Here is a 60,948-nt window from a genome sequence, read left to right as displayed (position 1 = left end):
TGCCAAGTCGCCGACCAAAGTAAAATGTCCAAGTGTCTCACTGCTGATAAAGCATAAAAGTAGTAAGAGTGTTTCAACTCCAAATTACTTTCTTCATCTGACCTCATTCAATCGATTCAATTGAAAAACAATGTTTTTTTTAATTTATTTTTTTCACAATTATATTTCTTATTTAATTGTAAATTTATCAGGAATTCTTATTTTGATTATATTTTTTTATACAAGCGATATTCTTCCTTAATTTAATCTAAACTACAATGAGGGAGATTCGAACTCAGGTGTTAGGTAGAGAGAACATCAGCTCTATAATTAACTTGACTAAGTACATGTTTGTCGTATAATCTTATAATCACACTTTTGATACATATGCAACCATCTTGAGTTTATACCAACTATGAAGGGGTTTAATGAAAGCCCAACTCATTTTAGTGATAAGATTTATTTGGATTGTAAAGTATATAATTCAAATTTAATTGAATCTAATAATCATCTAATAATCAACTAATCCTTACCAATAATTAAAAAAAAGTATTGGAAAAACAGAATTGGATGGCTTTCAAATTAAGAAAAATGAAGAAAGCAATAACCCTTACCAAAAAGTATATGGGGGTAAATTAGTCATTTAGAAAAAGGTTAACCTGCTTTGCTTTGGACAAGTATATAATAAAAGAGAGACTGCTAAACGTGGACTACTTTAGCTTTGAAAACCGACCATGTAAAGGGAAATGTGAAATAATTGTGCATTTCTTTTGGCTAAAAAGAAGAAATAATTGTGCATTGGTTTCTGCTAAAGCTGAAATCAAAGATAGGGGCTATATGGGCATTTAAAAAGATAGTCGAATTGGAAGATTTCGGCTCTTTTGGAGGCAATAGAGGCCATTCGGGGCCCCTCCTCTTCTTCAACCACAGAGGAGGGATGTCCCAAGAAAGGTTGAAGAAAATGAAATCGTACGGTCAGCAAAAAAAGTCAATTTATTAAGTAATTAATTAATTTTTCATTTTCATGGTTTGTACTCCTTGTACTCTTCGTACTCAATAATGCCTTGATTCAAAACATAGTTATACAGACTTTACTTATTGGAATTAAATTAATTCAAAACATAGTGGTAGAGTGACAAAATGAAAAAGTCCGAACTTATTATTTTCCCACCATCTAAAATCTTGTTGCAATGTTTCATCTATGATTAAACTCATCGATTTTTTCACCTGAAAAATTGCATGTGTTTCGCTTGTGATTCTTCAAACAAATTGTGTATCGATATTTTAGATGTTAAAACATAACTCAAATGAGTCACGTATGAAAAATAAACGGAACAACCTAAATAGATAAAAGAGAAATTCCCCTTTGTGATATAAAGAGAGATCGAGACCACATTGCATGCAGTTTTTTCTGCCATTACAACAAAATATTCATCAAGGTGACAAATGAAAACAAAACATATATAGTTTAGGTGGCATCCCTTACTGATGTCACTAACTTGATCATCTTCTTCCATAACAATCAGCATCCATAAAACTCAGGCTGAATTAAGCAAGAAAGACAAAGTGCATACGGCTTACGCGCATGATTTTGTAGCTCACCAAACAGGAAACCGCATCGAAGATCCCACTTGTCACAGCGCATACTAAAAAATTTGTACTTTCAAAAGTAAAAGAATAAAGAACGATGAAAGTTAAATAATAAAATTAATCAAGCAAAAGTAAAAAGATAAACAAATTAAATTTATAATATAAAGGAAGGTAACGTAATCCATTGCCGCAATTTTGAAACTTATTGTTGCAGGCTTTCCTCAATTCCCATCTCTCTCTCTTCCTCTGAAGAAGAAGAAGACTCTTGTCTTTCCTTATTCTTCAAAACCCACAACAGAGATACTTGCCTCTATCTACATTAGTGTTTAAGAAAACAACACAAGCCTTGCCTGCTCTTGGAAGCTCTGAGCTTTTAAATCTTTTGTTGTTATTTCTATAATTGTTGTCATTGGTTTTTTGGTCTGATTCTGACCCAGACCCGCGAAAATGGGCTTTCCCTTCGGAATTCTAATCGCCGGCGCAATTCTGATGTCGGCGGCTGTGGTGCTGTGTAGTTTCCCGGCTGCCCTCAGCCTCGAGAGAGCTTTTCCTAATAGCCTCCGAGTGGAGTTGAGTCAACTCAGAGCTCGGGACAGAGCCAGGCATGGAAGGATGCTTCAGTCCTCTAATGGTATCGTTAATTTACCTGTTCGGGGAACCTTCGATCCGTTCCGCGTTGGGTAATTTGACACCTTCTGTGCTTTTTATTTATTTATTTTTTATGGTTTTGTGAGATGAGTTTTCTTTTATTTGTGTGTTTCTGGCTTCTTTTCATTTAATTGTCTTGTTTGGTTGTGAAGGATATATGGGTTTTGATTTGGTTTTGTGGATACTGGTTTCCGTTTTTATATTGGGTTCTTTGCTTGTAATTAGTTCCCTTCTGTGATTGATTGTTAAGTATCTCTTCTTTCTTCATTTGTTTCTTTAAAATTTCTACAAATTTTATGCTCATTTTCTGCAAGTTCCTAGCTTTGGATTTGCTTTGGCTTCTGTTCAGTTTCAAGTTTACTGTTGCAGCAGTAGTGGGTATCTATCATTTTAACGTTTGGAGGATTCTTACTAATTCTGTTGCCTTTCCTGTGATTTGTTCCTCTTTTACAGGCTCTATTATACAAAACTGCAATTGGGATCTCCTCCGAGAGATTATTATGTGCAGATTGATACCGGAAGTGATGTTCTGTGGGTCAGTTGTGGTTCCTGCAACGGTTGCCCTGAAACAAGTGGACTCCAGGTAAAATCACATTTGCTTTCTCTCAAAATTCCATTTATAGTTTCAGTCTCTCTGAGTTTGTGAAAGCTTAGGAGCCATGTGTTGCTACAATTTTCAAAAGGGTTGCTTGTAATTCTTACAGATTGAGCTCAATTTGTTTGATCCTCAAAGCTCATCAACATCACAATTCATTTCTTGTTCGGATCGAAGATGCAGTCTTGGCATTCAATCATCAGATTCGGGTTGTTCCACTCAGAGTAACCAGTGTTCATACACATTCCAGTATGGAGATGGCAGTGGGACATCAGGCTATTATGTATCAGACTTGTTGCACCTTGAGACGATTCTTGAGGGTTCTGTAACACAAAATGCTTCAGCTTCCATTGTCTTTGGGTGAGTTATAACTAATCTTTCCAAGTTAAATAATTGATTTATACTCTTTGTACATTTTGCTTGAATCTTGAAAGTCATTCTCTAGGATGGTAAAAACAGGTGTAGCACCTTGCAGACTGGTGATTTGACAAAGTCAGATAGAGCAGTTGATGGGATCTTTGGGTTTGGCCAACAGGGTATGTCTGTCATCTCTCAATTGGCTTCACAAGGAGTAGCACCAAACGTCTTCTCCCACTGCTTGAGGGGAGATGATGGTGGTGGGGGTATATTGGTTATTGGCGAGATTGTGGAACCAAATATAGTCTATAGCCCGCTCGTCCCATCACAGTACGTTCCTTTATATTATGATTACACTGCACATCTTACAATGTTACCCTGAACCCAATACTATTTTCTGGCCTTCTGTTATTTTCACTATCGTCAAGGAATCAAATGTAAATCCCCCTGTTATAGTAAATTGTAGTTCAACTGAAACCTAACAATTATGGAAACACAAAGAAACTACCTTCAGAAGATTATTTTGGTATGAAAAGAAAGAGCCTTGAGTGTGACATTAAAATGGAAGGTCACTTGACCATTTGGAATCCTTGATAAGTTAACTAGTCATTGGACATAATACTTCTCTGCAAACTTATTAACTTGTAGTTCAATTCAAATAGGTTCAATGTTAGGAAATTTTTATTTTGGTTTTGTTTTCTACTAGAATCCATGAGATTTAGATCATATAAACCTCACTGCTTTGTTTTTGACTATCATTTGGACATTAAATATTTCAGGCCTCATTATAATTTGAATCTGCAGAGCATTTCTGTCAATGGGCAAATATTACAAATTGATCCATCAGTGTTTGCAACATCAAGTAATCGAGGAACCATAGTTGATTCTGGTACAACTTTGGCATACCTTGCATCTGAAGCTTATGATCCTTTTATCAGTGCTGTAAGTCTTAGTTATGACTTGTGTGATTTCCTAGTCATAATTAGTCTGTTTAGACCATAATTCTGATGCTTCAAGTGAAATAAATGAAATCTTAATGCTCTTTGACATGTTTATCTAGTCAACCTTTCTGGTGATGAGACTGAGTTTTAAATTTCAGAAAATTTGGGTAAGCATAAGTTAGAAGTATCTTGAATTATATATTTTTTTCTTATTGTGCAGGTTACTGCTTCTGTTTCACAATCCGTGCACCCTGTTGTTTCAAACGGAAACCAGTGTTATTTAATTACCTCCAGGTTAACTTTCTGGATTTGTTTTCTCCATTCTTTCTTCCTTCAGTGCTTTCTCTTTTGCAGTGATTTTACTCTAAAATGTATGCTTATTTGTTGTTCAGTGTCAGTGATATATTTCCTCAAGTTAGTTTAAACTTTGCTGGTGGCACAGCCATGATTCTGAGACCTCAGGACTACCTTATACAGCAGGGATCTATTGTAAGTTTTCTGTTTAGTTATTTTCAGTTTCTAAGCACTTGCTTGGACATTTTGTTTTCACACAAAATGCTGTTGAGTTGGAGTGAATGCATCTGCTTCTTCTAGTGAAGAGGCCTTATGATTGATTCTACAATTGCATATATGTCTGCCTTGACTATTCCTTAGTATTCATCCTGCGAATTTTTCTTTACTACTTGCTGCATTAATGGTTGCTCCCACTCGGAGCGTTTAGCACTGGTATTTATTGGAAAGGGGAAATGGTTTTCTAATTATACATGCTTATTCTTTCTTTACCACCTTGTACAACTGTAGTCTTGCTGTCTGAATCTTTAGCTGAGATGGCTAATTTTATTATTACAGAGTGGTGCTGCAAGGTGGTGCATTGGCCTTCAGAAACTTCAAGGTTCAGGAATAACGATTTTAGGAGGTATAGACGCCAAATTGGAAACTTTGTATTGACTAATTAGTTTTGTAGGCTCTAGACAGTTCCTTTCAAGGTTGATATTCCATTATCTTATGAGCTTTGTCAGTGGACATACATTAGAGTAGAAATCATTGTGCATGAGAATTTTTAATACATTCTTTTCACCTATGCTATCATCATATTTGGTACAACTCTCTCTCTTTTTCTCCCGCTTTCTCCACCCTAAAATCCTTGCCCTTATTTATGCATAAACATTAACATTATTTCGATCTTCCTTTTGCCAGACCTTGTGCTAAAAGACAAAATCATTGTTTATGATTTGGGTGGTCAACGAATTGGATGGGCTAACTATGACTGTAAGTTTCAGTAATCCTGCTGGAAAGCAATTTTATGCAATCATTGGTTGTCTGCTATCCACTGTCCAAGCTTTTAGATTATGCTAACACTAAACTTTGATACGGTGCATTATCGTTTTAGGTTCAATGTCCGTTAACGTCTCTGCAACAAGTAGAACTGGAAAAAGTGAATATGTCAATGCAGGACAGATAAGTGACAGCAGTTCATTGCATCTCGATCCCTACGATCTGATACCGGCAAGCATAGTGGCTTTTCTTGTGCTCATCATTTCTCTGCAAGGAAACTTCCTGTTTTTATAGCATACACTTGAAGATATATGGGGCTACCATTCTTTCTTTTTTTCCATTTTTTTTTTTCCATTGTATATGTAGTCTCTTGCTGGTTTATATTTATAGCAACCGGCAAGACTTAATGCTATAATTTTCATAACCCCCTTTGGCTGTTCAGTTGCAATAGGTTTGCGGGTTCTCTCTTTCTGAGTTTTCCGAGTTCGAGTAGAATTACACATTGCCCTGTTAACACGTTGTAAATTACATTTACATGTAATTGGTTTAATGGGATATTAGTTTATACAAAACTTGCTTTGTGTCGTGTATTAATTGGGCTGTAACTTCAACATGGAATTAGAGGGACTTTAAAATCCTAAGAGAGTAGCCGGCTTGGCAAATTGGAAATGGAAACTTCCATGGGACTTAAAGTGGTTCAGTGGTTCACCTGGATTGGATTTGTTTGGATTGATATTGAGTCAAAACCAGTCTTTACGAATCTCACTCTTCTAAACGGGGGATTTGTAAGACAATATATGTTGGATTGTTACAATTTAATAAGTTCAGTCGGTATTTATAGGTTGGTCTCCTCCGTGTGCGTGCTCTCGGTTACGTTTCGGTGATACGGGGGTCTATGAGCTCAGCCAAGCTCTTTCAAGGATTGGAGAGAGCTGGACTTTATTCTTTTTTGAATTAGTCGGAAAGAGTATAAGGCACGGTAATACCATTAACATTTATTGATCCAAACTTAGCATAAGGCCTAAACAATAGCCGCACCAACCAAATCCCTAAGCAAACAAAATGCACAAGGCACAAAGTGAGGCATAATTCTAAACTCCATAATAAGATCACAGAGAGAGAGAGAGAGAGAGAGAGAGAGAGAGAGAGAGAGAGAGAGAGAGAGAGAGATGTATAGAAAATGTGGGATAATAATTTAACAGAAATTATAACACTAGGACGTGATTATATATGTGCACAAGATTGAATCCCATCAACCTAATAGATAAGTCGAACAAATTATATATGTTTGAAACTCTTTATCCAAACACTCACACTCAGAGAGTTGACCAACTATTTTATGTATAGAACTCCATTGAAAGAGATTCCAATTACTCCGATTTCCGGCTCAACCTTAGGCTCCAACACCGGAAGGAAGCCATGCAGTGCACAGTGGAAGAGCATGAGATTGAGCGGGAGTCGGAGTAATCACAGAACATCAGGCTCTTCGTCTACCGCGGCTTGATGTTTTTAGTTGGGAGAGAAAAACCGGAGGAAGAAGGAAAGAGGTGAGATTTGGAATGAAAGGCAGCGTTTGAATTTATAGCAAAGGAAAGGCCAGATTTTCAATCTGTTGACGATTTTGCCCTTCTCCCATACAAGGACCGTGACCAAACTACTAAGTAATTGGTTTGGGTGAAAATGTCATTATGCGTGTGTGCATGGGATGAGACTTTCTTTTCTTGTGAATGTGCAAGGTCTTGGGCTTACACACTAGGCGTATGTTCAAGGGACTTTTTTTTTGTGTGAAATTTTTGTTATATTATTTTTAAAATTAGAAAGAGGTCAATGCACCAAATGACCAATTCTCAATGAGATTGATCTGAAATTCTTCAATAAAGTACAAGTACTTCTACCTAAAAAGAGTTATTTTGGAATTAAATTTAAAGGAGATTCACTATTATACCCAATATAGGAATCCAAATTATAAAAATAAAAATATATATGAAATAAACTTTAAACACACTCAAAGCCCATTTACAATATAACAAAAAGGCTTTTAACTTCTCAAAAATTACAAAATCTACTAAGATCCAATTCATACGATTGGATTGGGTTTAGCCAAATGCGCTTAAAAAAGCCACTGGTATATAACTCAATTCTCAAAATCCCAAAAACGTCTTCTCGCCTATTAAAATATGAACAAAAGTCATATCCAATTACAGAAATTGGTGGTTGTATCTATTGAAACCGAGTCATATCCAGCAGCTCCAAAAAAGTAAGGACAAAAGGCCCTGATCCACAAAATCACAGGGCCATCATAGTTACAAGGAAACCATATTCACTGTGTCTGTAAAGATGTCATATACCAAAAAGGGGCCTAACAAAACGCAATCGCCCAAAAGCAGCACACCAGCTTTACCACCCCAAAAAGTATTCTCTCCCAAATCAGCAGTAAAACATGACATCCTTCACATTTTCTTTGATCTGAGGAAGGGCTCGAATGCCGCCGCCTCCGCTCGCACTTGTTGAACCTGCTGTTGTAGAGGCTACATCGGAATATTCTCCCTCAATGTAATATCGTGCTCGGAATGCAGCAAGATGAGCATAATAAGCAGGCGGAACTGCACATAAAATCATCATAAACACCAGTGGAGAGCAATAGGCAAAAGCATATGCTCCAGAAAATGAAAAAGAACAACAAAAAAATTAACACAAGTTTGTACCTATTGAAACCGAGCGGGTGCACCTTGCATACCTGACAAAGCATAAACTTGTAAAGTCAACAAACAAAATACTATTTTCAAAATGCGCAACACAAGTGCAAACCAAAACAAGAATTGAAATCATTGTAAACTCACGTGTAGCATAAATTATTCGTTAGACTTTGCAATTGATCAGCAGTGAACCTGTTCTCGTCAAACAGCACATGGTAGTGCGCTGGCCGGCTAGTACCCTACACACATAATAGACAAGACGGTTGAAATTATATACCAAAACAGAAGATTTAAAAATTCAAAATAGCATGGGACCAAAATAAATCCTCAAAACCGGTCAAGGAACCTACAACCAAAATGCAAGTAGCATGTTTAAGTCAACAACACAAAGTACCTGAATTCCGGCATGACTGTTGAGAAAAAAATCAAACTCTGTAGGGTGGCAAATCTTGGTGTCAACAACAGTGCCTAGACAAGATAAAAAAATTAGTGCTCCAAGAGGAAAAAAGATCATATTTATTTGATGACAATGAACCAAAAATATTTGAAACCTGGTTGAATATTGCCACTCCTATCCATTTGATCACGTCTGTTATGATCAGCAGGGAACAGGCGAGTATGATGTCTTTTCTGCACCACTACAAAAGTAACTGGTGGCAGATATCCTTCCTCCAAGGAAGCACAAGCCTGGAAAAATAGTGAAACATATTAAATAAAGTCACCCTTCTCAAGAATTTGTTATTCTATTATGTTCTAAAGTCTAATTTCAATCAACCTACCCAACCCCACAAATGATAGTAGAATTCTAGTAATCAACATACCTTTCTTATAGCATCCATTTCATAGAGCAGAACTTGACTAAACTGACCTTCACTAACTCCATCTCTGTCAAAAAAACATCAAAATAAATATTAAACTTCAGATGCCGCATCACATAGATATCACTGAACCAGTAAACACATTATTTTAAATATTTACACTATAAAGTTAACATGTCAATATGAATTTCCTCATAATGCTGCAAAACCACTTCAATTGCAGAAATCTTGCTTTTGTTACCCTTAAACACATATTGAAGATTTCACACCCATGAAAGGGAAAAGAAAAAAAAACACACACACACACATACATTACAGAAGTTTAGACACATGCATTGAAGTTCAACATATGCACAATTTACCTGTAGAAGATAATTCTCTCTGGTTTTCGGCCAGTTGATCTTCGAAATGCTCTGAAATGCTCCCTAACATAATGACAATAAGCATGATAAGAAAATGTCCTCACTATCAGCCAGTTAAAAGGTGGATGTGATTATTTCCTGATATATACCTGATCATTCCTCCGTGAACTGAACCCTTCTGAGGATCCTGATATAAACTATACAGATCTTGGATTATTTCCTCCCGGTGAGCCTGTGCAGAAACAATTCCTCGGTACTTACTGACCTCTGGCCAATCCATGGAGGCCACGACCTGTTGGAATAAAATAACAGGTTAACACACCAACAAGTCTTCATAAAAAGTAGAGTTGAGTACAGAACTTACCGCTGCAATTGACGGGCTACTGTCCTCCCCAGGCTGTGGATGAGTAACATCCGCACCAATGATAATTGTGGGGATATCAGTAACCAGAGGAATCCTCCGGAAAATGGCATCATTTAGAACAGTATTTCTTCCACCAACCTACAAAATTATAAAATTCCATGTGTCAAAATTTGCATGCCCAAAGAAAACAGTGAGAAACATGAAACACAAAAGATAAAGAACAAACCTTCACATTTATCTTAAGGGCTAAATTTTCAAGATATTGTTTACTAAGCTTGGATGCTGCCCTAGGCTGACAGCACTGAGACACAATTCCAAGCTCAGTTTCACATATTCGCTTAACCATCCCTATTAAAAAAAAAGGGATATAAGAAATCATATATAAAAAAATAAGTTTTCTTGCAAGTAAAGACAGGGTTTTGGTCCTGGTTTGATTCTCACCATAAGAACCAGTGACATCAGGCAAAATGATAATCAACAATTGAAGATGCTTCCCCTTATGACCAATTTCTTCAAGTGTCTGAGTAGACTCCCTATGAATATCTATGAGCACCTTCTCAATCTGCCTAGGATTGGCTGATCCTATGGGAACTAAAGGTTGGGTATGGAAATCCTAGGAAGATAATATCGTTAGAAAATCGACAAACAAATATTTCAAGGCAGGAATGGAAAGAAATAAGAATTAAAGTCATACCACGCCCTTGCTAATGCACATATTCACCAAATCCTCACAGAATCGGGAGTTAAAATCTTGTCTCAATCCCGAGAAATTGACAAATGCCCAGAAATCCACTTTTCCACCATTTACCATTTTCTACAAAACCAGCATACAATGAAGAAAAAGTGAGTAACAAAAACTTCTTTACATTTTGATGCAGCCCCACAATCAAAGAACATCCAGCAACACGTTATTTTAAATATTTACGATCTAAATTAACATATCTTATATGAATTCCTCGTAATGCTACAAAACCACTTTCCAGAAATCTTTGATTTCTTACCATCAAACCCAAACTGAAGATTTGACAATTTAAAAAAAAAAAAAACACATCACAGAAGTTATAACACCTAGGCATAAAGTTCGACAGATGCACAATTCACCAGCAGCTTCATCTAAGGAATAAAAAACCCACTATCTCACCTTATTAATCATGTTCCATTGCCCCATCCGTGGAGTTTCCTTCGTTTCACGACCTTGGTCATGGTATTTTAGCTGTGCCATTCAATACAAACATTAGTAGGAAAACAAGTTCAATGACACTTATAGTGCCTGAATAAAAATGGAGACAAATCATTACCAATGGAGGAGGCAAAACTCGAGCATCAACTAAAGCCATATCTTCTCTTACTTGCATCCCAAATTCATCTTTGATCAGTTGATCTCCATTAAAATTACTTTGCTTAACCATCTGCATAAATGCACTAACATGATTCCAAGAAACAAGATAAAAACTCAATGTAGATTAAGAAAAGAAATACATTCATTGTCAAGAAAAAGGAAAAAAAAAGCACAGCTAAACCTGCTTTATGTTCCTCTCCCGCTCATGAGGACGTTGACAAGTCGCTCTTAGTAAGGCTGTGACTTGTCTTTCATTGAGCTTCCTCGAGTATCGTTGCCCGGCAACGATTGAACAAAGCTGCCAGAAAGGAAAATAAATCAATCATGTCCTAAATACTAGTACCATGCTTAGAAGATAATCAAACTGGAAAATAAATGCTTAAAAGATCAAGAAAGGTACCTCCATAGGTAAATAAACAGGATTCGAATCGCTCCCAGCTTGTAAAGCAGGCATAGCCACATTTCTTAGTACAATATTGTATTTCTCACGATAATATTGAACTACTGAAGTTCTGGTTATGTTGTCTTCTAAAGTAAACCTAAATTGCAAAGTTGAATATTAAGCTATTTATCAAGCTGTACATATTTAAATATACACATGCAAACTACAAGCATAAATTATTACAAGACTCACGTTAATTGGCTCAGTGGTTCTGTGGACACTCCAGTGATCCTATAACTCCTATTATCCCTGTAAGCAAGTGCAACCTTAACCCCCTTCAAGGCTTTTTTCACCTGGAAGTAGAAGAATACCACAATAAAAATATTGCAATAAGGGGCCTTGAAGACAATGCATTATAAGCAACTGTTTGCATGCTAAATTAGATGTAGTTTCTCAACCCATTGAGCCCAAATACTAGCAGCTGCACATAAAAATATTATGACCAACTTTTACTTGTTCAGAAAAATAGAAAATAATTTGAAAACTGTTCAATTAACAGAGTGTCTGTGTCTCTTATTTATATTACTCTACTTCTTCGCAATTTGCCTTGAAAAACATCATACAACGGACACAAAGGGAATTGTGAATACCTTCAAACGATCACGATCAAACAAAGGCCTTGACAGATCCCTGTAGTTAAAATGTTTTTTAACAAATTCTGTCACCAGAATGGGTTCATAAAAAGATCTGGCTGATACATCTGCAACATATGAATTAAAGTATTAGGCAAGGCATTTTTGTTACTTGGCTTAGCATGATTCTCAAAACAGCGGCAATTATGTGAATGCAAAACCTATATTCAGGGAAAGCCCAAACTGTGTTGGCCTTAAACTCTGGTAAAATCCTCTCCAATATTCGAGACCATCACCAAGTTCTCCTTTCGGCCCAAGCTCAGTGGCAAAGAAAGACCTCCCAATGACAGTGTACCTATGATAGAAAATACAACATTCAAACTATCACAAGTTAGGAAATGCAAGGATATAAGAAATCATATGCTCTTTCTACCAAAGGGAGACTAATACTTGTCAGATGGTGCGGCCCTAAGAACAACATCAAGAACTTGTATGGCCTCTTGAGGTGACTCATGTTGCCTGCTGTTTAAGAACTGTTGTAACTGATGAAGGTCGGGTTTGTTGGCCAATTTTACAGCCACCTTAAACTCCCTGTCCTTTCTGTAAGTCATTCAAACACAACATAAAAATATTCAGAGAACAGGCAACTATAAAAAATCCAAAAAGGCAACAAACACAACACACTAAACTCTCATCCGAAAATACCTTTTGGAACCAGAAGACCCATCACGACCATCTCTCTCACCCAACTTGACCACAAACTCTTTAGAGACAAATGGCAATGGCCCTGCTGTGTAAATGCTTTTCATACCATCATAAGCTGGGGTTCTCCTTCCCAAGTGTGAATCTTTGTACAGATGAACAAGCTGTTTAATCACATCTCTGTTGGTCTTTTTCGAAGTAATTTCAGGGGTAATTGACACCTAAAGCCACCAAATGAAATTGTCAAGACAACCCCACCCATAACCACAAAACAGAGAACAAATAATAATCTTGTGAAACGGACCAAAAAAATAAGCCAGAACATCAACTCTCAAAACAATTTGAGTTTTCTGGAGATGAAAAGAACTGTCTCTAAAACAAAGTTTCTTACTACTGTCACTCAGAAAATACCAAAACATTTCCGATATTCCCACGACACCTTTCTGAGTCAAAATACTGAATAGCAACCTATTTCAAGACACTTCCGATGAAAGGTGTTTTGATATTCAGTAATCTGACTCAGAAATGTGGTACGGGAAGATTAAAAAAAACCTCCTAAAGCACAAGAGTAAAGTAGAGGAAATATGAAAGAAATTTGAAACAAACAAACGTTTCAGTAACATTCAAATATAAAAATATTTCTAAAACACATTTCCGTTCAATTTAAAACAAAAAGAAAATATAACAAACAATTTACCGGAAAAGAAGGTTCTGGATTAGCTTTTGTTTGCTATTCGGTATTTTGACTAAGAAAAGTCGTCTACGAAACATCAAAACACCTTTACGAGTCAAATTTACAACAGTGGAGAAAAAAAGGGGAATGTGAAAGAAATTTTGTAGAAAAATATGAAATAGTTGTTTGCTAGTCGGTATTTTGCTTCCGAAAGAAAGTTTTGAGAACATCAAACAAATTTTGGGTCCCAAAACACCATTCTCGGTCAAGCTGACAACTACAGCAGAGCAAAATTTAAATGGAAATATAAAATAACTTTTACAGAAACAAAAAGGAATAAACAAAATATATCGAAAAAATAAAAGCATATGCAAAACAACAAGGGAGAGTCCAAAATGGACATGAGGGAGATAAACTCAGAAATATTAAAAGGGAAAACTTATCAAAAAGCAAATAGAAATTAATAACAAAGAGGCTTACATCGTAGTGATGGAGATCTCTCTCCTTAACCTCCACCAAGAAGTGGTTGGCCCTCACTTGAATCCGGGTCCCAAGCGTCCCAAATCCTGGCCTCCCCGGAAGTCTAACGGCCTTGGACGACGACGGTGGAGGTGTCGTCAATGTTAGCTTCTGCTCCATCTCAGCTATCAGCGGAGACGGAGAAGCCGAACTGGACGAAGCCTGAACCGTAGCCGGCGGAGGAGGAGCGTAAGCTTGAGCCGGCGGAGGAGGAGCGTAAGCTTGAGCCGGCGGAGGAGGAGCGTAAGCTTGAGCCGGCGGTTGAGGAGCGTGAGTTTGAGACGGCGCCGGAGCGACGACGCCAGAACCGCCAGCTCTACCTCGGCCGCGCTGGCTGGGACCCGATTCGGACGGAAACGACGGTGGAACACCGCCGTCTCGTCCTCTACCGCGTCTTCCGCCACCTCCGCCGCGATGAAACGACGGGGCGTCGGAGCCAGACGACTGGTCGTAATGGCGGCCTCGGCCTCGGCCACGTTGAGACATCGAGTCTCTTGTCGTTCTGGATTCTAGAGAGAGAAAAAGAGGTGAGAGAGAGTGGGGTTGTGGGGTGAAGTGAAGAGAGAACTTTAGTGTGAGAGGGAGAGTGGGTGTATGTATGCATGTTATTATATAGCAAAGAAAACGAAGACGTGCAAGGTAAGGCGTGGGATGAAGACGGCAATTTCTCGTTTAGGAAATGCCGATTACGCCCTCCCCACATTTCCCAGACCATGCTTAGAGAGGACCCACCGTGTTATTAGGCAAATGTTCGAGCATTGTTTTATTGGGAGTGAAGACGCTTTGGCTGCTAATAATAATAAAAGCCTCGTCATAAATTCTGTTAAACTTACTTTGAAAATGGTGCTACTGATTTTAACATTTTTCCGGCAAAAGAAAATTTTTATGTATTGTCTGTTTAGCTTTTAAGATAAGTAGAGAGACGAACTGTTATATTTTAGTTGAGAAATGCATAGAGAGGGTTGCAAGTGCGTACTCATATTTTTCTAATATTTATGTGGATGACTTAAATCTCGAATTTATAATTAGGATTTCATTTTTTTAGGTTAACTCTTTTTACCTAGGTTTATGGGAAGGAATTGCATTTCTTGACAAATTATAAATATTTGTTTTTCGTAATATAATAATGACATATGTGAAATTAGATTTTTATTTACTTTTTAAGGTTTTTAACCTAAACAATATGTAATACCAATTTAAGATAATGGTGTATGAACCTATTGCGCGCGTGTCTATCAATCGCCTGACAGAGAGGGTAAATAAACTCGTAATAAATTTTGAGGTAGGTGGATAAGAAATCGCTTAATCTGTTCACACCAGTGAAACCAAACCAGTCTGAGCACTTTTGTCTGGTTTTGTTTATTTGGAAACCACATAACGCAACAAACTGCCTATATTAATTTTTAATACCAAAATGTGAAATCCATTAGCCATTCAGTGATAATGTCATCTCGCTCTCAAAGTTCTCTTCATTTTCAATAGTTCGATATAAGTTTTCTAATTTATTATTCAATTTACGATATGAAGTCCATGTTGTACTTAACACACACTCAAGACCTTATTATCAATGAACTATGACAAATAGGAACAACTTTGGTTTAGAATCAAACCCTCTTATGCAAAACCCCAGCTCTTTATTTCTCTTACACCCTTACTCAAACCTAATGTGATGCCTCATTGTCTTCTAGATGGTTTACCCTAGCGCCAAGTCCTATTTATACCTTAAATGACTTGGGTTACAATACAACTCGAAGTAGGAAACAAAAACATAAGAAAATACGCTAAAAATGACAAAACATGAAACACATTGCACAAAAAACTAACCAATCACCAAGGAGTGGCTGGGTTTGGCGGGAAAGAGAGAGAGCTTTTTATTTCATTTTTCAGTATTTATTTATTTTCAATGTATAAAATGACCAATTTTGCCCTCATATTTAACATAAATATTGACAAAATGTAACAGTGGACTAATGGACTGAATAATATAGAGTTGACGGACTATTTGAACGAATAATTTAGTTAAGAGACCAAAATGTAAATTTGGTATAAGTTTGAGGACTATTTGAGTAAATAACCCTATGAATTTATGTGTTGATTATGATTAACTTTTATTATTATGTAAAAATACAACATGTATCTATCTATATATATAACAAAATGCAAAGAATCATAATACGTTCAAAACCTCAAAAAATATCCTTGATTAATCAAAGTGCTAAAGGACTGCAATTTTTCCCATTGATCAAATTGAATTTTCATGCAAAATCTAGTGATAAAAAAGGTACTTAACCCTTAAAAAAAAGTACACCTGAGTAATTATATAGAGAAAGTTACTCCCTCATTCCATCCACATTCCTCTTTTTACTCCCCACTCCACTCCACCCACATTTTTCTTTATTTTCAGTTTTTTATTATTTATATTTGTGAATATCTATATATTTACCTGATGTAAAAAAGAAATGATATAATCAACTCATAATTACGTTAACTTTATGGCAGAGATAGCTGTAACAAATAAATACTTGTAGCGACGTTGGCAATTGAAACGATTTTCGATTAAAAAACGAAACGTCGGTAGGAAATCATTCCAAACGTAAAGGACCACTGAAACCTCGTAGGCCGTAAGCTGCTTGCTTCGCCGGCCCCACAAATCCCGCAACGACGACGATCCCAGCCGCGATCATGTCGTCGCACTACATCTGGCGGCAGTAGCAGATGCTTTTTACGGTTTACACCTTGCCTTTGCTTTCGTCGTTGTTGCACATTTGGTATCGTATCCAAAAATATGAGCTATATAACAGGAGCTTCTTCATTTTATTCTTTGCGTGGGGATCTTCGTCCGTACAGCCTTTGGGACCAGACGCTTTCTGTCTGTTTTACACGTAAAAGAAAAAACTGAACTGTGCAGAGGGGAAAAGAGAATCGGAAAAAGCAGAAAAAAGAAAAAAGAAAAAAAAAGAAGAAGAAATTATTTGAAAATTCTGGAAACAAAATTTGAAAAATGGTGTTTGCATATAAGCATCGTGAGCTAGCATGTCGTGGATAAAATCCGAAACTTGTGGGACCCAACTGTTTTGACAAAAGGAGGCATTTGAACTCTGAGCGCAGACCAATTTCACTGCATGGCGGCATGGCAGTGCGGAGTGGGTTTACCATACACCAAACCAAACATTTTGTCCTCGTCTTGTGATTACTTTTAAATTTTTAATATTTGGGTAGGAAACCCAATTTAGTGCCCATTGTATTCTATATTATTTAACCTAACTTTAAAGTTCCTCTTTATACAACATGGGTTACAATACGACTAGAAATAGAAAATAAAACCCTTTACGTCGTTATTGTCTCTGTCACTTATATTCGAATTTTGGATGATTTTTTTGTTATCTTTTAAATACAATCAGATTTATCTTTATTCTTAAATAGAATGCAAGGAGTCATTCTTTCTTTCAAGTAAATGCATTCCTTATTTATTCTTTTCTTTTTTTGTACAGTCATTCCGCCAGTTTTTTATATCAATGATTGGACATTATTCATTTTCATTTAATGTGTTTATCATCATGATTAATTATCACCAAAAAAAAAAAACCTATAATTACAAAACTTAATCAAAGCACCGGTGACCTGATAAATATTCCTGGAAAAAAAAAAAAAAAAAAGGTGATTTGCGTATATCATTGAATTTGAAACGACATTTCCTGCCGTCCGATGATATATTTGGTGTTGTTTTCCTGGACCCCCTCGCACCGGATTTTTTTATTTTTTTTTGGTCTGACGCACCGGATTATTTGGTTCCATCTAAAATGACCTCGAGACGAATTTATCCACCATCGTGGCGGGACCCACGTCCGTACAGCCCCGGTCATTTGCAAAACATCGCCTTGCCCGGACGATTTGGGCTCATGCGGACCCCACAAGATTGTGCGCGGGCACGTGATATGAAGAATCGGATACTCGCTGCCTATTTTTACACGTAAAAAGGAAAAGTGAACAAGTGTACTGTGCTGATATAAAATGAAATTACAATTAAGATGAGTCTAAACATGAAGGACACGTTTCGAGATCCTATTGGTTAACATTCAGGAGAAATTACGAACGTGGACGCGTGGCGGTGGGATATGAATACGCATTGCGTTAGTGTGGGCTAGCATGTTGTGGATAAATCCAAACCTTTGCGAGTAAGCAGCTTAGAGAAAGGGGAGAAGAGGGTGTGCGAGCAAAGCTGATGACTGGTGGTAGAATGCAAAGTGAGTGGTGGGCCCCAGAATTTGGACATAAGGGAGGTATTTGAGCTGTAGAATCAGAGCTTTTCCATTACTGCATGGAAAAGTTCGACAGTCAGCGCCCACAAGCATACCAAACATCTTGTCCTATATTTTTTTTTAATTAACATCTTGTTAAGCAAGGTTTCTAGTATAATCCAATAATATTAGGGCTCGTTTGAGGTTAGGGATGGTAACAGTCGGGTATGTCAATATTATCCCTGTTCTCACTTTCCATTTGCACACTGTTTCAGCCACCGTCTCCTATAAGAATTTTTAGGTAATACACATACTCGTCCTCGTCGCTATGTTGATTGGCTACCTCCCAAATCGATTCCTTTTTAAAATTATATTATATTAGATAATTTGAAGATTCCAATTTAAATTTTGCAAAGAGTGTTCAAAATCTTTCAACCACCGTAGCCCTACTTTCCTCGTCAATCTTCAATTTCAGAGTGAGCTAAACCTTATCAACCCAATTTATAAGGCCTTTCTAGTAATTTTGCCCTCAAACCCTTTGTCGTTTTTCCTTTGCTTTTGACAGTGAAAGTTTGGATTAGCATCTCAATTTTAAAATAGATAATGAAGACTGGAGAGAAGTAGAGTTCAAAATTAACCTAACGACGAAATACTTTGTAGGTTTCCTAGCGGTTTCGATGAAACTAGGATGACGTGGGGGATATGATGCCAGAAAACGCGTTGGCTTTGTGACCTCTGTTTTCTTTACAGGAGTTGAAGAAAATCAGTATATGTGGGACCTATTGTCTACTGGAGCTTGACCACATAAATCAAAGCGTAGAATATATCTTTTGGAGGGGACAATTTTACCCAGATCGAAAGTTCTTGCGAGCAACCTTTCTTTTTCTTTCTCTTTCTTTTTGGTTAATATTTGGACAAATCGATCACTTTTTTCATTCCATTGAATGACATTATTACAAATTACAAGTCGGTTCAATAGAGAGAGTGCCCCTATTTATTAAAAAAAATGATGTGATAAGATTAGTTGCAAGTGGGATTTAAACGCTTTCGTGATCATATTTATATACGAAGAATGTCCCAACTCCAATTCAAAAGTTTCTTAAGCTTTACTTTATGCGTGTGAAATAGGCAAAAGAGAGTGAAATACTATCTTGGTAACCTATCACGTTAAGTAAAAGAGAACAACAATTATTTGACTACATACAATATGTTAGAGATTTCAAAATTTATATATGAATAGATATATGACTGATTGCATATATTAGTGATGAGTCAGTGGGTGCATTGTGAAACAGAGTTATCTTTTGAAAAGTATCCCCAAATAGTTGTGAATTTTGGGTATTGACAGTCATATTCAATAGGAGGCATCTATCCACCAAAAGAGTGTTTTTGCACATCTTCACCAAAATCAAATGGGTACTTTTTGACACTCACTCAAATCTATAAAAACTCCACAACGTGGGACTTCTAAACACAACAGAAATCAATCTCTTTCTAACTCTTCTTCTCAATATATCATATAATTTTCTGGTAGAAGTTCTAAGGGAATTTCAATTTTTGCTAAACTCAATAATTTCAATCTTTGTATTATCTGAAAGTTATTTGTGTGGAACCTATTAGCAAACTCCACTGAATAGGGGGAAATATCACTTAAAGAAAAATGTAGTGCCTCAAAGCGAAATTTTCTTTATATTCTCAATTTAATTTCCAACATAATATTATCATACAGTCAAACTAATTCAAAAGATGTTCAACTCCAAGATGTTGGCCATGTGTTGCGTTGCTATTTCTTTAAAGGTTGCATGCATTCACATACAAGACACAATTGTTAAAGCATCTTCCGTGCCCTGCTCAAGTGTAAAGAGGGGTGTAAATTACACTTAGAGCTAGAGTGACTAGAAATGGCTGCAATGGAGAAATGTATAGGGATGTAAATGCGTGAAATTCGCCCAAGATGGGAAAAAGATGGGCTTTTACACCCATTTTTATATCTGCTCCAAGTGAACTCCACAACATTAAGGGAACATAAAGAAGGGAGTGGTGGTGAGGTCTAGATGCCCGCTAGATGTTGCTCCGCGGGTCTCACTGCTTGACTCAACGCACTAAGTGCTGCTTGCAAAGGTCGACTCTCCCCAAGATCCAAGGTTTGTGATTCATCTCCATTCAAAATAGAAGGCTCGAATTCATTGACCTTTACAAACCAAAAAAAATAGCAAAAAGTTCTTAAAATTTACCTAAAAAAATCATAGTCCTTATTATTTTTTTCAATATACTCTCATAATTACCCAATGGTCCTAAAAAATCAAAACTAAACACCTACAATGTTATTTCCGGAATGTTGTTGAAATTTTAATATTTAGGTCGATTTGTTTGGAAAAAAATGTAACATAACAAAAAAAAACACAAAAAGTTAACACAATAACGTATTAATACAAGAAATTCAAATTTATATATTCGGATTTATATATACTTATTAAAGTAAAAACCACATTTACATAATCGGAGATGTAAATGGGACTTTACGCCTCCAAATTTACATCTCTTCACGGGAGATGCTCTTTAAAATCCTTTATCAAGTTTCCCCTATAAAAGCTAGTCAAACTATTAACACTTCCCGACTTAGGAGTTGAAGCCCAGCCAATGTTGGTTTTGACCCAACCCACAAACTGACTCTAATAAAGCAACCCAACTCGAATTTCGGTTATGGTTTTCTATTTTCCAAACTTAGAAAGAAAAAAACTCAAATGTTATTATTGACACTCCATAGGGCCACTTTATAACTGTTTCTGTAGGAAAAGCTTCTACTCATAAGTGCTTTTTTAAAAGTGCTTCTATTAGAAAAACCCAAAATTTTATTGAAAAAGCACTTGGAAGTGATTCTACAAGAGGCACCTACTAGTTGCTTCTCCTTAAAGTGCTTTTATGACACAGAAACACTTATAAATTTTTCTGTCAAACATTATTAGAAACGTTTTTGATTGTCAGAAAGCTTTGAGCTATTTCAAAAGTAGTCTCAAACATGCACTAAGCTCCTTGTAACACGGATTTTCAATTTGATCCATTTTTGGGTTCAAATCGGAAGAGCTCACAAATGCTAGCAAGCATTCTTCCAAGTGCCGGTGTTATTAATTTCCCACTAAAAACTTTACAATGCAAGAAAGTAGCGCTAGCTAGGTGTAATAGAAAGTGCACTACCTAACTAACTGGCCAAACCCATATATACGCTTTCTTTCAAGTTTTTCGAAAGAGCTTATAGGAGTACAAATTTTTACTCACCATTTCCAGGTGGAATTGTCTTTTAGTTCGCAGTCCATATGATTACGCGTATGTCCAAATTAAACTTTGTTTCAGGCTTTTATTAATTACCTTTTCAACATAAATTTTAAGCACTGAACCATATAAGAACACAAATATAATTTAGTACCCAAAAAATGATATCATTTCTCAATACTGAACTGTAAAACAATGTCATTCTTGACACGGCCTACCCCTCCAAAACAAAAACAAACAAAAAGTTAAACGATGTCATTTAGGACAGTGGATTATTTCAGTATTTTCATTTCCATACAATTAAAACCATAGGCCCTGGGAATGCATGTCAGAGGTCCTGTAAGAAAATCACTATTATTTGATTCTAATAAGTTGAACAAATTTGTAGCCGAAAAACAAAAGGCAGTTGATCTAAAGAAGAAACAAAATTGCATTCAATAGCCAAATGTGAGTATATATATTAAAACTAAACACAAAATACACATAAGAGATGAGGTAAAATGCTACAATCTAGCATTCTTGAATTTGGAACTCGTGTATCACCTCAAGATGTATGTAGAGAGCCTCAACTGCCTCATTTATCTTCCAAGAGCAGTTTTGCGCAAGATAAAAGGGATGACGACTCCTCTTCCGTAGCCAATCCAGAGCCTTGCCATCTTATTCTACCAAATTTATCGAGCAGGAATATATACCTATAAAGTGGTAACATGAACAAAATGTAGCTTGTCAAGAGAATTATTCTATAGCCAACAATTCACAAAACCATAAAATTCAATGGCAATAGAGAGCTTTTGTACCCGGTCAGAAGGTTCAGTATTTTAAGTTCTTTTCTGAAGTAGTAGTGGTCACCAAACGAATATACGATTTGCCTTTTAGGTTCATTACTTTCATCATGCTTAGATTTCCTCATAATCCTGAGCAGCAACTTCTTAATTGGACTCCGACATAAGAACCACGAGTCTATTAATGACACCTGAAGAAAGCTTCATTAATAAGTTATATGTACGATACTTGTGATAACGGTTAAAGGAATTTTTAATGGATATATTATTGAATAACATGAGAAAAAAGAAGGTTTACGTGCCTTAAGCTTGTGATAACCAATTCTCCAACAATACAACCACACACACACAAAGAATGCCATGTGCATAAGCTAACATTTAGTTGAGAAACAATAACTACAGGCAAAAGTACATTCCCAAACAAGATTGTGGACAAGAGACCTTGCTCCTCCTAATGTCCCCATTAAAGAAAAAAGAAATGTCACTTATTTCCCACCACACGCAGGGGGCAGGGGCGGGGAGTGCATGCCAGTCCCACATTTAACAAACATAAAAAAGAGAATGAGCAAGACAATACAAAGGCCACAATAATGATAACCTTCATGTTTTATACATATAACAGGAACAATGCTTATCTGGAAAAATTGAAGTGAGGAAATGCATGCTGTTATAAAAACACTTTAAAGACATAATTTATAGTCAACCTTGCCATTAAATGAACCCACATTAACAAGGTTTACTTCACACTGTTCATCAAACTTTGCACAGAAAGAGTTATCTAAACTTACAGAATGTAAGTATTGTTAGAGGCAAGAAAAAGTGGGTAAATAACTACAACAGAGAATGCAGAAAATTGAATCAATGATGACAATCTATAAAAACCACTTGTACCTCATAGAATTGAACATCCCTTGAACCACTAAAAGCATCAAGAAAAGGAGCACTCCAAGAATGAATCATTCCCTGTCAAGGACAAAGAACTTTATTTTGTAGGAACAATGGTAACAGAAAACAACAAGGGCTGAAGCAGTAACATAACAAGTTTAACTGTCCATATACAGTCCACAGGAAAAACCAAACATAATACATCCATGTAAAAATCACAATGCCTACAACAAAGTTGCTATCTAGCTTGAATATTACCTAGATTGGAGATTAACGGGCAATTGAAAAATGAACAATAGTAAACAACACACTTCAACAAGTAATAAATAAATTGGATATCAATAGTTACAAGGCAGCTCTAGTGGTTTCCCCTACTATAACTCTGCACAAGGATGACTTAAATGCATTCATGAAATGGGTCAGACTGGGACTAGACAAATCTTAAACAAACCTGAGTGGTTGATCTTATCTGTCACCCTTAAAAGTACATTTTATGTTATAAGGCTTAAAAATGCAAATTCCAATTTCGGAGGTGTGCATTGCCACTGCTCGATGGTTTTACTGGACACTGTAGCCAGTTTCCAATCACTGAGGACAGAAAACTTGCATTTCAATTTCTAGATACATCTTGCTGTCCTTGTTATTATTGGAGAACTTTCTCAAAAGTCATACAGTTTTAATTTTCATGTTCAAAAGAGCATAAGTAAGTCAAATGCATTTTTATCTTTCCTTTTTCTCCATAAAATATAAATCTGTCTAACCGGGGAACTGATTTTGCTTTTTTATCTTTGTTGGTATCAGATGCCAAAAACATCTGATATCAGAGTTCAAATGTTAATTCTGATAGGCAAAATGCATTTTTATCTGATGATATTACTTGAAACACAGTCAGTTGAAATTAAACCGATAAAGGATCGGGATCATCCTGAAACCATTCTTTATCATTCCTTATATATTCACAAAATTCTAAGCCAAGAATCCTTCAGTAGCCGTCCCTATGAGTTAAAAGTTCTTAAATCCAAATTACAATATAATTATTCTGATTATATTGAAGCCTGGTATATTATTTTCCTTCACCAATCTGAAGATTTTAGTCATTCCTGGTTTATTAATTTTGATAACAAGTTCAAATGTTCTTTCCCATACTGGTTCCTCCATTAGTGAGAAAAACATGGCCCAGTTGAAGAAATTCTGCCTGTTTCAGTTCATGAGTTGATCCGCCACTACACTAAGCATGCCAAGTTCTCCCAAGTTGATCTGTTCTTTCCAAAACAGTTGCTTTTCTTGCCAGATACAAGGTCCCTTGGATTCTCAAATGGTCCTACAGAATCACCAAGGATGTCCGAGTATTTGCCCGCCAATTCTCTGTCAAATGGTGGGATAAATTTGAAGTTGACCGAATTGCCAAATATGTCTACAATGATCTTCCTCGAGAGCCTATTCCGCGACCAGCATCTCCTACTGGTTCAGTTCGATCTTCCTTATCAGTTGAAGGAAAATCCAAAGCCGAACTACAGGAAATTGCTCGCCAGTTGATTATTCAGGCCTCTCAAAAATGGATGATGATGAGGACAATGATTCTCCCTCGTCGTCTAGTTGTCAGCCCATGCAGAGTCCTGCCAAGCCGAAAACTTGGTATGATGACAACCAGGATCCCTATGACGCCTATGACCTAGGGTCTGATTAGGGACACCTCTCAATCATAATTGACCCAGTCAAAAGAAGTTGCCGACAGCACGCCTCGTCAAAAGCAGTCCCCGAATCTCATGAGAGTAGCAGACAAAGCACTGTTTGCCTCAATCAAATCGCAGAAAGTAGCCGAAAGCAAAGATTCCCCACAAATCGACAAAATTGAAAGTTGAATCAAATGGCATGCCCGTGCCCCTACAGTTGCTTAACCTCAGTTATTTTTTATCCCAGTTATGTAAACCATAGTTGCATTTGTCTTTAAATTCAGGCTTCGGCTTCAGTTGTAGGCAGAACTGGTTTTCCAGCTGCATTTCATATTCAGTTTTAAAAGATTCTCTCTGAAACATCCTTTGGAGAAAATCATCCTTGTAAATACCCTTGTAAATACTGAGTGTAAGTGTGAAGTTTGAAGTTGCAGTTGCTCTCCTTTGTGAGTATAAATAAAATTGCTATTTTAAATTATCTCTATTTTTATTAATTTCATATATGCATTATTTTCCTGCATTAGTCTGAATGCTGAGTTAAGTTGCTGCATCCTATTTCCTTCTGCATTTGTTTATCGTTGTTTTATCTGCTTTGCTTTCTTCTTCTTCTTCCTCTATTCTTCATTCTATCTCCCTGTTCCTTTGTTGGTATCAGAGCCGTAAGAGTTACGGTCATTGTCTAAGTCTGCTACTCATTCCCGCCCAAGTGGCTGGTTTAAGCTTCTGAGTAGAAGGTTTCATCTTCTTCCTTTTCCTCCCTTTTATTCTCTGAGTTGTCTGTTCATCTTTCTCTAAGGTCTGACCCGTGAGTCCTTTTTCCTAGATCAGTAAGTCCCGAGGGTAGGGCGTGTGTGGTGGGCAGGAGACAGAAAATTGAGAAAGGTTAATAGGTTTCTTGTAGGATAAACGGTAAGTCCAGGAAGTCCTTGTTTATCTTCTTCCTCAGTCTGCAAAATCCAAACACTTGAGTAGCCATGAGTCGTTTTCTTAGAACAAATTCCTGTAAGTCAACAGTTCTAAAACCAATATAGGGAGACCATCTTCATCCTGTCTTATGGCAAAAGTAATTCGGCTTTTGGACTCAGGGGTTAGGTGTTTATCCCACAAATATCTGAGAGTACCTGTGAAACCGGTGACTAACAGAGGAACAATTTCAGACTGTCTGAAACTATGATTGGTGATATAACTATTGGCAACCATAGACATATGTTGTAGCTTATTTAGGATTTCTTGCTCAGAGAGACCATCAATATTCCATTCATACAATTTATCAGAAGAAACCGAGAACTGGGTTTGGAAGTTTCTTCAAATTGGATGTCTGGAGGTGTTGGCCTGGGATACCAATTTTTGGTCAGACTAGTGGGGCTGACAAACTTTTCTAATTTTTTAATTTTGGGTTCAACTTGGATTTCTAAATTTTGAAAGGCTTTTTCAATTTTAGAAATATTACTAATTTCAGACTCTGTCGTATCAGACTCAGAAGGGTCTTCAACTGCAAAAGAATCTAGTGTTTTAAGACCAGATTTCTCAATTTTCTCTACTTTGACTGGGGTCAACTGTTCTAACATTTCTTCTATTTTCTTCATTGTGGGTGTGATCTTAAGTGTCGGGCTTGACCTAAGATCTTGGAACTGGACAATTGGTTTTTCAACTTTGGTTTTTGACTTTGCTTCTGGGGAACTGATTTTGTCAATTTTTGTTTCTATCGTGTCTAACTGTTTTCCTATGACGATTAGACTTTGGTTTGTATAATTATTTTGCTCAAGAATTCTTCTATTGCTATCGCTGCTTTCAAAGGTTTTGAAAGGGGTAGCAGGTATAGGAGTATTCTTGTGTTCAATAATTATAGTGTCAACTGGAGGATGGCTGGATTCAACGACAGACTTATCTATCATTTTCCATTTTTCTTTAGTCAAAGTTTTTAACTCATCATTTGACATATAACGACTTTCAACAAAATCAAGGTAGAAAATTTCAACTTGGGCAGACCGCATGTAATCTTTCCATTCTTTAAAGATTTCTTGACGGCTTTGACTATCAGGAAAGGCTTGGTGGTAACTTTCTCGTCTAGACAGGTTCTCAGGGGCTTTGAGATGACTGTTTAGATGAGCCCAATCAATTTTAAATTTTCGATTAAGAGTTCTAAAACTGAATATGAAATGCAGCTGGAAAACCAGTTCTGCCTACAACTGAGGCCGAAGCCTGAATTTAAAGACAAATGCAACTATGGTTTACATAACTGGGATAAAAAGTAACTGAGGTTAAGCAACTGTAGGGGCACGGGCATGCCATTTGATTCAACTTTCAATTTTGTCGATTTGTGGGGAATCTTTGCCTTCGGCGATTTGATTGAGGCAAACAGTGCTTTGTCTGCTGCTCTCATGAGATTCGGCGACTGCTTTTGACGAGGCGTGCTGTCGGCAACTTCTTTTGACTGGGTCAATTATGATTGAGAGGTGTCCCTAATCAGACCCTAGGTCATAGGCATCATAGGGATCCTGGCTGTCATCATACCAAGTTTTCGGCTCGGCAGGACTCCGCATGGGCTGGCAACTAGACGACGAGGGAGAATCATTGTCCTCATCATCATCCATTTGAGAGGCCTGAATAATCAACTGGCGAGCAATTTCCTGTAGTTCGGCTTTGGATTTTCCTTCAACTGATAAGGAAGATCGAACTGAACCAGTAGGAGATGCTAGTCGCGGAATAGGCTCTCGAGGAAAATCATTGTAGACATATTTGGCAATTCGGTCAACTTCAAATTTATCCCACCATTTGACAGAGAATTGGCGGGCAAATACTCGGACATCCTTGGTGATTCTGTAGGACCATTTGAGAATCCAAGGGACCTTGTATCTGGCAATGAAAAGCAACTGTTTTGGAAAGAACAGATCAACTTGGGAGAACTTGGCATGCTTAGTGTAGTGGCGGATCAACTCATGAACTGAAACAGGCAGAATTTCTTCAACTGGGCCATGTTTTTCCCACCAATGGAGGAACCAGTATGGGAAAGAACATTTGAACTTGTTATCAAAATTAATAAACCAGGAATGACTAAAATCTTCAGATTGGTGAAGGAAAATAGTATACCATGCTTCAATATAATCAAAATAATTATATTGTAATTTTGATTTAAGAACTTTTAACTCATAGGGACGGCTACTGAAGGATTCTTGGCTTAGAATTTTGTGAATATATAAGGAATGATAAAGAATGGTTTCAGGATGATCCCGATCCTTTATCGGTTTAATTTCAACTGACTGTGTTTCAAGTAATATATCTCTATAATACTTGAGAGACTTATAAGGGCTTGGAGGCATATAGTGGAATCCAGGAGGGAAGTAATGTTTGGCAATTTCTATGGGATCTGTATGGATATCATACAGAGGCTCAATGAAAAATAAATGGGAATTACTCTTGAGCAAATAAGGGGAAGATTTTTTGTAAGGAATTGAGGGGCCTGCAGGAGTATCAACTGAGAAAGGATCATAACTGGAAACTAGGGTGGATTGATAACTAGGGCGAATTTGACCAACTGTTGAACCAAGGGAAGAAAATCGATTTAGCCACTGAAATTGGTGTGGCAACTGAGATAGGAGGGCAACCAGGATAGGGAACTATCTGTTTGGGCAATTATGGTTTTGACTGACTCATGGAAGAAGGGAGGATTTTGGGCGACTGGGATGACTTGGGCGACTGGGATGGCTTAGATTGACTGGCTGATTCTTTCTGTTTGTCTTTTTTGGGGGCCATTGTGCATCCTGCAAGAATTCTCGAGTGAGAAAATCAGGGACAGAATTTTCACTTCCTTTTAAGTATTCAATATCAAAATCAAATATGCTTAAAATACTTTGCCATCGTGCAAAAATCTGTTTAGATGCAATGTTTTGAACATCTTTTTCTAAAACATGTTTTGCAGACTTACAATCAACTCGGATTAAAAACTTTTGATTAAGTAAATCATCTTGAAATTTGCTAATACATAATACAATAGCTAATATTTCTTTTTTAATGGTACTATAATTATACTGCGACTGTGTCCAAGTTCCAGAATGGAAACGAACAATTTGTTCTGGAGATTTTGGACTGACTTTTTGTTTAAGAATGCCACCGTAACCAATGTCAGAGGCATCAGTTTCAACTATTTTGAAGGAATCAACTGATGGAATACCAAGACAGGGAAGTGTCTGATGCCCAAGTGATGGAATGCATTTCAAATGTAAATGCATTTGACTATCTGATGCCCAAGTGGAATCCATAAAATATTAATTTTGATAACAAGTTCAAATGTTCTTTCCCATACTGGTTCCTCCATTGGTGGGAAAAACATGGCCCAGTTGAAGAAATTCTGCCTGTTTCAGTTCATGAGTTGATCCGCCACTACACTAAGCATGCCAAGTTCTCCCAAGTTGATCTGTTCTTTCCAAAACAGTTGCTTTTCATTGCCAGATACAAGGTCCCTTGGATTCTCAAATGGTCCTACAGAATCACCAAGGATGTCCGAGTATTTGCCCGCCAATTCTCTGTCAAATGGTGGGATAAATTTGAAGTTGACCGAATTGCCAAATATGTCTACAATGATCTTCCTCGAGAGCCTATTCCGCGACCAGCATCTCCTACTGGTTCAGTTCGATCTTCCTTATCAGTTGAAGGAAAATCCAAAGCCGAACTACAGGAAATTGCTCGCCAGTTGATTATTCAGGCCTCTCAAATGGATGATGATGAGGACAATAATTCTCCCTCGTCGTCTAGTTGCCAGCCCATGCGGAGTCCTGCCAAGTCGAAAACTTGGTATGATGACAGCCAGGATCCCTATGACGCCTATGACCTAGGGTCTGATTAGGGACACCTCTCAATCATAATTGACCCAGTCAAAAGAAGTTGCCGACAGCACGCCTCGTCAAAAGCAGTCGCCGAATCTCATGAGAGCAGCAGACAAAGCACTGTTTGCCTCAATCAAATCGCCGAAAGTAGCCGAAAGCAAAGATTCCCCACAAATCGACAAAATTGAAAGTTGAATCAAATGGCATGCCCGTGCCCCTACAGTTGCTTAACCTCAGTTACTTTTTATCCCAGTTATGTAAACCATAGTTGCATTTGTCTTTAAATTCAGGCTTCGGCCTCAGTTGTAGGCAGAAATGGTTTTCCAGCTGCATTTCATATTCAGTTTTAAAAGATTCTCTCTGAAACATCCTTTGGAGAAAATCATCCTTGTAAATACCCTTGTAAATACTGAGTGTAAGTGTGAAGTTGCTTTTCGCACCAATGAAGTTGCTTGAACTCTGATAGTCAAATGCATTTTTATCTTTCCTTTGCTTTTGGGGAACTGATTTTGTCAATTTTTGTTTCTATCGTGTCTAATAGTTTTCCTATGACGATTAGACTTTGGTTTGTATAATTATTTTGCTCAAGAATTCTTCTATTGCTATCGTTGCTTTCAAAGGTTTTGAAAGGGGTAGCAGGTATAGGAGTATTCTTGTGTTCAATAATTATAGTGTCAACTGGAGGATGGCTGGATTCAACGACAGACTTATCTATCATTTTCCATTTTTCTTTAGTCAAAGATTTTAACTCATCATTTGACATATAACGGCTTTCGACAAAATCAAGGTAGAAAATTTCAACTTGGGCAGACTGCATGTAATCTTTCCATTCTTTAAAGATTTCTTGACGGCTTTGACTATCAGGAAAGGCTTGGTGGTAACTTTCTCGTCTAGACAGGTTCTCAGGGGCTTTGAGATGACTATTTAGATGAGCCCAATCAATTTTAAATTTTCGATTAAGAGTTCTAAGCTGGTTATCAACTGTGGCATAGTTTTCAACTACAAAATTAGACTGGGTAGGTGATTCTGGTGACTCAGACTTTTCTTCTTGGACTGGAGCCTTGCCATAGCAGGGCTGGGTTACCTGAGAGGATTTTCTCAGGGACTCAAGTTTGAAGTCGATCATTGCTTTTTTAACTCTAGGTCTCGTTCTAGAGTGGAAGACGAAGCTGTAAAGGAGTGCCGAGCAGGGGCATGCCTTTGTGACTGACCAGGGGTTGGCAATTGTTGTAACTGGACATTAGATTTTCTTAAAGGCTGATTTTCAAATTTAATTTTGACTGTGCCATCTAGGTATTGGTGAATATAGTCTAAATTGTTTAGACTACGTGGAATGATAAAGAATGGTTTCAGGATGATCCCGATCCTTTATCGGTTTAATTTCAACTGACTGTGTTTCAAGTAATATATCTCTATAATACTTGAGAGACTTATAAGGGCTTGGAGGCATATAGTGGAATCCAGGAGGGAAGTAATGTTTGGCAATTTCTATGGGATCTGCATGGATATCATACAGAGGCTCAATGACAAATAAATGGGAATTACTCTTGGGCAAATAAGGGGAAGATTTTTTGTAAGGAATTGAGGGGCCTGCAGGAGTATCAACTGAGAAAGGATCATAACTGGAAACTAGGGTGGATTGATAACTAGGGCGAATTTGACCAACTGTTGAACCAAGGGAAGAAAATCGATTAGCAACTGAAATACTATAATGATAACTAAATTAAAATACCTGGGAGCTTGCTCGAAATGAAAGGCAAACTAAAGATGCCTTGGGGATTTCCGCTTTGTTGGCAGCTGCCACATTTCCATTTCCATTGGAGCCAATGGGCAGCTTTGATATTTTGCCATCAGAGTAGTTCACTTCTAAGTCAGGAAACTTAACAGCTACGGTTGCAGGAATTAAGATTTTATTTGCCACAGAAATCTGCACAGAAACTTAAAGTTTATAGTTCAAACTTAAAAAGAAAAAGAAACATCCTTTTTAGTGCACCAAGTAAGAGTATAACGCTTCCTCATAGAGACTAGAATATTACTATCAGTTATTACTACATATCATCTCAATTCCTAATTCTGAAAAGACAAAAGGGAAGCATCCCCTTCTACACGACAATGTACCAATCCATTGAAACCCAAAAATGAACTCCGGATGCAAAATGACATTAAAATAACAAATTTTCAGTGGCTTGATTGCAGTGTTTCCTTACCTTCCCACCATGCTTCTTAAGCTCTGACATATCAGCAAAATACCCCCTATTCAACTCATCTGCACTGCCCTAAATCACAGCAACAATGCATTAATATTGACACATGCCCCAAAACCACACACACACAAATAAAAGAAACAAAAAGTGGCCCAAAAACTTACAGCCGGGCACGCTCTTTCTCTATAGCTTCTTTGTTTCCAAGCTGCAATCAAATGGGTTTTCCCTAATTTCCATTAACAACACTGGGTTTTGGCTAATTTGGAAAAAAATTGCAAATTTGACTCGCTGGGCATTCAAACGAGGCACAGTGGGATGAAATAAAAGACGGGGGGTTACCTGGTAAATGTCGAAGAAGCGATTGCAGCTTCTTTGAGCTAAGAAATGCTGGGAAGGTGGAAGAAGATACAGCTCCTTGTTCTCCTTGGGCCTCAAAATTTGAGAAGCATATATAGAAGATCGGGTAACGCGCTTCATTCTATCTCACTGTGAAAAACCCTAAATCAAATACAAAGATTGCAGGGTTTTTTCTGTTTGACAAATTTGGCAAAGTGGCAGTTCTTAATTTCGTCAGTTCTCCGAGCGTGCAAGCAAGCAGACGATGGTGTGATTTGCAGAGCCGTGGCTTTGGGCCAAGGTTCACGGCTCTGCTGAAAGTAATAGGCTTGTATGATAATGGGCTATGGGTGCATTGTTAGCAATACTTTTTTATTATTTGCACCCATCAATTTGAGATGTACACCCAATACAAAATTTTCAAGTTTCACTTATGTCATGTTTACCAATCCGTAATCGGATTAGGAGGAATTGAATTGAGGAGGAGTTGGATTGAGAAGAATTATATTCCGGATTCCTATTGAAGTTGTTTACTAAACCATATGGATTGAGGAGAGTAGATTCCGGATTTCTATTGAAGTTGTTTATTAAATGATATGGAATTGGGGTAGGAGTGATACTAATTACTAAAATATCCTCATTGTTGGGTTAAAGTAGATGGAAAATTTGAAATTTTAAAAATTGTGTGAGGATATAATGAGCAAAAAAGATGAATTCCTAATGAATTAGTTCTCCATGAATTAGAATTATTGGAGCGCATTTGGCGCGGGTGGCTTGTTCACCCCCATCTTCTGTTCGTACTTTTGGTTCACTATGTTACCAGAAACTCTCTCATGGTGGTGTGGACTTGAATGGTGGTTTGGCTGTTTTGCTGTGGATGGTGTGGCTGCAACTTGTTTTTCAGTTTTTGGGTTGTTTTGGTTTGAAACTTTGTATGTGGGCCTTGCTTGTATTAAAATTCTGTTTTGTAATCTTTTGGGCCTATGTCTTATGCTTCTACCAGCCTTCAAACTCTTGTAATGTTTTTGCATGTTTAATGAAGGGAGTTTGCCTTGACCCAAAAAAAAAAAAAAAAACCACCTCCCACCAAAGAATTAAATTTCTCCAAAATCAAGAATTCAATTCCTAATTTTGTGTGGGTCCCACTTACTTTTTAATTTATTGATATGAAGTAAACACATGAACAGTCCTGATTTCTTGGACCACAGGAGTCCAAGAGATTGTGGTCACCCACCGTTGGATATTAATCCAATGGTTGAAAAAGGTTTTTTAAAATAAGTGCAAGAGTGAGTGAACCGTTGAATTTACATCCAACGGCGAGTGACCACAAATTTCTTGGACCCCTATGGTCCAAGAGATCAGGACTGAACACATGAATTCTCATAATTAGAATTCAATTCCTGATTCGAATTCTAATTTCTAATTAGTAAACACATCATTAAGTCATTAAGGTGCATTGTTCAATTTATTTAAGCAATGGTTTAATTTTCTTTAAGAGGGACATCCTAGTCGATCCCATCTTTCTGACAAAGATTTTTAGACTAGTGCAACTTTCGGGACCGTTATTGGCACTCCATAATAGTCATTATACAACTCCCAGTTCAATCAAAAAAAGTCATCCTTCAATTAAAGCTTGATTTAAACACCCCCTCAAATTGGAGCATGTATGTCCAATAGATTCAACTTTCCTTTTAATTGTAGGAAAGCTTCCTTGCCCAATGCCTTTGTAAACATATCTCCAATCTGATATTTGGAAGAAATCAATACAGTACGTAATGAACCATCTTGAATTTTCTCATGAACAACATGGCAATTGATTTCGATGTGTTTGGTTTAGTTCATGATAAATCAGATTTGTTGCTATGTACATGGCAGCTTTGTTGTCGCAGTAAAGTACACTGGGAAAATAATGTGATATACCAAAATTTGGTAAAAGATATCATACCCATTGCAACTCACATGTGGCTACAGCCATGACCCTATACTTGGCTGACTTCTGAAGAAGATCTAGAGACAAAGGGCTGTTTTTTTTTATTTTTAAATTATTACCAAGAAACACACAATAGCTGGTGGTTGATCTTTTTGCCCAATTTGAATCACAAAAATCTCATAACTGTAATTCATTATGGAATGGCAATAGGATAGATTGACCAGGTGATAAATATAAGTCTTCGAATCAAATGGAGATATAGGCTGGGTTGTTCAGAATATTGCCATCAATATTGTTTAGTTTCAAATTTTGTTCCATGAGAAAAGGCTCGGGCTTAGCTCTCAATAAAACCGTGTCTTTGATAATATCTAAAGCATACTGTTGATTCAAACAAATCCCTTTTCTTGATCTTGATACCTCAATCCCAAGAATATATTTGAGATTACCCAAGTCTTTTAGCTTGAATCGCTGATGTAGGAAGTTCTTAAGCTTGGAAATCTCATTGGCATTTCAAACTGTGATAATTACATCATCGACATACACACTAATATAAACACCGAAAGAGGTAGCTTTGTGTTTATGATCAAGAAAAAGAGAGTAGTCAATATAAACACCGAAGAAGCAAACCAAATGTGTCTGTATCCTATAGCTACTGTCTTACCAACTCTCTCGTTTGTTTTTTGGTTCGTGATCAATAGAAATAAAACCAATTGATAATGACGGGTTTCTTGTTGAAGATCAGTTGGGTGGTTGCATTTTGGCCAAAATAGTAACCATTTCTATATTTCTGTATGAAGTATCAGCCATATAGAAAATTTGGTAGAGTGGAGTCCTTGTACGAAAGTGCTTCAAGGGTAATAAAGGAATGATTCTCAAGAATATTATGCCAAAATTATTGTTTCCTCCATATGATATTGATCATGAATTCCATTTGAGGGTGTATATGTTTTAGTGGGAATCTTTAGAAATCTAGGTAAGATTTTGAGAAAATAATATTTCTTGTAAAAGAATAACAAGACAACAGAAACTTATGGGATATGGCATTGATACTAGAGACAAAGTTTGAGGGCATCCGAGAGAGAGAGAGAGAGGTGATGCAAAATTACATGCAACTTATTAACAACTTTTGGCCTGCAAGCCCACCCTTAATTGTCTTTAGCAAAGGATCTTTGCCCTAATCAAGTTTCCATGAGACATCTTATCTATTTTTTAAATGCCTGAAGGTCGGCATAGTACCTGGCTATCCAACGTTTAATGATCTTCACCTCAATTTTCCGCTGATTTACTAACCAGTCTGGATCAGTAATGTTGTCTGCATTAAGGATATCCAAGCAATGAGACCCTGCAAAATACAATTTAATTTCATATTATAATATAAAAAAAATATTTTATATCTCTATCTTTTTAGATTTTTTTCCTTACGTACAAGAAAACAACATCATAGTCATTGGTATTCGAAGAGGTGGGTAAAGACACTATTAATGTCTAATAGCACAATGTGTACAAATAACCGTGATTGTTAGCTATTAGGCACAAATAATATTTTTAGCCACCTTATCATTTGTTACGAATGTCAATGACTATTATAATGTGGAACGATAGTGTGAGAATGTATACGAGCTGCCCCGAGAAAACTTTCTCAAATGCAACATATTTGAAATGTTACATTTTGTTTTCGGATTCAGCCCTTGTGAGAATAGTGAATTTGGAAGGTACCATTCTTTGCATGGACGGCAACGATGGTGTCTGATATGTCCTCCAACACTCTGCGATGAGAATTAAACAGACCGTTAAACTTGGTAAAGTAAACATAACATAAGTTGTTTATTCATGTTCATATGCTTACCCGCCACTACTGTAAGGATCTCTTAGCCCATTGGAGAAAATAATGTTGCTAGCGAACCTTTCAAGTGCTAGTTTTATATCCTGTTTGGCATAACAATTAATTTTTGCTAGCATTAGTTTTCAAATATGAAGAAGAAAAAAAAGAAGAGTGATATGATTTTGAGAATATATATAATTATAAGATAGTTGATTGATACATACATGGCCTCCAAAGTAAGTAGTGACCCAATGAGGTCGAGGAGGGACGCCATACTGTGCCTTGCAGGATTTGATGTAGTCTTTTAGGTCAAATTGGTAAGCTGGAAACATGCTGTCGTTGCTGACGCTGGCCATCGGAATCACCATGTCACTACATGTCTAAATACACTACAGATTATTAGTCATCACCATATTATAAGGTGTGATTTAATAAAGCTACATTTTCTTTTCTTTTTTGTTTGATTTCGGGAAAAAAAAAAAAAACTATCAGATATGTATATATTCTGAATATGTGTGAAGAGAAATATCACTAAAGTAATCACTAAATGGTACGAGTCGATATACTTAAATTCTAATGAGTAGAGAATACAAAAGACAACGATGCATCTTGTTAGTTAATTACTCTCACTTATTGTGCATCAATTTAATATGGTCTCAAAGGTGAACAAATGGGAGGAGTGATTATTTAGAACTTTGGCCTTGGGTGGGGGTAAATGGTCACAAACGCTGAAGCTACAAGCCACCACTATAGTTTTCGATTTCCTTACGTCTATTTTGCTCTAGTGTTAGCTGTTAAAAATTAAATTATGGGGGACTGTTATCAATTATGACTCTTTAGTCAGAAGTATTCTCTGATTTTATTCAAGACGCCCTTTTATTTAACATTCTAAATCAGGACTAGGCCTATTATATTAGTTAAAGCTTTCAATAAATTGCCCTCGAAGTTTCGATGTTCATCTCAAAAACTTTTTGCTAACTATTTACGTACGGGATCGAACCCTCTCAGATTAGAGAGTTGAGGAGAAATACAGTTGGGAAAGGAGGAGGATTCTACAACATGTTTTTTTTTTTGGTCAAAAGGATTTTATAAGATTATGTCAGAATATTTTAATAAAAGCATGTGTATACCACATGATATAACGGACGTGGCATACAAGTTAATTGCTGTTCAACCATTTAATAAACATTATTTGGAAAAATACCATTTGTCAAAGAAAGAAAGTCAGTAGTTTTCGTTCATATTATGTTGAATTTCTGTTTGGAAAAATACTATTTATATATATATATATATTCTTTAAGTTGATTGAATTTCTGTTTTAGTTATTTTGAAATATAGGTGATGAGAGTTATATATGGGAGTTCAAGAGATTGTGATTATTTACCGTTGGATATTAATTCAATAGTTTAAAAAAGTTTCTTAAAATGAGTATAAGAGTGAGTGAACCGTTAAATTTACATTCAACGATAAATGACCACAAATCTCTTAGACCCCTTTAATCCAAGAGATCAAGACTATATATATATATATATATCAATATATAAAACTTGGCTTGTATATATTGCAACAAATTTCAAGCAACATGTATAAAAGAAAAGGCAATATTCCTTTTGAATGGTGACTTAATAAAATATGTAACTTGTAAGCAACTAGCTAGCATGCGTGTGCAAGTCAATGTGATCTCATCTAGATGTTATCAAGTGGACCGTTCCCACAATCAACATTAAGAACATACACTCTCCAAAACATATGCATCGTGTATTCGGGTTGGTTTATACAGAGTTGCGCATGCGCAAAGTTACGTATCCACAACCCTGCTAATTAAAGGAATATATTCCATTTTATGGAACACAATTGTTTATATAAATGATATATAGGGTTGAACTTAAATTAAATAATTTGGTAATTGTCATCGTGACCATTGTTAATACTTTTTAAGTAGATTCATAATTAGGAAAATTCATATCAATAATTAAGATAAGGTGACAAGTTATGTGAATAGTTATAATTAATTACCTGCCAACTCCAGCCCATATCTGTTTCAGTTAAATTTCTGGGTTGATTAACATAGCATGACGTGTTTCCACTAAATGCAACAACGCCCGCAAATATTTTAGTAAGAGTATCATTTCCAGAAGCTCCATCAATGGCCCCACATACAACAGTGACTGGATAACTTGGTGGACTATTGTATTGAGCTGCGTTACAATACAAATTATCCAAGTAGTTCTTCAGCTCGGACGATTTCTTCAAGGGCCTAGAAAAGAAAAGGGTAATGACAATAATAGTTAGAATTAACTCTCGTTATTCTTTTATACACACTACCAAGATGTCATAGAAATTTAAACCTTAAATCTTAACTTTCGTCATTATGTATAAATATCCTATGCAACAAGCAAACGAAAGAGTAATGACAGATTAATCTTTAGAATCTACTTTTGTTATTATGTAAATGACAATAAAACAAAAGAGAAAAGACTTAAACATTAGAATTAACTACTATAATTGTTTAAATGCCAACATGAAAATGACAAATAAAAAAAATAAAGAATCGAGAGGGCTACGTGCAAGCTTGGAATTTCTTGATTAAGTAGAATAACTCCTATAATCATCAGAATTAGCTAGCTGTTATGATTATATATGTTAATCATCATCCCATAATGGAAAGGCTAGCTCTGTGAGCAGCTACCTGCAAGTGTGAAATTTCTCACTAAGAAATGAGAGGCCTTCAGGCTGAGAAGCAATTGCATCAATGTCAGACCACGACTTCTTTATAGTTTGGTAGCAAGTCTCACTCGCTTCCTACACGTGCATGCCAATAAATAGTAATTAAGAGTTTTTTTTAATTAAATAAAATATTGATGCTAAGACAAACGGGTGAACAAAAGGGAAATATATTACCCTAAAATCTTTGGTAACAATTGAATAATATCCATCCTCCGGGGGAACAATGTTATCAAAGTAAAGAATTGGAGCTGATGAGGCTAGAGCTCCTAGAGCAACATGGGGGTACTTTAGCCGAAACCATGAAGCAAGCACTGCATCAAAAATACAAAATGAGAAAGGAAAAATAATTAAAAACATGGACAAAAATTTTCTGGATACTTAATTAATCAATCGTATTTGCAGAGATGGGTATGGAATCACTCACTTCCACCATACGATGCCCCGATAACAATCACCGGAGAATGCTGAGCATGGAGTTTCTTCTTTACGTGAATGAGGACCTCTGCATAATCTGCTAGCGCTTGGGCTGAGTTGAAGTACCCAAGAGTGTCTGCATTTTGAAATGCCTCTTCCCTTGATCCGAATGGGACCGATTTCCCATAGTACCGGTGCTAGAATGAGAAAAATAAAAGTCTCAAAACAAAGTAACGTATAAGAATTCACCCTAATCAACGTTTATCTGGTAAGAGAACATTTCCCTATATATATATATATGAATATTTACGTCTATCGGTATGCGATATACATACCTCTATAAATATCTGGAGAGCTTGGAACTGATGGGCGTTCTCACTCAGAAAGCCAACAATAGAGAGATCAACATCAATTGCTTCTTCTTCGCCAAGGTAAGCAAATATTGGTGCACTAACATTGGAGCCACCCCAATGCTTGAAATTGATCAAATATCTTTGTTGAAAAGTATTGAAGCTATCAGGCCTGAAGTTGAAATGGTCAAGTGTTTGGTTATAATAAAATGTTTCAAAATCATTAATTGGATCAGCAGCAGACATAGTTTTCTGCTGGTCGTGTGCAAAATAATTTCTGCGTAAAAATGTTCCTCCATTTGGACTCAGCCGTGGGATATTCAGCTGTGCAGAAGAAACTGAGGTTTTGATAGAGAGAGAAATAATTAGCACAAGGCATTGAAGTAAAGACATGAGTAGGTTAAGTTTGTAGCAAAATGCTATTGGAGAGTTTGAGTTGTGTGTTTTCAGAGCTGGAACTAACGACGGTTATATATAGACTATGAGATATCAAAGAATGGAAGAGAATTATTATTTTATTTTGGTCAACAAGAATAGAAGAGAATATGTCACTGTTCTGACTAGTCAAAAATCAAAGAAGTATATTTCTAATGGCCGGCGAAAATCGGTGTCCTTACTGGCAACAATATTTAATTACAAAAATAATCACTCTGTTTACAATTTAATAAAAGGAAAGAAAACATAGAAGTTGCTATAGCGGATGTGCTCTATATAGTCTGTACTTGAGTTTGAATTTATTTTCTCATAGTTTAAATTAAATTAGATTAAAGTAGAAGGATACTACTTGTCTCTTTACGGCTAATGAGATCCCGCCTTATGCGAATCATAGTTTAACAAATATGCAAAAATATTTCATCAAAAACACAGAGAGAAATTTTTTTGCACATATGTCACACTGCTATTACAAAAATGTAGTAGCTCCTACTTACCTAATAAGAAGGGAAGTATTTCCAAAATGGAATATCACTTGTATAAATAAATAAATAAATAAAGCAAAGAAAAAGAAAGAAGAAAAAAAACTTGTATGCAAGAAGGGAAAAGTTAATGATATAGTCCATGGAATCACATGGGAAATTAGAGTCAAGTCCGTTAATGTAACTCTTTTGAGAACAAGAAATTTGCGAATTATTGTAGAAATTAGTTTCCTCATTAGAAGTCTGGATTTTAGGAAGAAATTTTCAGGAATCCACAAAATTAATATCATTTTAATTTTAATTTTTTTTATATAAAAGTTAACGATATATTATGAGTGCTGCTAAACGAACCCTAAAATTAACCGATTACACTCTATTACCCAACTATTTATTGAATTACTAATTTATCATAATAAAAAATGACCAAAAATAGTATATTAAATTGTAAAACAAATGTAATTTTAATAAGTATATCCTATTTACCATATTAAACCCTAATCAAATGATTAGAACCATCTATTTCAGAATTTTTTTGAATTCTGCAAAAGCCACGATTTACCAAATCATTAGTTTTTAAAAATCACCGGAAATCAAGTTATTAAATCTCCTGGAAATCGTCAGGAATCTTATTTAGGATAGTTTCCAAGTTTATAGGGTCCCTTATGTATTTCCAATCGAACTTCAAGTTCAAATCAGAATGAGGGATGGACTAAAGTTTGGTTTTTTTTTTTTTTATATACATTTTTTTTATGTAAATTGTATATGCTGGGCGTTCTTAGGTTGTCATGGCTTCAAGGGAGTTCTGAATTTTTGTTCATTTTTTGTGTAGCAGGTTACTAAATGCATGCTCAGGATTTTGTCCATTCAACTTGTTCATTTTCAGTGTTGGATTTCTGGGTAATGGACTTGATTCACTTGAATGATCTTTGATTGTTTCATACTTGATAAAGCTTTTTAATTGGGGAATTAATGTCCATCCTTAGTTACTGCTTAGATGTTTTCCAGGTATTGCTAGCAATTCAAAAGCAGAAGAATCTTCAAATTGTGAACGCTGATATATGTTTTGCATTAGGTTCGGTCAGCTTTCAATATAGAGGGAGGCCAAGAAAAAGCGAATGGGGCATTGAAAACACTTATGCTGGAGAGGAGAATTGGTGTATTAGGGTGTACCGAAGGTATTTTTGATAGTTAAATAAGGTGTATTTAGTTAATTTTATATTTTGATTTAAATATTAAAGTGTACTTAGATTATAAAGTATACTTGATTCCTTTTAAGTAAATTTAGGTTTTACCCATAAAAAAACTTTCACTTTTGGAAAAAGCCAAAGCTTTTTCAAAAAAGACGGAATAACCTCTCAACTTTCAAACCAAAGACATGCAAATGTAAAGGATTTCTTATGAAATCAAAAAATAAATAAGGGCAATTTTGTCCATTTTTGCTTCTTTTAAAAATTTTCTCTCTCCTTTGGGATTTTCCAAAGTCTCCCTTAATTTTAAGATTCGTTTAGCAATACTTGATAAAATACAATTACAATCTTGGAATAAAGAATTCTGTAAGAACTTCTAGAAGTTCCTCAAACTAATTATAAGCATTTATGTATAAGACAAAACAAGTCAAACAATGAGCTAATATCCATTAGAAAATTGTGAAGATAAATAACACCACCTCCAGTGTCCTCCCAACAAGCCAAACATGAAAACCAGAGTGTTGAAGCTTGTTTTGGTTGTCATGTTTGGTTGGATTAGAATGTGAGCATTTAACTTAAATTTAGTTGGTGGAGAAATTCAAGATATCATTATTGCAATATTTTCATCGTTTAATGTGAGACATTTTCGATACGTTCCTTTATGTTTAGTATTTTTTGTGCCTAATATGTAAATAATTTTTATCCACGTAGGAACATGTAGGGCTGTTGAGCCTACCACATAAATCATTTTATACATTAAAATGTGAGCATCTAATCCAAAATAAATTGAAAATTGAAAAAGGACCCAAAATCTTTTAAACAGTTGCATAGCTTCCATACTACACTCCAGTCAATGAGGAGTAAGATTATTTTAAAGCAATGGTAAGTTAAAAAGGACATACTTGTCGGTTAGTTAGTCAGTTAATTAATGTATAAGTTGAAAGCAACAACAAAGGCTATCTGAATATAGTAACTTGACCCAATCAAAGCAACTACACAGAAAAGGTATATCGCAATCATTTTTTCAAATAATGTTCGAATATTCTAGGATTAACTTATGGGAGGGAAAAATTTTAAAAAAAATTTGGGGTCAATTGCGTACAAATCATTATTTAATTAAATAGTTATCTAATTAAACATCCAATTGATGTAATTAATTTCCAGTCTAGACATTAGACAGTTTGTTTGGTATTTTTGTATTATCGTCAAATATATTGTCAATAACAGAACCAAAAAAATTTCAACGAGTGGACTAACTACATTTTCTTCAGAATATTTATGGTATCAAATATTCCATATAGAAAACCCATCTAGAACATTTATTAATCGTGTATGCGTCTAGTTAATTAGGCAATTAAACATTCCTATGGGCACTTCGTTTGCTGAAGGAACCTTTTTGGGGCAGCTGGTCTGTTCTCCTGAGATATTCGCAGCCAAAATGTCCCACATCGACTGCTACAAGAACTTTCTCGCCCTTTATATTGGATGCGGAGGAACATCGACTTTAACTTGGGGGTGTGGGGCTGGGAAATACACGCGATGCTTAAACCCTAAACCCAAACCCGGTTGATGTATCGGGTAAAAAAGTTAGGGGTCTTTACCCGGTGTTTCCCCCGTGCGGTTAAACAAAGAAACGCCGATGCCCCGCGTGTAGAATTCCCGCGTTGACCAAATTGCCCCTCGAGAGGTTTGATGGTGGTACTGCCGCACTTGTTGTATTATACACGCAGGTGTCTCGCGGTTACTGGTTTGTCCTCACCTCTCGTGCACCCCCGCTTTTGCCCTTTTTCCCCAAAAAATGAAGAAAAATATGCAAGAAGAATGGATGAGTTTGAATAGCCTATATTTTTGCGTGACCTATTTGTTGGATCAAAAGTGAAAATTAAAATAACAATCATAGTTTAGGACTTCTGTTATTCTTCCATTATCAATTAGTTTCGGAATGAAACCTCAGCTTTTTTAAACCTTCAATATCTCTTCTCTCTCTCCACCCCGCATTCCTCTTCATTTGTTTTTGGTTTAATAAAATCTGAAAACCTCTTGCAATGCCAATGGCAACCAAATAATAATGGTTGATGGAACTATTGAAAAAATCTTTAATGCAACTAATAATCAAAATTAAATGAACCGGCCGGGTATAATTTTACTTCCAATCTAGTGATAGCATATAATTTTCAAAAGAGAGTTCACAAATTTAGAAAGGAAAAGAAAACCAAAATACTACTATCCCAAGTTACATGAGCACATGATAAGGTGTAACACACCATTACATTAAAAAAGAATAATGTGTAAAACCCAGTGCGAAAATACTCATGGTAAGTTGGGAAGCAAAGTTGGGTGAAAGAAAAAATGCCTAGTTGTTTCAATTTCATGTTCAATTTCGAGTCAAATATATGTACTGTTAAATATGTTTTAGATTCTTAATTGGTTTTGTTTTTCTAAATAATTCTTTTAGTTAGATATCAATTTGGTTATTTTTTCGATATCAAAAGACAAAGTTGAACTTGAAAACATTGAAAGTTTTTGTTGTTGGGAATGATTGAGCGAACTGGAATTCAAACTTGAACCTATTAACACTAAGAAGATAAATACCACTATATTTAAGATAATTAGCGTATATATTGCGATTAGTGAAACAAATTTATGTCATGGTCTGCAATGACTAAGTAGCTTATGAGTACAAACAATTCGCTACAAAGATAACTTGTAATTTGTGCAAGTAGTTTTCCCTAACCCATCACCTATTAGGATTCAGTGACTCTAGGCCTGTGTATTTTGTCCATATAGATAATTCGTGCTCAAACCTAGTCCATGTGATACCAAATTTCATGACTCATGATGAGTATAAATTGTGCATGCAAATGGACTTACAAGAAAAATATCTAAAAGCATATATTGTATATATCCTAAAGATGTTATATAGTCTTTCAACGTGAGCCATTTGTGTCATGGTCTTAAAGCGATTGAGTGCTTCCCCCATTAAGAACCCCAAAACACGATGTGGACATGGACAACTACATATTTTTGGATAATCTTGCACTTAGATATGGACATTTTTGCACGTCCAATGAGGTGTTGACCTAAAATTCTTTTGGCCCCTTTTATCAATTTTAAGATAATATAAAAAGAAACGTCAATGTTGATTAGCCCAGTGAAAAAGAATATTGACTTACAGATCAGAGGTCTCAAGTTCAAACTCCCATAGCATCATAGTTGTGTGCGTGTGTGATGTTGATGTGTAAATTGGTTTTGCTGATTTACTTTTACAGTTTTACAATTTTACACATGGTTGTGACTAAGTAACAGCTTAGGAATTTTGCGGCTGAGATGCCCATAGGAAGAGCCAAGTGTCATACACACATTGGCAGATCATTTTTGTACTAATCCTTATATAAATCATTTTGACATATAGATGAATATAGCTGAGCTCATATTGCTCCAACATATTCAGTTTTTGCAGAGAAGAATTTTGGCAGTCTCCTTCTTTCTTCTTCTCTTTTCTCCTAGAAAATCCAAATAAGAATCTAAGAGTTCAACATGGTATCATTGAGCCAGGTTCGATCTTGAATCTGGGCGTTGTTTCCACTGAAAGTTTTCGAAGATTTCAACGCAAAATCTTCATACCTAAATCGATTTCAACGCAAAATCTTCATAATTGAGGGGAAAAAAAAGATTTTTTATTATTAAAAAACAAAACCATACTATAAGAACAGTCACATTCAAGCCGAAAATTTGATTTAATACGTTCTAAACAATAGAATTGGGATGTCATTGATATTAGAGAAACTAAGGAGTTTTTCGGGATGACACAGAAAAACTTGTAACCTGGATTGCCCTAACGTATTCCTTCCTCGGTTTTAATTGTTTGAAGTGGTATCGATTTATTATTTGAATATGCCCGCAGCTCGGCATAATACTTGTCCAACCATCCTTTAATAATCTTCACCTCAACTTTCCGCTGATTCACCAACCAGTCTGGATCAGTAGTATTTGCACCAACTATATCCAAGCAATGAGACCCTGTAAAATAAATTTAATTAATTTCACATATACAGTCCCCTTCAGTTGAAGGTCAGTCCTATCAAAAAATCTCAAATATATACGGCCTGCCGTATCAAAAAATTTCTCAAATATAACTTATTTGAAGTGTCTCATTATGTACCATTTTTTGTATGAACTGCAACGACCGTGTCTGATATGTTCTCCAACACCCTGTGTGATAAGAAATATTACAAACTGTTAAACTTGGTGGAATAAACTTGAAATATGTCGTTTATCAAAATAATAACAATTTGAATTTGGTTTGTGTAGTCATTTTTATGCTTACCCTCCACTGCTGTAAGGGTCTCTTAGCCCATTGGAGAAAATGATGTTGCTAGCAAACCCGGAGAGAGCCAGTTTTATATCCTGTTCGGAATAAAATTTGTTAGCATTAAAAACTACATACTGAAATGAAGGTCTGAGGATTTTTGATACATACATGGCCTCCAAAGTAAGTAGTGGCCCAATGAGGACGAGGAGGGACGCCATACTGTGCCTTGCACGTTTCGATGTAGTCATTTAGATCGAATTCGTTAGCTGGAAACATGCTGTCGTTGCTGATGCCTATGGGTATCACCATGTCACTACATGTCTAAATAGGTCAACGTCAATTAAAATCTAAGCACTCATAATTGACAATAATATTTTGGCAATATAACAAAGTGGGCAATGAATTTACCAATAATGTGATCTAATGAAGAGATACTTATTTGTTATCACGGGGTTTAGTCTAGTAAAAAAAGATCTTCATTTGTAAATTATAGGTCTCAGATTCGAATCTCATGCCATCTTAATTGTGTATGTTATATATAGAAAAGTCAGTATTTCTTCTGAATCGTGAAAGGCAACTCTTTGAATGATTACTTAGCCAGATTTTTTTTTGAAAGCAACCTAGCATGCGTGCATGTTAATAAATGCGGACCTCATTATAAAGCTAGATATTTTTCATTTATCAAAGTAACAATCGGCATCAAGAATATTTATCCTCCACAACATGCACCACATGTATTTGGGTGGGCTTGCACAAAGTTCGGCATACGCCGACTACGTAACGTGGCACATGTGCAACCTTAGAAAGAAAGATAATAATTGAAGAATGAGGATTCGAACTTTGAGATATCTTTCAACATTTGAAAGAGAAATGCACATATATCAAAATCTAGTTCCTAACTAGTTTTGTTCTAGTGGTATTCATCTTTCCGATCTTAAAAAAAATCTCAAGTTCAAATTTCCTCTCCTTAATATAAAAAAAATCTAGCTAGGTGATCAAATTTACCAAATAGTTATCTGGAGTCGAACTTAAATTTGAACTATAAGTTTTGGTCTTGTAATGTGATCATTGTTATTACTCCTTATTATGTTAGTTCTAATTGATCAATTAAGAAAATATAACAAGATAATTACATTAATAAATTGATATTTACCTGCCATCCCCACCCTACATCTGTTTCAGATTTATTTTTGGGTTCGTTAACATAGCATGACTTGTTTCCTCTGTACGCAACAACACCAGCAAATATTTTGCTTAAAGTATCATTTCCATGAGAAGCTCCATCAATGCCACCACAGACAACAGTAACTGGATATCTTGGTGGGCGATTGTATTGAGCGGCCCCAGTATACATTAACATCAAGTAGTTCTCCAGCACAGACGACGTCAACAACTGACTGAAAAACAAGAAAACAAGAAAACTTTTGTTTTTATTTATGCAAATATCCCACCATGTAAATATGACAAGAAAACAAAAGGATAATGACAAATTAGTAATTAGAATTAACTATCGTTATGTAAATATCCCAAAATGTAAACAAAAGAGGAACGGCAGATAAATCATTAGAATTCGCTGATTTACTGTAGTGCTTCTTGAAAGTATGGTCAACTCTTATATTGAGTCACGACAATTAATCATCAGAATTAACTCCCGTTATGTTAATAACAAGAACAAAAGAGAGTAATGACAGATTAATCATTAGAATTAAATTGTCACGGATATCCCAACATTTAAATGAGAAGAAAACAAAAGAATAATAACAAAATCAATAGAATTATGTAAATGCCAAGAACACAGAAAAATAAATAAATAAGAGAATCATCAGAATATCCATCTACTTAGCTTAGCTTTTGAGGTTATTATGTAAATCCTATAACATGAAATTTCAAGGCTACCGACAACCTACCTGCAAGTCTGAAACTTTCTGCTAAGAATTGAGAGGCCTTCAGGCTGAGAAGCAATCTCATCAATTTCAGACCACGATTTTTTAATCGTTTGGTAGCAAGTCTCACTGACTTCCTGCACACGCATGCATGCCCTTAAATCATAAATATTAAAAGTTTTTCTTTACTAAAAATACTAATTAATTTACATAATATATATTGATGTTAAGAAAAAAAGTAGACAAAGAAAAAGAAATTACTCGAAAATCCTTTGTAACAATGGAATAATATCCCTTTTCTGGTGGGATAATGTTATCAAAGTAAAGGATTGGAGCTGATGAGGCTAGAGCTCCTAGAGCGACATGGGGATATTTTAGCCGAAACCAAGAAGCAAGCACTGTATAAAAAGAAAAATAGAAAATCAAAAGGGAGAGCTAAAAACATGGTCACAATATTACTTAAACTTATTAATTACTAATTAGCAGACACCTACTTCCACCATATGATCCACCGATAACAATCACCGGAGAATGTTCGGCGTGGAGTTGTTTCTTTACATGTATGAGGATCTCTGCATAATCTGCTATTGCCTGGGCTGAGTTGAAGTACCCAAGAGTGCTTGCATTCTGAAATGCTTCCTCCCTTGATCGGAATGGGATGGACTTCCCATAGTACCGGTGCTAATTAAGGAGAAAAATAAAAGTCTCAGAGAAAGTAGCATATAAGAACTCACTTGATCAACAGTTCAGATTAATACTTTGATTGATCTGGCAAGAGAACAATTTACTACACACAAGTAGCCCTATACGTCGACACAAATTTCTTTCCATATACATACCTCTATAAATATCTGGAGAGCTTGTAACTGATTGGCGTTTTCACTGAGAAATCCAATACTAGAAAGAGAATTATCAACTGCATCTTCTGCGCCCAAGTAAGCCAATATTGGTGCACTAACATTGGAGCCGCCCCAATACTTGGAATTGATCAAATATCTTTGTTGAAAAGTGGAGAAGCTATCAGGCCTAAAGTTGAAATGGTCAAGTGTTTGTTTGTAATAAAAGGTTTCAAAATCGTTTGGATCAAAGTTAGACAAAGCTTTGGGTTGGCCGTCTGCAAAATAATTTCCATGTTCAAATGTTCCTCCAGTTGGACTCAGCCTTGGGATGTTTAAGGGTGAAGCAGAAACTGGGGGTGTGATAAATAGAGAAATTGCAATTAGAAGGCATTGAAGTAAAGATATAAGTGGGTTCATGGCAAGGTTTCAGTTGTGTGTTTTCTGACCTGATTCTGAGCAGAGTCATATGCCTATATATAATGAGAGCTCAAAGAATAGAAGAGATTGTGGCATATATTGTATTGACTTTGTAATGGCCAGCTACGGATAAAAGTACTTAATTACAAAAAATCAGAAACCATCTACTCTTTCATCAACTTAATAAAAGCACAAAATCCAACTGGTCTAGTTCAGTAAAAAAGGACCTTAACTTTCATATTAGTGGTCTCATGTTTGAATTCTCATATCACTTTAGACTATCGTTTGTATTTTTTAAAAAAATATTTAAAAGCACAAAAAGCCCTTTAAGAAAATAAATTAAAATAGAAGCACAAAAAGAAAAGAAAAAGTGGGGATAGTCAATGATGATAGTCCTTGCACATATGATTTTGGACAGGAATTCAGCAAAGAACTTTGAGTAAAGAGGAAATTTTATTGCTTCTCCCCACTATTGAGGACACCCACCTAAAATATTAATATGAAAATAGAATTTGTCCTAACATAATCGATGTGCAACTAAGCCGGGAAAATCATGTTTGTTTGGTCAATGGCCTACTATCATAATCTAATGAATAATTCCCTATGATGGATGGAATTAGATAATTGTGTAAACATGCTTTTCCAATTTATGTAAATTTTCCAGTCTAGATATATTAGTAATATTATCGATATTTAATAAGAAATAGAGTTTCCAAACTGAGAAAAAAGAAAAAAAATGAGCAACATATCATTACTTAAGAAAAAGGTTAATTTTAGTTTGGTACTCTGAAGTTGTACTCTTAAGATATGTTTGTTCATGGACTTTCAATTTTAACAATGCAGTATCCTAGTATTGAAAATTTGTTGCAATGTGATTATGTCATTAAATTGACCGTTAAAAAATTTGTTCAGTGCTGACGTGGTGCATGTGGGACCCACTTTTTTGTTTAATTGAAATAACATATTATTAAAGAACTATAATTAAATTTAATAAATAATGATTAAATATTAGAAAACCAAAAAAGCCAAAAAAAAAAGGGGGGTAACATCAAAAGACCCCCTTAATGTAATAACCCAAACCTTAATTAATAGTTAACTATTAAACTATTAAGAGGAAATGACACTTTTGCCCTTAGAAAATTCTAGTAAAGGAAAAGTTGAATTTTTGACCGAGAAAGAATTTGACTATTCCACTTGCATAGTTGCGTAGAGTGCGACGAAACGAGTCCGTAGACACGGAGTGGACTCGAATAGAAGTTGTAACGAAGAAAATACAGTCAAAATACTTAGAAGGGCAAAATGATAATTTTTGAAATCAGGATTTTTTTTTATAAAAAAAACTGACTCTCTCTCTCTCCTCCCTCACTCTTCTCTCTGCCGCAAGCAGCCCCTTCCCCTTGTTTTTTTTTCTTCCCAGCCATGGCTTCCAAGAGCCACCATCGCTGCCACAGACCACCACCGGCCACGAGGTTGGAATCGATCGAACCACCGTCGCTCCCTCTTCCTTTTCCGACCAGCCCTGCCCCTGAAACCGCTGGATTCTGTCGGAAAAAGCTCGAAATCGCGCCGATTTTGACAGAAAATTCGCCGGCTTCGTTCGTAGTCGTCCGACCACCATTTCTGACGATCCAGGTATAGATTTTGAACCTCTCGAGCTGTTCTTGCTGCTTGTGGTGTTATATTTGAGAGGTTGCTGCGTTTTGAAAGTCAAGTAAGCGATGGAAGTTTGGCCGTTTTCGGCTCTGATTCTAGCCATTTCCGTAGACTTTTTAGGGTAGGTCCAAGAACAAAAGTGGTTCCAAAATAGGTGTTTTACCTAAGTTAGGAGTTTGGACCGGCGGTTTGGAGTTTTTCTGGCCGCTAGGAATTTCTCAAGCCACCCACGCGCTGCAGGCGCGTGTGGCGGTGTGCGGGCAGTTTGGTGGGGACCACACTCAATCCTAAAATGATCATCATGTTGTCACGAGAGATTAGGAATTCGCGGATCTTAATTTAGATAACGTATGAACCCTGAACGGATTTCGCATCTTGTGTGATTTTCGGGTTCAATGGGTTCGAACCTTTGTTCGTCCGTTTGAGACCAGACTCTTGGGACTTGTGTCCTAGTTTTAAAGGAACGTTAATGTGGGCTTAGGAGTAACTTTAAGTGGATGCATGCACGTCTAGGAGCCGGGGGTCAGAGTTTTATTTAAATATTTATATCAAGCAGTTTTATTAATATATATATATATATTATTGTGATAATTGAATCAGGCACCCGGGCACCAGTTGACCCGCAGGAGGGACCTCCAAAAAGTTCAGCGAGCTCGGACTAGCTGTTAGTGGACTTTTCTTTTATAAATGATTTTATGCAAATGAATTTCATTATTTGATCTTTAATAAGTTTTTTTATTATTATGGTTTTCCTAGCATGATTTGTTGAAGTTAAATATCTTTATTTATATGCTGCCTAGTCAAAAATGCTAAAAAGATATGGAAAGTAAAGATTAAGATATATATCAGATAAAATGGCAGCAGAGTTCTAGATTTAACAAAAATTCAGTTATTCATCAGAACTTTTAGAAATTTTAGATTTTTTAAGCCACCTTAGGTACCCAGTTATAGAGACAGGTTGCCTTCAGATATGACGATGTCCACGGACATTCAGTTTGCCTTCAGTTTTATCAGCACGCTTAACATTTGCCTCACGAGTTTTGGGGACGCCCGGACAGTGAGAGCCAGGAATGCGGATCAGGATGACTACGGTCCCTTGAATCCTGCCAGTTTGCGGCTCAGGTTGACTTTGTGTCACTGAGACCTGCCAGGGGAATTGACGGATATCAGGAATTGACAGAATTTAAGGGGTACACCTAGGTGGTAGTTTTAAACTGATTTCAGTGCTTTTAAGAGTTTAAATATATATATATATATATATATGACTCAATCCTAATATGAGTGCATTGATTTCAGTATGTTTATGATTAAAAGAATGAATTAGTTTTGTATAACTGTTTTTACAGTGGGGTTAGTTCTTACGCTATTTTTCTTAAAGCTTTGTTTTTGGGTCTACTCACCTTTTAAATGTTTTGCACCCCCAGGCCGTAGACGTGCATCTGAAAGCCACCACAGGGCAGTTGCCGCTTCCTGCATCTCGTTAGCTTAGTGTAGGGTCCTAGACCTTCCAAATGCTCTTCTTGTAAATTAATCTTTATAGATGCTCTGATATTGTCCATGGGCTTAAACTTTACTGTTGATTGTATATAAATACGCATGCTGGAAGTTGGGTTATGTATATATGCTTGTCTTGACATTTGTAATTTTGAGGATTGAACAAATTACAGGGGAGACTCTACTGAATTTTCTGTAGAAGTCAAGGCTAAAATGAAAGTAAGTTTGTAACCAGAAGGGCAACCAGGTCATTTGTGCTCAGCACTCGCCAGGTGTCGATCACGAACAGGGTTCGGCTCGGATTCCAAAAGGGAATTTGGGTCGGGTCCTGTCACTTAAAGTTTGGGATTATTCTCAATATGGACTCCTGTGTTTCAATTTCATAGTATTAAACCCCATAATTTTCAAATTTGACCAATTTAAACATTCTGTTAAGTTGACCGTTTGGTCCGACGTTAAATGCTGACGTATCTATTGTGGAACTCATCCACTAACAAACTAGTTCCTAAAAACAATTATATAAAAGGATAAAATAACATAATTTATATATATATATATAAAGCTTAAAAAAACCTTTCCCCTGCCAAAAACCTAACCCAGTTCTCTAGTGATTTTGGACATTGAATTCTTCGGTTTTTGTATTCTTGCTGGGTTATGAAATGCTCAAGACGAAATGAGAAGAATAGAATAAATGAAAAAGAAAAAAAATGCAGATTGAAGAAATGCTCTGTTTCTCTCTCATTGAGAATCCAGAGAGAGTATATTTTTCTTATCTTGACATGAACACACACAGCGTGTACTACATGACAGTTTTCCTTAGCTTGATACACACAAGCATCATATTGTATCTCAGCCATTCATTCAGCTATTCTAAGATCTCTACATGTGGCTTAAATAAGCCTTACATTTTGGAGCCTTACACCTGCCATTCTAAGAGACCAAGTGCATTCACTATTATAGTTTTAAGCTTATACTTATGCAAATCAGCTCATTACTTACAGTTCTACACTCCCCTTTAAGTTTTGAGCTGATTTCACTCTTAGCTTATCTCTGAGGTAGCAGAATCAATCCTTAGCCAATGCCTTTGTGAAGATGTCTGCTAGTTGCTCATTTGTAGGACAGTAAACCAAGTCGATGATTTCTTCTTGCAGAGCATCCTTGATGAAGTGATACCTTCAATCAATATGCTTAGTTTTCTGGTGAAACACAGGATTCTTTATGATGGCAATTGCAGCAGTATTATCACATTGAAGTGGAGTAGCCTCAGCTTGAAATTCGTCAAAGTCTTCCAACACAAACCTGAGCCAAATTGCCTGTGCAGTTGCCTCTGATGCACTGACATATTCTGCCTACGCAGTAGAGAGAGCAACACAGTTTTGTTTAACTGAGGCCTAAGCAAAGATTCCACTGCCAAAAGAAATGGCATATCCTGAGGTGCTTTTGCTGTCATCAACTGAGCCACCCCAGTCACTATCACAGTAACCAATTAAGATTGCATTTCTTCCTTTCACATACTCCAAACCGTAGTGAAGTGTTCCTTTGACATACCTGAGAACTCTTTTTGCAGTTCCATAATGCTTATTAGTAGGGCAATGCATAAACCTTGCAAGTAGGCCAGCAGCATACATCACATCGGGTCTTGTGGCTGTGAGATACAACAGACTTCCCACAATCTTCCTATATTGCTCTTCATTTGCTGGACCACTACCATTATCTTTGCTTAGCTTTTCAGTTGTAACTAAGGGTATAGAAACAGGTTTACAGTCACTCAAGCCAAATTTACTCAACAAAGATACAGCATACTTTCTTTGATGAATAAAAATACTTGTGTGAGTTTGGATAACTCCCATTCCTAGAAAGTGATGTAGGAGCCCTAAGTCTGTCATTTCATACTTTACCATCATATATCTCTTGAACTCCTCCAACATTGGTTGACTATTCCCTGTATACACAATATCATCCACATATATAGACAAGATTAGGATTTCTGCTTCTCCTCTGGTTTTGGTATAAAGAGTGGCCTCACTTTGACTCTTTGCAAATCCATATTGAGCAAAATAGGTGTCAATTTCACCATACCATGCCCTTGGTGCTTGTTTTAAGCCATACAGAGCTTTATGAAGCTTGTACACTTTGTCTTCACTCCCCTTGACCACAAAACCATCCGGCTAGTCTACATAAACCTCCTCTTCTAACACACCATTTAGGAAAGCAGATTTAACATCCAGCATGATACAATTTCCAACTCTTTTGTGCTGCCAATGCAACTAGTGTTCGAATTGTATCAAGTCTAGCCACTGGTGCAAAAGTCTCATTATAGTCAACACCTGGTTTCTGAGCATAACCCTTGGCTACTAGTCTTGCCTTGTTCTTCTGTACTGAACCATCAAGATTTAGCTTGGTCTTGAACACCTATTTAACTCCAATTATGGGTTTGTCAGTTGGTCTATCCACTAGCTTCCATGTTGCATTTTTCTCAATCATTGACAGTTTATCTTCCATAGCTTTCATCCATGATTCATCTTTGGAAGCTTCATCAAATTTCTCAGGTTCCATGATGCAAAGATTGCATTATGCTAGAACATCATCCAAGTTTCTCCATTTTAGTGGAGTGTGATCAAAGGCTTGAGAATTCCTCATGCTGCCACTTATGCCATTTGATGGTTCATGAGGAGATAGTACTCTTGGTGACTAAATGTGATCATGACTCTCAAGGGGTGTCTTTGGTGATGTAGCTTCAGGTACCTTGGATTGCTCTTCATGGCTTGACACAAATACATGATTATCAGGCATTGCCTTCCAATTCCAAGCTGCATTTTCATCAAACATAACATCTCTTTAGAGTAGGAGCTTTTTAGTGACTGGATCATACACTCCGTACCCTTTTCGCAGGTTGCAAAACCCACAAATATCCCCTTGGTACTCTTTGCATCTAGCTTCTGTCTCACCTCACTTGGTATATGCACATATCACAAGCAACCAAAGATTTTAAGGTGTGCAATCCCCGGTTTTCTCCCACTATATGCTTCAAATGGAGTCATTTCTCCAAGTGCTCTTGTAGGACATCTATTCAGTATGTAGACAGCTGTGTGTATAGCTTCTGCCCGCAAATAGTTAGGTAATCCTTTCTCATGAAGCATTGCTTTTGCTATTTCAACCACAGTCCTATTCTTTCTCTCCACCACTCCATTTTATTGTGGAGTGTAAGCCATAGAGAGTTGTCTTTGAATACCTTCATCTTCACACAACTTGTTGAACTCACAAGATGTGAATTCACCCCCTCTGTCACTTCTCAAACATTTCACTTTGAAGCCACTTTGCAATTCTACCATGGACTTGAACTTTCGAAAATAGTTCAATGCATCTGACTTGTATCTGAGAAAGTATACCCAAATCATTCTTGTACAATCATCTATAAGAAGCATGAAGTACTTGTTACCAGCTATAGATTCATTTTTCATAGGCCCACACAAATCAACATGAATTAGCTCAAGGGGATTGCTTGCTCTCCATGCTTGATTCTTTGGAAACCACTCTCTATGTTGCTTCCCAAGTTGACGCACTTCGTAGACTTTATCAACCTTTTCTAAGTATGGAAGTCCATGAACCATTTCCTTTTCTTTAAGTTGGTTCATCCCTCTTAGATGTAGATGGCCTAGCCTTTTGTGCCAAGTCCAAGTAGAGTGTGATACACTTGCTTTCAAAGCAATATGATCATTAGGTAATAGTGCCAAAGGATAGCATCTATTCCTCTTCATCTCCACTTTGATGACAAGACTGTCTAATGAAGAACTGTCAAAGATGCTACATATTTTGCCCCCAAATAGCAAATAGTAACCGTGCTCATTCATCTGTCCCACACTCAACAAGTTCTCCTTCAATCCAGGAAGGTACATCACTTCTTTGATGTGCTTTCTACCTTTGCTAGTGTCAATCACTAGAGTTCCCATTCCAGCTATATCCACAAGCTCTCTAGTGGGCATTTGTACCTTGCCAATCACATTTGTTCTTATATCAACTAGCAGCTTCTTATCTCCAGTCATGTGACTGCTGCAACCACTGTCTATATACCATTCACCATTAGCACTTGCTCCAGAGATGGTACTATTGGCATAAAATAGATTTCCTGTCACTTCCACTTGGTTTGCACAATTAGCCTTCTGCACATTCTTACTTGCAGTGCATTCTCTAGCCCAATGTCCAAATCTGTCACAATTGTAACACTTAGGCTTTCCTTTATGCCTGCATAAACCAAAATGGAACTTAGAACACACTTTGCACTGTGGTTTTGCCCCTTCTTGATTCACTGATGGTGATGAACCCTGTGCAGAGCTAGTCTGCTGAAACTTGGACTTTGATTCTCATGGCTTGCCTTAAGGATTCCAATTCTTCTGGAATTTAGACGAACCAGACTGAGTGCCACCCTTGTTCTAGTCTTTTGGACTTACAGAGAATGAGGCAAATGCCTTCTCAGCTGTATCAACATTATGCAGCTCAAAACGTTGTTCTTGACTCTTCAATATTGTAATAACCTCCTGCAGTTCTACAGTTTCTAGACTTTTTGTATTCTCAATCACCAGACATATAGGATTATAAACCTTACTCAGACTGATCAAAACCTTTTAGACAAGCCTCTCATTAGAGAGAGTCTCACCAAAGGTTTTCATTTGGTTAATCAGCTCATTCAACCGAGTAAGATAAACAGATAAGGATTCATTGTCACACATTCTAGTGTATTCAAATTCACGTATGAGGTTTTGGAGTTTTACCGATCTCACGTGGTCACCGCTGTGATATTCTCCATACAACAGCTCCCATGCTATCTTAGCAGAGTCAGCATTAGCAATACGGGGGAAGATTTGGTCAAAAACAGCATTTTGAATGATGCCCAGAGTCTTCGCATCCTTCATGAAGATGTCTGCTATTTTTCATCATCGTAATCTTCTGAAGCTTCCTCAGTTGCCTTCTTCTTCTTCGAATTAGGGATTGGAATTTCCTTTTCAACCAGATTCCACAACCCATATGACTTGAATATGGTTGCCATCTTGATTCTCTAGAACTCATAGTTCTCACCGGAGAAGATTGGAGTTCTTACTTTTGAACTTCCAGATCCAGCCATCTCTGATCTCAGGTAAGCCACGAACAAGCTAATTTTTGGGTTTCAACGAACTTCAGCAATTTCACAGAACTTCGATTGAGCTCTGATGTAGCTCGATTGCACAGATTTAGAACGCCCAGACTCAATAGAACGAACTAGGCTCTGATACCATGTTAGTGTTGTTGTATTCTTGCTGGGTTATGAAATGCTCAAGACGAAATGAGAAGAATAGAAGAAATGAAAAAAAATGCAGATTGAAGAAATGCTCTGTTTCTCTCTCGTTGAGAATCCAGAGAGAGAAAGTATATTTTTCTTATCTTGACATGAACACACACAGCGTGTACTACATGACAATTTTCCTTAGTTGGATACAGACAAGCATCATATTGTATCTCAGCCATTCATTCAGCTATTCTAAGATCTCTACACGTGGCTTAAATGAGCCTTACATTTTGGAGCCTGACACCTGCCATTCTAAGAAACTAAGTGCATTCACTATTATAGTTTTAGGCTTATACTTATGCAAATCAGCTCATTACTTACAGTTCTACATAAAGCTGTGTGGAGCGAAATCGTTAATCGCAGCTAGCGCTATCATAAAGTACACTGAGAAATGGCTCCGAGATCTCATCTAAGACCACTCCGGTACCGATGAGAACTTGGCCGTTTCGGACGACTCTGATCTCTAAATTCGACAACTCAAGCTTCTAGAAGCGATCGTTTCTCTCTTGTCATCCGAGAAAGCAGTGCTGCTGATAAACTTCATCTGCTGCCTTCTCAGATCTGCGACCTTCCTCAAGGCCTCAAGCGAGTGCAAGACCAAGCTGGAGAAGCGGATCTCGGCTATATTAGAGCATGTGACCGTCGACGACCTCCTGGTGCTATCATTCACCTATGACGGCGAGAGGCTCTTTGATCTCGAGAGCATGAGGAAGATCATCTTCGGGTTCGTGGAAAAGGAGAAGAGCGTCGTTGTAGCCAACCAACGCTAGAGAGAGAGAGGGAAAAAAAAGGGGTTAGCGGCTATGGGTTGGAGTGGGACGAGAGGGATGAACAGGGGCGCTGGGTTTGTTGGGCAGGTAGGGCTGGGTTTTTTTTTTTATAAAAAAAATATTATTTTATCATTTTATATAAATTTGTTTAGGGACTGGTTGGTTAATGGTTGAGTTCCACAATAGATACGTCAGCATTTAATGTCTGATCAAACAGTCAACTTAGCGGAAGGTTTAAATTGGTCAAATCTAAAAATTATAGGAGTGTAAAATGATGAAATTGAAACCTGGGGGCCCATATTGAGAATGAACCCAAATATGCAAGGAGTCTTTTGATGTTAGCCCAAAAAAAAAAAAAAAAACTATCGCTCTATCACTTTCTCTCTCTCTCTGTTGGAAAAACTGAGGTATATGACACGAGTCTAAGGCTGTGAGAGTGGGGCCGATTTATGGTTCAGCGGTGGTCATCAAGGAGAGTGAGGAGCATGGCAGCGGCTGGCTAGAGGTGGCTAGCCCTCCCGATCTGTTTCCAAAGCCGCTTCAAACTCAGTGTAAGACAGAATGGTGGATTTGGGTAATGGCCATAACGGATCTGGGCATGGTGGAGGAGTTCGGCAGTGTCGTGAGAGGGAGGATTTGGGCAGTGGGCTTGGTGAATGAGAGAGAGTGAGAAAGAGAAAGAACAGTGGATTTGGACGTGGTGGGGGAGCTAGACAGTGGCAATGGAGTTTGAGCGACATATTTTTGCCCAGAGAAAGTAAGAGTGCGATGAAGTTTTTTTTTCGTTGGCTTTTTTTAGTTTTTTAATACTGAATAATTATTTATTAAATTTAATTATGATTTTTAATAATATTTTATTTCAATTAAACAAAAAGTTTGTCCCACATGCGCCACGTTAGCACTTAATAGATTTTTTAACAATCAATTTAACGACAGAACCATATTGCAACAAATTTTCAATACCAGGGTACTGCATTGTTAAAATTGAAAGTGCGTGAACAAACATGCCTTAAGGGTACAACTTCAGGGTACCAAACTGAAATTAACCCTTAAAAAAACACAAGAACAAAACAAAAAATTTGGGTTGTATATCATTGTCAAGAAAAGAAAAAAAAAAGGTTCCTAGTTACTTTCATGTTGAATTTTAAATCAAACAAATATGTGTACTGTTAATTGAATGGGTTTTAGATTCTTAATTTGATTTATTTTTTCTATGCAAAACAGTTTTTATTTTTTTATTTTTAAATATAAGCGATAGTTTAAACTATAAGAGGAAGAAGGTTTCACACACTCCAAAGGTGTCATAAGGGTTCGAACCTAGGAGTAAGAGCATCTACAATCATGCTATCTATTTTTTAGTTAAAACTTAGCTAAAAATATATAAAATCTATTTTATGAGCTCTTTATAAACTTTTAACTCCAATCATACTCTCTAATTTAGGGAGTCATAAATGTTATAACTCTTCTTTAATTGGTCCATCTCTACAAAAAAAATATAAAAAATAGTTAGCATTAATTAAAGGTTTAAAATACTCATACAATAAAGAAGCATGAAATTATAGGGAGTCACTAGGAGTCTTTTCTTTCTTCTCAGATTTAGGAGCTCTTATAAGTCTCCATATTTTAGGAGGTGGATAGGGAGCATGATTGGAGCTATATTTTTCCAATTCCTCCCTAAAATTTGTCTAAGGATGTGATTTAAGAAGTCCATTGTGGATGCTCTAAGACCATTGGTATACAAGTTAAAGCCTTTTTTCCCTGGGCTAGACCCAGTTGGCCAAAACAGTATTCCTTTAGGTAAATATCAATATTGCTAGTTTTTACCTATCAAAAAACAAGGTTGAGTTTGAAATTATATTCATTGGCTAACTCATGAGTACAACCCTTCCCTACATAATAGATGTAATTTTGTGCCCTTATGTTTTATGGCCCCGTCATATGTCCATAAATAAGACTTGTTGAGGCTCAAAAAATTCAAGGTTGGCCCCGTCATATGTCCATAAATAAGACGGGTTCTAAGTTTTTGTGTGCGCATGCAAGCGTGCACAAGTTATGGTCCACATGCAACGCCAAGAAAATATGCAACCCGTCATGCAGAAAGGTCATAACAAGCCCGTAAAATGTACTGGCTCTATGAACCAACGCTTATTATCCCATCGAGTTCCATTTGGCCAGGCTATAGCCCATTACAATATGGCAAAGCTCGAGCATAAGCAAAATAACACACAACGCCAAGCGGAAAACCTTTATTTTGCCACCAAGCCACGCTACAAGCTTAAGTAGGCCCAAGCTACGAGAATACTTGGGCTTGCTAGGCTGGTTGTGGTATGGATGGTTACGAGTGTTCACGAGGCCCATTGATGATTCAAGGAGTTGAAGTTTTGGGCTGCTTGGGAGCACCAAAACCCAAGCCCATTTCTTGATCCCAAACATATGGGTAAGCATGAGAGAGAAAAGGAGGCCCATGGCCTTAGGAAATGGCCCAGCATCTTGAAAATATCCCAAGAAAACCTCTAGCATATTACTATAGCCAAATCCAAGACAAGCCATCGTTAAAACCAAAGGAAACTCATGTGTGCGGGCTGCTAGAAGTAAAACAATCTTCAGACCAGCACCCTTACCCATTTCTTTCCTCAACCAGCTCGTGCTAGAAAATAAGAAAGGAAATGGAGGGAGAGCGTTGCCAGGGTGCAGATGTCAGTTGCAGGAAAACCTTGGAACCCAAAATGCTCATCCCAGTGTGCCTGGATTAAGGGATTTTCACCAAAAGGGTTGAATCAATGGAAGTAAAGGGAAATAGAGGAGAAGACTTGGCAAAATTTGGGAGAACTAG

General features: G+C 36.7%; 6 protein-coding genes across 9 annotated transcripts; 2 read left to right on the top strand and 4 right to left on the bottom strand.

The window, feature by feature from the left end:
• LOC18773626 (aspartic proteinase-like protein 2) lies at positions 1,757–5,979 on the top strand. The gene is made up of 10 exons (XM_007205041.2): positions 1,757–2,249; positions 2,671–2,800; positions 2,922–3,172; positions 3,272–3,499; positions 3,949–4,111; positions 4,331–4,404; positions 4,503–4,599; positions 4,960–5,026; positions 5,308–5,379; positions 5,501–5,979. The coding sequence occupies exons 1-10, from the start codon at positions 2,017–2,019 to the stop codon at positions 5,677–5,679; spliced, it is 1,494 nt and encodes a 497-aa protein (XP_007205103.1). The 5' UTR covers positions 1,757–2,016; the 3' UTR covers positions 5,680–5,979.
• On the bottom strand, positions 7,405–14,461 carry LOC18773073 (protein argonaute 5). 3 transcript variants are annotated; one of them, XM_007206649.2, is made up of 22 exons: positions 13,834–14,461; positions 12,684–12,901; positions 12,429–12,578; positions 12,200–12,333; positions 11,997–12,106; positions 11,599–11,699; positions 11,365–11,503; positions 11,146–11,262; positions 10,924–11,034; positions 10,767–10,838; positions 10,320–10,439; positions 10,067–10,238; positions 9,852–9,973; positions 9,626–9,763; positions 9,411–9,553; positions 9,262–9,324; positions 8,903–8,966; positions 8,633–8,768; positions 8,476–8,549; positions 8,226–8,320; positions 8,091–8,122; positions 7,405–7,988 (listed from the first exon to the last, which is right to left on the bottom strand). In XM_007206649.2, the coding sequence occupies exons 1-22, from the start codon at positions 14,356–14,358 to the stop codon at positions 7,813–7,815; spliced, it is 3,012 nt and encodes a 1,003-aa protein (XP_007206711.1). In that variant the 5' UTR covers positions 14,359–14,461; the 3' UTR covers positions 7,405–7,812. The 3 variants fall into 3 exon arrangements, with proteins under 3 accessions (XP_007206711.1, XP_020421793.1, XP_020421792.1); XM_020566204.1 differs by lacking the exon at positions 13,834–14,461 and adding an exon at positions 12,985–13,242; XM_020566203.1 differs by lacking the exons at positions 9,852–9,973; positions 10,067–10,238 and having other exon boundaries at positions 13,834–14,449.
• LOC18774782 lies at positions 21,653–32,400 on the bottom strand. 2 transcript variants are annotated; one of them, XM_007206711.2, is made up of 7 exons: positions 32,087–32,398; positions 31,912–31,952; positions 31,751–31,814; positions 31,276–31,470; positions 23,054–23,125; positions 22,178–22,353; positions 21,653–22,072 (listed from the first exon to the last, which is right to left on the bottom strand). In XM_007206711.2, the coding sequence occupies exons 1-7, from the start codon at positions 32,222–32,224 to the stop codon at positions 21,955–21,957; spliced, it is 804 nt and encodes a 267-aa protein (XP_007206773.2). In that variant the 5' UTR covers positions 32,225–32,398; the 3' UTR covers positions 21,653–21,954. The 2 variants fall into 2 exon arrangements, with proteins under 2 accessions (XP_007206773.2, XP_020422578.1); XM_020566989.1 differs by lacking the exon at positions 31,912–31,952 and having other exon boundaries at positions 31,751–31,819; positions 32,087–32,400.
• On the bottom strand, positions 35,024–40,153 carry LOC18775557 (lysosomal Pro-X carboxypeptidase). The gene is made up of 10 exons (XM_007207831.2): positions 40,111–40,153; positions 39,312–39,784; positions 38,987–39,173; positions 38,737–38,873; positions 38,525–38,637; positions 37,852–38,092; positions 36,060–36,215; positions 35,860–35,939; positions 35,730–35,779; positions 35,024–35,355 (listed from the first exon to the last, which is right to left on the bottom strand). The coding sequence occupies exons 1-10, from the start codon at positions 40,151–40,153 to the stop codon at positions 35,216–35,218; spliced, it is 1,620 nt and encodes a 539-aa protein (XP_007207893.2). The 3' UTR covers positions 35,024–35,215.
• LOC18775595 (lysosomal Pro-X carboxypeptidase) lies at positions 45,083–48,989 on the bottom strand. The gene is made up of 9 exons (XM_007208618.2): positions 48,462–48,989; positions 48,117–48,303; positions 47,884–48,020; positions 47,647–47,759; positions 46,893–47,136; positions 45,908–46,060; positions 45,755–45,834; positions 45,590–45,639; positions 45,083–45,447 (listed from the first exon to the last, which is right to left on the bottom strand). Exons 1-9 carry the CDS (start codon positions 48,876–48,878, stop codon positions 45,263–45,265), a joined length of 1,566 nt encoding a protein of 521 aa, XP_007208680.1. The 5' UTR covers positions 48,879–48,989; the 3' UTR covers positions 45,083–45,262.
• On the top strand, positions 50,137–52,187 carry LOC109949521. Its single transcript, XM_020565322.1, has 3 exons — positions 50,137–50,510; positions 51,132–51,195; positions 51,956–52,187. The coding sequence occupies exons 1-3, from the start codon at positions 50,298–50,300 to the stop codon at positions 52,018–52,020; spliced, it is 342 nt and encodes a 113-aa protein (XP_020420911.1). The 5' UTR covers positions 50,137–50,297; the 3' UTR covers positions 52,021–52,187.

This window comes from Prunus persica, chromosome G6, assembly GCF_000346465.2.
Source record: "Prunus persica cultivar Lovell chromosome G6, Prunus_persica_NCBIv2, whole genome shotgun sequence".
NCBI lineage: Eukaryota > Viridiplantae > Streptophyta > Magnoliopsida > Rosales > Rosaceae > Prunus > Prunus persica.
Note: the sequence above shows the minus strand (reverse complement) of the source record. Positions and strands in the feature narration are given on the sequence as shown.

Excerpts from the sequence above, each read along its gene's own strand:
- LOC18773073 (XM_007206649.2), bottom strand. The coding sequence starts at position 14,358 with ATGTCTCAACGTGGCCGAGGCCGAGGCCGCCATTACGACCAGTCGTCT. Across the intron at positions 8,769-8,902 it reads AAATGGATGCTATAAGAAAG|GCTTGTGCTTCCTTGGAGGA; the intron begins GTATGTTGATTA and ends CTATTTTTCCAG. Across the intron at positions 8,123-8,225 it reads ACGAATAATTTATGCTACAC|GTATGCAAGGTGCACCCGCT; the intron begins GTGAGTTTACAA and ends ATGCTTTGTCAG.
- LOC18774782 (XM_007206711.2), bottom strand. The coding sequence starts at position 32,224 with ATGAAGCGCGTTACCCGATCTTCTATATATGCTTCTCAAATTTTGAGG. Across the intron at positions 31,953-32,086 it reads GCTTCTTCGACATTTACCAG|CTTGGAAACAAAGAAGCTAT; the intron begins GTAACCCCCCGT and ends ATTTGATTGCAG. Across the intron at positions 31,815-31,911 it reads GAGAAAGAGCGTGCCCGGCT|TGCAGATGAGTTGAATAGGG; the intron begins GTAAGTTTTTGG and ends GATTTAGGGCAG.
- LOC18775557 (XM_007207831.2), bottom strand. The coding sequence starts at position 40,153 with ATGATTCGCATAAGGCGGGATCTCATTAGCCGTAAAGAGACAA. Across the intron at positions 39,174-39,311 it reads CTCTCCAGATATTTATAGAG|CACCGGTACTATGGGAAATC; the intron begins GTATGTATATCG and ends TTCTCATTCTAG. Across the intron at positions 38,638-38,736 it reads TTGTTACCAAAGATTTTAGG|GAAGCGAGTGAGACTTGCTA; the intron begins GTAATATATTTC and ends ATGCACGTGTAG.
- LOC18773626 (XM_007205041.2), top strand. The coding sequence starts at position 2,017 with ATGGGCTTTCCCTTCGGAATTCTAATCGCCGGCGCAATTCTGATGTCG. Across the intron at positions 3,500-3,948 it reads AGCCCGCTCGTCCCATCACA|GCCTCATTATAATTTGAATC; the intron begins GTACGTTCCTTT and ends TAAATATTTCAG. Across the intron at positions 5,380-5,500 it reads TGGATGGGCTAACTATGACT|GTTCAATGTCCGTTAACGTC; the intron begins GTAAGTTTCAGT and ends TTATCGTTTTAG.
- LOC109949521 (XM_020565322.1), top strand. The coding sequence starts at position 50,298 with ATGGCTTCCAAGAGCCACCATCGCTGCCACAGACCACCACCGGCCACG. Across the intron at positions 50,511-51,131 it reads CACCATTTCTGACGATCCAG|GCACCCGGGCACCAGTTGAC; the intron begins GTATAGATTTTG and ends TAATTGAATCAG. Across the intron at positions 51,196-51,955 it reads TCAGCGAGCTCGGACTAGCT|GCCGTAGACGTGCATCTGAA; the intron begins GTTAGTGGACTT and ends TTGCACCCCCAG.
- LOC18775595 (XM_007208618.2), bottom strand. The coding sequence starts at position 48,878 with ATGAACCCACTTATATCTTTACTTCAATGCCTTCTAATTGCAATTTCT. Across the intron at positions 47,137-47,646 it reads AGAAAGTTTCAGACTTGCAG|TCAGTTGTTGACGTCGTCTG; the intron begins GTAGGTTGTCGG and ends CTTGTTTTTCAG. Across the intron at positions 45,640-45,754 it reads GACCCTTACAGCAGTGGAGG|GGTGTTGGAGAACATATCAG; the intron begins GTAAGCATAAAA and ends CTTATCACACAG.